General features: G+C 39.6%; 2 protein-coding genes across 14 annotated transcripts; both read left to right on the top strand.

Annotated features, from left to right (window-relative positions):
* Positions 1–434: 434 nt before the first annotated feature.
* SNX31 (sorting nexin 31) lies at positions 435–32,700 on the top strand. Of its 5 annotated transcripts, none has more exons than XM_072999192.2 (14): positions 435–520; positions 6,775–6,849; positions 9,027–9,141; positions 9,414–9,478; positions 14,850–14,960; positions 15,571–15,661; positions 18,463–18,550; positions 19,938–20,007; positions 20,188–20,280; positions 25,310–25,513; positions 27,633–27,731; positions 30,364–30,438; positions 30,956–31,012; positions 31,820–32,700. In XM_072999192.2, exons 3-14 carry the CDS (start codon positions 9,051–9,053, stop codon positions 31,916–31,918), a joined length of 1,143 nt encoding a protein of 380 aa, XP_072855293.2. In that variant the 5' UTR covers positions 435–520; positions 6,775–6,849; positions 9,027–9,050; the 3' UTR covers positions 31,919–32,700. The 5 variants fall into 5 exon arrangements, 3 of the variants coding, with proteins under 3 accessions (XP_072855293.2, XP_020641067.3, XP_020641066.3); XR_012086961.2 differs by lacking the exon at positions 435–520 and adding an exon at positions 860–1,009 and having other exon boundaries at positions 27,646–27,731; XM_020785408.3 differs by lacking the exon at positions 435–520 and adding an exon at positions 860–1,009 and having other exon boundaries at positions 30,959–31,012.
* A 3,184-nt stretch (positions 32,701–35,884) lies between these two features.
* ANKRD46 (ankyrin repeat domain 46) lies at positions 35,885–52,118 on the top strand. Of its 9 annotated transcripts, XM_078393624.1 has the most exons (7): positions 36,194–36,316; positions 38,093–38,170; positions 39,007–39,081; positions 41,887–42,228; positions 43,985–44,143; positions 49,963–50,186; positions 51,030–52,118. In XM_078393624.1, exons 4-6 carry the CDS (start codon positions 41,918–41,920, stop codon positions 50,177–50,179), a joined length of 687 nt encoding a protein of 228 aa, XP_078249750.1. In that variant the 5' UTR covers positions 36,194–36,316; positions 38,093–38,170; positions 39,007–39,081; positions 41,887–41,917; the 3' UTR covers positions 50,180–50,186; positions 51,030–52,118. The 9 variants fall into 9 exon arrangements, with proteins under 9 accessions (XP_072855294.1, XP_078249746.1, XP_020640973.2 ...); XM_072999194.2 differs by lacking the exon at positions 38,093–38,170 and having other exon boundaries at positions 36,177–36,316; XM_078393622.1 differs by having other exon boundaries at positions 49,963–52,118.
* The last annotated feature ends 8,830 nt before the right edge of the window (positions 52,119–60,948 follow it).

The raw sequence follows: 60,948 nt of genomic DNA, 5'->3' as shown, positions 1-60,948 counted from the left end.
CAATCATCAATCCAAATGGAAACTTAGGAGGGCAGCAATGAATGAATTAGAAAAGATCCTCATGTGTAAGGATGCGTCACTGGAGAGACCAAGATCAAAGCCATCTACATTCTCATTTCCAATTACAAAGCAGGTGCATGAAAACTGGCCAGTGAAGAAAGCCAACAGCGGGAAAAATGATTCGTTTGAAAGATGGTGATGGAGGAGACTGTGTAGATACCCTGGTGTGGCAGAAAAAGGAACACGTAGTCCTACAGCAAGCCAAGCCTGAGCTATCTCCACAAGCAAAAATGATAAAACCGAGGGTGTCCTAATTTGGGCACATAATGAGAAGGCAAGATTTTCGGGGGGGGGACGATAATGCTGGGAAAGCCGGAAGCAGCAGGAAAAGAGGAACAGCAAATACGAGATGGACGGACTCTAGAAACCCACAGCCTTGAGTTTACAAAAAGCTGAGCAGGGCTGTTGAGGACGGGACACGTTGGAGATCTCTCATTCACAAAATCGCCAGAGGTTGGAGGTAAGAACACCAGAAGAAGTCCCGCCTGTTGGGAGAAGCCTTTAACTCACCCTGAAGCATGTGGTGGTTGGCGGTGTGTGTGTGTGTGTGTGTGTGTGTTGGCACACTTGCCGAAAGACGTGTGCGCGATGCGAGGGACACCCGAGCCAAGCCCAGCAGCAGTGAGCGACACCCCCTCCGTTTCGCCCCGCACCTGCTGCTGCTGCTGCTGCTGCGAGTGTTCCCCCGTCCCCGCCCAGCACCCCCGGAGGGCGGAGCTTCGCGCCTCCCGCCTCCTCCTCGGTCACGTGGGAAAAACAAACGCTCTCCCGCGCCCGCCCTGCCCCATTTCCACCGCGCGGTCAGACCCGGCGCTTGTGCTGCTGCTGCTGCTGCGAATGAGCCGAGGAGGGAGGCGGCGGCGGCGGCGGCGGCGCGGGCACCATGAAGATGCACTTCAGTATCCCTCTTTCCGAAGAGCTGCTGGAGAAGTTCGGCGGCCGCTACGTGGTGAAGTAGCTTCCTTGCACTATTGTGGGGAGGCGAGGAGGGGGAGGAGACCCCCGTGCCCGTGGTGGTGACTGACCCAGGGGAGAGGGGCTGGAGGAGTGGGGTGGGGTGGGGAGGGCGAGGGCGGCGTGTGGAGAATGGTGGGGGTGTGGGGCTTGTGAAGCAAGCGAGAACCGGGGAGCCGCTGCACCGCCAGAGGCTGCCCGGGCACCGCAGAGGAGAGAACCAAGTTGGCCTCTGGCTCCTTCCCCTCGGACCGCGGCGGAGCATGGCCTCGAACCCGACCTGCATCTCTTTCTCTCTCTCAGGCTGCTCGGGTGCCAGAAGCTACGAGGGAGGGTTGTGGGAAGGGGGTGGATGATGGAGGGAGGAGAGAGCGAGGGCAAAAACGTGGGGACGGAGTGCCCCTGCGGGGAGCTGGCAGCCCGCCCCCCCTCCCCGTGGTTCTCTGTCTGTCTGTCTGTCTTAAATAGGTGAGTGTGTTTGGGAGGGGGAAGACCGTGGGGTGTGTTTGTGGATGGACGGACGGAGGGATGGGGAAGAAGGAGGCATGACGGTGATGCCGTGTGACATGTGGCGTGGGGGCGGGGTGCACACTCGGTACCCGCTTTCTATGGGGCGTGTGATTGCCCGAGGCATGTACTTCATGGTCATATCTCTGGGTAGGGATGGGCTTGGCAGGAGGGAGCCCTTCGAAGAATCTCTGCCTGGCTGACACAGATTTAGGTTTCTGTGTAAGAAAGGCGATGTCGGTGAAAGAAAAAAAAATGTGTGAGCGAGTAAAGGAAGGAGAGAAAGATTTCAAAGAAGTTTGGCTTGTAGCTTGAGAGGGAAAAGGTTTATGTATCCTGCAAGGAGTAGGGGAGAGAAAAATGAGACTATGTAACTGCTAAAAAGAGAGAGGAAAGAGAAGTTTACATTATTTTTAAAAATCTAGCCTGTGAAGAGGCAGACACTTATTTTTGCAAGAAATTGTCATTTTATTTCTACCTGAAGTAATAGGATTAATTCAGTTGTTAACCATGAATGGGACTTCTAGTTAAATCAACATTTATATAAATTCTGTTTATTCAGTGGGTCTATTCTAGTTAGGACCAACAGTGGAAACTGGCCCATTATCTGAGATCGGGCTCATCCCACCAGCACCATACTGGAGTGAGGGACTTCCCTGACTCTGACTGCACTGTTTTCCCCCCCAGAACTGTGATTATTTGTCCTTTGAAACAGGCAGAAGAGACATATTCATGTCTGCAAGACCCTTTCAAGGATGTACTGGTCAGTGAGGTTGATAATGGTGTGTTGGGACCAAAGCATGCCCATCCAAACCATTTATTTCCCCATGCACAATCATGTTCACAATTGTTGTTTCCCCAATTTTTAAAGAGATGATAGAACAGCTACCCATTCCAGACAACACGGTTGATAGTTGCTAGAGAGGCAGCCGGGCAAGTAATGTACATGGAACCCCCAATATGCAGCCTGTGGGTTGTCCACTTCTGATTTACGATGAGGAATATCTGCCATGCCTAGGTTATGCAGGAGATATGTGCGCATCCCAAATTTATGAGAGTTCATATCTGTACAATGCAGATTGATAGCTGGCAGGTAGTCTGTCCATAAAGAGAATAGAAGGGTGCAAATGGTTGTTGTGGGTTTTTCGGGCTCTTTGGCCGTGTTCTGAAGGTGGTTCTTCCTAACGTTTCGGCAGTCTCTGTGGCCGGCATCTTCAGAGGACAGCACTCTGTCCTCTGAAGAGTGCTGTCCTCTGAAGATGCCGGCCACAGAGACTGGAGAAACGTTAGGAAGAACAACCTTCAGAACATAGCCAAAGAGCCTGAAAAACAACAACCATTAGATCCCGGCCGTGAGAGCCTTCGCGAAGGGTGCAAAGTTGCATGTGTACCATTATGAGCATGATGTGATAATACCAGAAAAATACTCTGGTTTTAAGAATCTACATTGCATCAAAAGAGTTGTGAGGCTGTACAAAGAGGAAATGTGATTATAGATCATGGGAGTTGCAAATTCACCTAAATCATGGGAGTGTCTGTAGATTCATTCCTGAGTCTGAGTATCCAGGTCTCAGCAATGGTCAAGTGCATTTACACATTTAAAACTGCTAGTTATTTCCAATGTCAGGTCAGGTAGGCTGGTGCCTGAATCTTTCCCTAAGACTCCTACATAATTTTATAGACCTCTGGGGAAAAATCAGAAGCTTGTGTTCTTCACAGCTGCATTTGTCCTACTTAACAGTTAGTTCCAGAATGAAACCAGATAGTCACTGAGGACATATTTACAGCCATGTAAAAACAGCAGACAGAAATGTTAAAAAACATATATGAAGACTAAACTTAAGTTGAAAGCAAATACTTAAGTCAAAATTGAATCCAAAATACAGGAGCATAAAAAGTAATATAAAAATAATTTTTAAATGCAAACACTTATACTGTAGTCTCTTTAGTCACAATGAAAAAATAGAAAAAATATCTAAAATGCATAATTAAAAATGAAAAAAACACCATTATAACAACTTCAAGCAACTTTAAGCTGAAGCCTTTAAGTATTTACTAGAAACACATGAAAAATAATTCAATAATGTTCTAGTCAAGGCAGTCTTGTTCCAGTTTGCATTTGCAGAAGGAAATCCATGGTGATTGTGTTGCCAGCTTCTGGAAATGAAGCCACCTGCTGCCCTGCTATATTATTATTATTGGTATCAAGTGTGTATTGTGTGGTGTGTTGTCTTCTGTCAATGAGTTTAATGTTGCTAAGTATTTACCTACCTATATTCATATTTATCTCAGATGTCCACACCTCCCCACAAGCCATCAACAAACTCTTTTCCAGGGCCCGCAACTTATAAGAGTCTGATGCATCCACAGAAAAATTTTAAAATAGGAATCTCTATTGTTTTTGTACCTCCTGTAACTCCAAGGACTTGTCACCCAGAACCTCACAAGCTGGCATTATGATGATAAGCATAATAGCTGTGACTAAAATTTGCAAAGTTTGGAGGAATAAAGGCCTGTAAAATAAAGACTCTGGAGCACCAAGGTTCTGTAAAACCAGAGTACTATAGCTACAAAAGGTGCTAATTGTAGACCTACAAATGCCATATCTGGTCATATTAACACATTGCAACACAAATATGTTCAACTTATTTCAATACGCTTTCAGTTCTCTCCCACAGCTCGACAGCCTTTTGGTAGGCAGTACTTATGTACAGTGAATTGGTTCGTTTGGAGAGCTGGCTGATGGCCGTGCAGCTACTTTTAACAAACTGTTGTTCAAACCTCCTTTTTAAAGTACAATCTACATTTTCAGGACTGCTTTTTCTATATTCCATTTAATTATTTTAGCACTATGTACTTATAAAATTTGACACCTAGACACCATTCTTTGAGATCTCTGTGACAGAGGCCTTAGGTACATCCCATTTGGATGACATAATGCACTCAATGGCGAAATACTGTTGTTTAGTACAGTAAGTTGCGCTGGAGTAGGTGCAATGAATCCGTAGGGATTTGGTGAGTTGTCTGTAAGTTCCATTGATTCAAATAGGGCTACTCTAGTTGTGACTAACTACACTAAAGTAAGTCACAAGTAAAGTAAGCCCACTTAAATCAATGGAATTTACAGACAAATCACCAAATCCCCACTTATTCAGTGGGCCTACTCTAGCATGATTTACTATGCTAAATAACAGGATTTCTGCCAACGTGAGGTGCCTTTCCAAAGTATCTGGAAAACCCATTGGGTTCAGGTTACTGCAGCTGCACTCTTAACTGGAACTGGCTGCCAGATGGGCAGTATATTAAATAAATAAATAGATACATAAATAAATTTTCTCTTAGAAGTCTGCTAGGAGGCATTTTTAAGTTGTGAGTATTAAGAAGATGTTTATTAATGCCAGCAGAGAAATCAATGCCGTGATTCTCTGAAAATAAGACAGGTTCTTATATTATTATTATTTTTGCTCTAAAATGCAGCAGGGCTTATTTTTAGGGGATGTTTTATTTTTTTCATGTACAACAATACATTTATTTAGATACAATCATGTCATCATCTTCTGGTTGCTGCACAATGCTGCACAATGGTAGAGGGTGGGGTTTCACTTAACTAGGGCTTATTTTTCGGGTAGAGCTTATTTTTGGGGAAATATGGTACACACACACACAGCAGTGTGCAGTAAAGTAGACCAAAAAAGCAGAATGCATAGGATAGCTTTATAGATGGTTGCACAAGCATCATAAGTAATTACAACTGGCATGTATTCCTTTAAAGCTTGCTTTCCCTCAAAATCTTTCTTTGAAGTTTCCTCCTTACAGGATGTTTTGTAACATCTGGCCTGTCTGAGTGATGGCTTTGAGTTGAAGATGCTTATATTAAGTGCTTTATGATGCCTCCTTTGTTACAAGGATGCGCCCCTTGAAAGAAATGGTGATTTTCCATAATACATTGAGCTTTTATACCACAGGTTATAAGAAAATACATTGGCCATTTATTACATTTTAGAGATGACACAAACCATCAGTTCAGCAGTTCAGACCAATTTATTTACCACCATAACAGGCGTTCAATTTTGCAGCCCACCTCCTCTGGTCAGCACCTACTCAGAACCAGCACCTGAAGGAGGAAGGGCAGGGGAGCTGGGACACTGTTTCTGATTGGGTGCCCACCACAGGAGGCAGGGCACCAAATCCCAAACACATGTTGGGGTGGTAAACGAACTGAGCCAAACTGGCAAACCATAGTTTGTGCCCATCTGTAGTAAGGTTAAAGGTAAAGGTTCCCCTTGACATTTAGTCCAGTCGCGTCTGACTCTAGGGGGCGGTGCTCATCCCGTTTTCAAGCCATAGAGCCAGCGCTTGTCCGAAGACAGTTTCCGTTGTCACGTGGCCAGTGTGACTAGGGAACACTGTTTTACCTTCCCGCTGAGGTGGTACCTATTTATCTACTCGCATTTACATGCTTTCGAACTGCTAGGTTGGCAGGAGCTCGGATAAGCGACGGGATCTCACTCCGTCGCATGGATATGATCTTATGACTGCTGGTCTTCTGACCCCTGCAGCACAGGCTTCTGCGGTTTAGCCCACAGCGCCACCACGTCCCACTAGTACTTTTACATAACTGCTAAATTCTAGCACATATCTCAAAGTTACAATGAGGAGGAATCTCCTCAGTCGCAGGAAGTTAAAAAAAAAGTTCCTTGTTACAACAGTTTTGCTGACTATTGGTCTTTGAAACTGCTGCTTTTGACATAGAAAGCGCTAAACAATTTGGACCCAGGCTGTCTGAAGGATTGTTTCTCACCATATGAGCCTTCCCAGTGTTTGAGATCTGGGGGGGGGGGCTATCTTTCAGTTCTGTTGGTCTCACAGCTTGATGAGGACATGAAAGAGGGCCTTTTTGCTGGCTGTTTCCAGCCTACCTTCCACAGGGGATCAGACAGGCAATTTTTTTTTAGGCAGGCTTTTACTAAGTTACTGGTTGCTAAGTAAAGGATTTTAATGAAGAAGTTGTATTTTTTATTTTTAAAGTGTGCTTTGAAATGTTTTAAATGGGTATTTTTCATTTTAATTTGTACGTAGTTTGTTTTTAATATTGTTTATTTTATTTGTAGCTTTTCAATATTTGTTTTTCTAAATAATTTATAACCTCCTTTGGGTCTTTTTGTTGGGAGAAAGGCAGCATGTAAAATAAATAAATAAATGAAATAATTAAAAGTTTCAAAATAATTTATTTGGAGTTTGTGTATTTTTCAGCTATATTCTGTTTATCTGGAAGGCTTCCTTTTTTGCAAGGTGCGTTACAGTCAATTGCACCGATGGAATGAACAGGTATTGCATTCCAGTTCATTACTGTTTTCTACTGTTATCACTGTTTCTTTTTCATGTTGTGCCAGAAAACGTTTCAGAGGGTATGTTTTATTTGTAAATTAAGCATTCTATGACATTCATTGATTGTGTGTGCCGGGGTTTGTGTGATGTCACTTAAGTGATTCAGCTGTAAATAATGTTCTACCTCTTAGAGCTTGACAAATGGCAATGTAGATATTCTGTCCATTTGAAACATGATATCCTTCTAAATGAGATATAATGTGCAAATACAGTAATCTTGTTTGTACATGAATTGCATTATATGCACTCTTTAAGTTAACTATAATATAAATGTCTGATGGATATATGCTTCAGAAGATGTGAATTACATTTCTGCTCTCCCTTCATGCCCTTGGGGAATGTTCTGTGAGAATATTCTTGGAATCTGAGAAATCTGAGATAATCATTTTCTCCTGATTATAAAAGTGAAGGGCAGTAAGTATTAGAACGTGTACACCTGACTATTTAGAAGCAAATAGTAGCTGCACATGTACAGTGGTGCCTCGCTTAGCGATTGCTTCGTTTAACGATGTATCGCTTTGCAATGGGTTTCTTTGAGGAAATTTCCCCATCGTTTAACGATGTTCTCTATGGGGGAATTTCACTTAATGATGTCCGTTTTTGCTCATTTAAAAGTGTCTTAAAATGTTTGAAACCTGTTTTAAATGCTTGGATTCAGTAGTGCACCTTGTGAAACATGTGCAAACTTAATTTGGTTTTGTTCTGAGTCTTCGTTAATTTTTGGTGATTTTTTGTTTTCCCCATTTAAATCCATTGAACGGACAGTTTCACTTAGTGATGTTTCCTATGGGGATTTTCGCTTAAGGACGGCAATCCGTTCCCATTGGAACGGATTAACCGGTTTTCAATGCATTCCTATGGGAAATGGTGTTTCGCTTAACAATGTTTTCCCATAGCGATGTTTTTTTTTTAACCAATTAACATCGTTAAACGAGGCACCACTGTACATTGCAAATACGTAGTATCAATGAAATTGCAGGACGGGAACATCGTAGTACATAGAAGAGTCAGGAAAGTTGCCTTATCCCAAAGTGGTTAAAAACTGAGCAGTTGTGAGAGGGCAGACAGAAAGAGAAAAATGAAATGAATATTGCCAAGTAAATGCCCATCTCAGTTGCGCAGGTACATTAAAAGTAAATTCTAGACATCAGCAAAGAGTTAAGGCGGAGTAGCAAAAATGTGTTATTATGTGAGGCTCTAGCATGGCAGACCCAATGTTTCAATATCCACTACCTATTTCAGTACTCACTACCTACCTACACTGCAACCTTAGATCATAAATTATAATCTTAATATAACAAGTACTGATTCTCCTTTCCTCTGGAAGCTGTCGTTCTATGGCAGTGAGGGGGAGGGTTTCTTTTTTGTTATTTTGTGGTAATTTGGCCAAACAAGTTCAACTTTAGAAGACTAACAGGTCATGTAGGAGTGTGTGCGAAGCATATATAAGTGAAGGCCTCTTGATTAGTTTATGAGAGGTAGCTACTGTGTATCTCATATTGTTCTATGTGTCTTTGCTTTTAATAACTTGTTTTCAATTATCACTCTAGAGATGTAATAATAACAATACTTGTAATCTTTCATTGTTCATAACTGAAACTACATTAGTCAACTTCCTAGTTTAATTTGCTGCTGCATCCAGAAGTTAATGTGGCTCTGAAAAGAACGTAGAGATGGACAAAGCTCTATATTCCCAGCTTTTAGACTAAAGTTCTGTAATTGATATGGAAACATGGGCAGAACCATGGCAGATCTCTTGGGCTCGTTGCCAGGGTGACTTGCAATGGGATATGCCATTCTTTGATTTATTGCAAACCTATCCTATTAATTGCCATTTTGTGGCAGACAGGCATGGCTATAAATTTAATGGTAGGTTTATAGATGGCGGGACTTCAAAACTAAACCTAGTTTTAAACTAGGTTTAGTTTTGAAACTAAACCGGGTCAGCAATTTAGACTTGTGTTAATCCTTAGAAGCTGTTTTTCTCACGGATTTTTGGATGGCCTTGATTCTAGCAAAATGTGATTTCATTTTATATTTGGAAATTTGTTTGAATATAAAATGTCATGAACAGATTGAAACCATTCTAGTTTCACCTGTTTTTTTTTTTTTAATAGCTAAGACAAGTTTTTGGAAAGGGCATGCCTGCATTTCCTCCAAAATTCTACCTTGCAATGACAAAGTCAATGGCTGATGAAAGGAGAGCTCAGCTAGAACAGTACCTACAAAATGGTATAGTGAATCTTTGTTATTATTTAAACAAACAACTTTTAATGATGTAAACATTAATTTCTTGATCAGCAATGAAGTGGGGCATGGGATGTTAAGATAAAACTTTTATAAATTTATTTTATTCAGCTGGCCTACTCCAGTTGGGACTAGCAGTTGGAGTTAGCCCTTAATCTATACATGGTTAGCCATAAAATGGACAGTGATCATATCTGTCTGTTTTCTCCTTTTGCCTTCAAACAGTTGGTTCTAATTTTTGTTCCTTTGCCTTTCAGTGTCAGCTGATCCAAATATTACAAATAGCGATGTCTTTGTTAGTTTCTTCAGGAAACTACAGCAGGTATGTTTGAGTCTTACATGGATGTTTTTTTTTCTGATAGTTGCTGTTTTTTCTTTGTATCTTGCTAGTAATGCTTCAATTTTGCTTGCTTCTCTAGCAAGGGCAGGAAACTATTATCACAGCAGACTAAAAATAAGTTATTAGAAAAGAACTTAGTAGAAAGCAACTTGCAAATCTTGCACCATAATATTTTAATGTGGAGTGTTAAATATTCACACTGCCAGCCAATTTAATTTTAATTGTGAGGAACAGGAGCAAAAAAGGTGTTTTTTAAATTAAAAAGTGGTAAAATGTAATCTTGAAACTTGTAATTCCAAAATGTGACAGAAGCTCTCTCTCTGACACGATCTACATTTTTCTCAGTAAACATGTTTTTAAGCATTTGATACCAGGAGCACTCCCAAGCTGCAAATCCAGTCTTTTAGGAGAGGTGTAACTCCATCTAGACTAGGCACAAAAACCTATCTAGCTGATCAGTTCAGCCACCCAACAAAAGAACCTACCTTGGATTCAGCAGTATGTGGACCTATTTTGCTCCATTGCCAATTTCATTATGTTAGCAACTAAAATCTGATAATTATATTGATGATATTTATAAGTTGATACTCTTTTGCCACATGATGATGAAACTGTTAAATAAATAGCCTCAGATAATCTAGGCAAGATGTTTATAATTTGATGTTTTTGCCTGTGTTACCTTTTCAACTGATAATTCCTTCAGTCTCTTCCATTTTTATATCCTTTGTTAAAAAGTAACACAAATGTTCATTACAATTATTTTTTCTCCTTTTATCTTCATAAACCAATGTTACTAGCTAGTTCCCCACCTTTGATGTTGCTGTTACTTCCTAGAAGCGTTCATGTAGCCTAGTTCTTATTTTTAGTAGAAGTTCTTTGATCAGTTCATTTTATTTGTATTTCCCCTTTCAACTAGCAGGTTCCTAACAAGCTTGCAGTTAAAATTAAGTGAAACTGTAATAAAATACAATCAAATTAATTTAATTGATCTTGGAAATTTATTGCTGTTGTTTAGTCATTAAATCATGTCCGACTTATCATGACCCTATGGACCAGAGCATGCCAGGCCCTCCTGTCTTCCACTGCCTCCCGGAGTTGGGTCAAATTCATGTTGGTCACTTCAGTGACACTGTCCATCCATCTCGTCCTCTGTTGTCCCTTCTCCTCTTGCCTTCACACTTTCCCAATATCAGGGTCTTTTCCAGGGAGTCTTCTCATGAGTTGGCCAAAGTATCGGAGCCTCAGCTTCATGATCTGTCCTTCCAGTGAGCTTCAAGAGGCTTGATTTCCTTTAGAATGGATAGGTTTGTTCTCCTTGCAGTCTAGGGGACTCTCAAGAGACTCCTCCAGCACCACAGTTCAAAAACATCAATTCTTCCATGTGGGAAGTTTTAGTCTAACGTTCCATCTTGTGGCTATTAAGGGATACATCACTGGTGTTTAGCATAATCAAGTTATTGTAGTATAAAGATGCATTGTTCTATGATTCTCTCTCTGCGCATGTGTGGAATGTGTAGAAAAGATAAGTTTCTCGACCCTCTTTGGCTAAATCTTCTCTTTATGTAAATAATGGTACCTAATAAAAAAAGACATGCCTCCGGAGAAGAAGGTAGACATTTTGGTAGACATTTTAGAGACATTTTGGAGACATTTTACAGGCAGACATCTTCTTCACTGGTGACATGCATCATAACTAAAGACTGTAGTCTGTCTTCATTTATCAGAGATCTCTCCCTGGTTTTCATGCAACTGCTGCTTGGCTGGCTTCCAAGCAGGGTTCCCTGGGGATTTCCCCACACTTCCAGCTCTCACTTCTATGGAAATTTATAGTATGCCTGATTTCAGGACAAAACTGAAGCTAAACATTCAGTGATACATAATGCCTCAAATATTTAGGTGATATACAAAAATAAAAAGATAATACTGGCTCCCAACTGTGGCCGAAAAGTGCATTCTCCAGAAAAAACAGAATTTGCAGCAACTCCTGTTGGACCCCATGATGCCAGACCATCCTGCAGTTCAAAATGGTACCCAGCGCAGTTCTTTTCTGCTTTGGTTTTTATGGGCAGTACAGGAGCACCATTTCCCCCCAGTAGTTGTTTGCCTATTCCTTCCCCACCCCACTCCCCCTTACGCCTTGCTTGACTGCCATCTGAACTTCATTTGTTTTTCTTTTGTGGTTCTGGGTGCACATCCAAAGGACTGATTCCCTTTTGTAACCTTTACTTAAAACTGCAAATCTTAAGATGTGCATGAACATCCTTTATTTAAAAAAGAAAGGAGGCAGGAGTAGAGTATGGTTTTCCCATCATATGATCTCATGACCAATCCCTGGTATGCCACAGCACACCCACACCCACCGCAATATGCCAGATTAAAATAATTTTTAAAGTACTGCAACTTGGGTGTGTTTTACAGATGGGGTTGCACCTCTTTGCAGCTAATCTGCAGCAAATACATTTTCCATGGTTTATTGCAATTGTGTCATTCTAGCTGTAATAATCCTTAGCAACTGCAGGATGCTACCTTCCTGCCCCCATTGTTCTTTTGTCTCACAATTTAGGCAAGAGGAGGGGTTGCCTGTTTTTATTTAGATGGTGATGAAAGATCTGTTATCTTCCAGTGTCCTCCTAATTCCCATCTGACTCTCAGTAAACACTGTAATACCTTATTTAAAAGAGAGCATGGTCCTTGCGCTTTGGCATTAAGCTGTTGTGTTTGAACAACAAGTGGTAAATATGATGATGTTGAGAATGTTAGCATCTCTTTATCTTCTAAGGTGACAGCTACATTCTGGCACATACTTTAGAGACTAGAAGTTCAAGTTGCAACATTCTGTTTCTGTATTTTCAATGGCTGAGAGCTTATGAGAGGCTTGTGGTTAAGAAGGTGTGGTGTAATAAGGCAGGAGAGAAAGAGCACTGCAAAGTATAGTAGTAAGAGTTTTTTCTATACTTGCGTGCATTCAGCTAAAGCCACCCCATTTCAATACCTGGACACTGAGATAATTTAAATGGCATAACAAAGACTCTTGTGGGATGTTAAAAAGTAACAAATTATGTGAAAGGCTTCTGTGAACTGGAGTCTACCAGAGTACAGTACTGTATATGCTTCAGGCCTCAACCTTGTTGGCAGGGATTCACACACGAGTGAATGGGAATATGTAAATAATGGTGTCAACAATGAAATGCAAAAAGCCCAGATTATTAAGGTTTGTTTAGAGTGTGATGCTTTTATGTGAGGCCAAAATGAAGCATAAATCTCTGCCTGTCTTTTTCAATGAAAAAGCTGATTTATTAGAAGAATCATAAAGGTTGTATAAATAGAAAGAGTGTATTGTATTTGAAATGAGTAGTTGAATAAATGTTAAGACCCTTTAAGATAGCTTGTCAGATTGCTTTCAGTAGAGATGTTCTGATAGCCATAGGTATTGTCTTGTAAAATATTTTATGGAAGATCCCAGCTATTTCTGTAAAAGCTTTATATGAATTCTGAAAATGGTAAACAAATGTATTGTGATGTTTTTCCTCCCTCTTTATAAAATAACCAATCTTTATTAGTACAGCATAACTTCAGACTATTCCCTGATTTGTTGAAAGAGGTTGTTGTGTAGGTGTGATTTCCAGATTTACTACAAGATTGAAAATATTTCTCAAGAGAAATATTTACTGTTCCTATAAAATCTTGTGATTTTCTTTCTAACATCTTGTACATACAGTATTGTTCTAGTTCAAAAGTTGAACAAGAGAGTGATTATATCTCTATCTTCTTCACATACACAAAAGATACCCAAGCTTCATTTTACAGTGGGTTTAAAAAAGCTCATCATGCCCTTGTACGAACATGGTCATTGGCTTGCTGGCTGGAGGATTTCATAGAATTGTAGTCCAAAAGAGCAACTTTTCCAAATTGATCTTATTGAATAATAGGCTGTATCCATTGCATGGTAAAGACCCTGATGTTGGGAAAGTATGAAGGCGAGAGGAGAAGGGGACGACAGAGGACAAGATGGTTGGACAGTGTCATTGAAACTATCGACATGAATTTGACCTTGCCGACAAAGGTCTGCATAGTCAAAGCTATGTTTTTTCCAGTAGCGATGTATGGAAGTCAGAGCTGGACCATAAAGAAGGCTGACCGCCGAATAATTTATGCTTTTGAATTGTGGTATTTGAGGAGACCCTTGAGAGTCCCCTGGACTGCAAAGAGAACAAACCTATCCATTTTGAAGGAAATCAACCCTGAGTGCTCACTGGAAGGACAGATCCTGAAGCTGAGGCTCCAATACTTTGGCTATCTCATGAGAAGAGAAGACTGCCTGGAAAAGACACTGATGTTAGGAAAGTGTGAAGGCAGGAGGAGTAGGGGACGTCAGAGGACGAGATGGTTGGACAGTGTCTTCGAAGCTACCAACATGAATTAAACTCAACTCCAGGAGGCACTGGAATACAGGAGGGCCTGGTGTGCTCTGGTCCATCGGGTCATGAAGAGTTGGACATGACTAAACAACAACAGCAATCAGTATTCAATATGAATATACAGTCTTAAGCTTTGTAATCTTATCAGACTTGGCAAACTAGTGTCAATATCAAATCAGTGTAAAGTCACAGAATTATCTGGTAAGTTATCTTCTCATTTGCCTCTTCTGCTGATGCCTTGTCTTTCTCTGGCTTACCAGTAAAATACCTTTCTTGGTGTAATGTTTTAGTCAGATACATATTGCAGCTCAGAAATAGTTGGTGTGTCTATAGGTAATGTCATTGGCTTGAACAGAACTGAGAGGCTGAAAGACTGTAAAGGGAGTTGATTTGTGTGATTGTGTACTAGGTGCATTATAAAGGCAAATCCATCTCTTTAATGGGGTCCCTATTCAAATGATAGCATGGTTTTGCCTAAGATATACTGCTCTCTAAGGCAAAGGACAAGACGGCACTCCACCAATTCAAAGTATAGAAGTACCATGGACGACTCATCTAAGAAACTTCTATGCAGCCACTCATGCATGTATTTTTAAGAATTTATGTTTAACAATAAGTAATATTTTGTTCAAGCCATGTGCAGATCAAAACACTTTAAATTGATTTTATGGGGTCAATCAATTAACTAAATGCTACAGCCTTATGATATTATCATCTGCTTCCTGAATATTATCATACAGTATGTTGTCCATTTCCATTGTTCAGATATACAGTGAATAAGTAACTTTTTCTGTCCTGTTTTCCACATCATCTGATACATTTTTCTGCAGTAAAGAGGAGAAGGTTCTTGGCTTCAGCAACGAGGGCTCCAAATATATGTTAATGTCTTTAGCCTATCTTTTAAACCCAAGCCAAAATATTTTTATGTCTTTCAGGACACATTTAAAATCCAAACCCAACGAGCCTTTCTGGATGTTTACCTGGCTGATGGGAGGTATCTCAGAATTGATATTCAGACATCAGATACTGCTGAAAGAGTGCTAGAGGTAATAAATTGTACTAATGAATTTGGCACTATTGCACATAAACTATTTCTAAGCACATTTTATGTCATTTTATTTGTTTTAAGGTGTTTTCTTAAACCACTGTGCATCATTAAGTAGCAATTCATCATTTATCATATTTCCATTCAAATATTTTAAATAATTTTGGAAATAAATTATCTAAAAATCTGTAAGAGGATTACGAAGTTGAGGGTGCCTCTGGTGGAGAGCTTTCCACTAATAACTGACTACTTTAAAAGGAGAAGGGTGATTTTTGTTCTTGTTTCTGATTAGCACAGTCTGTGGTTTTAGTTGTTGACTATCTTGATTGTACCAGTGGCTTCAAGAAAAAAAAATAGTTCCTGCAAACACACCAATAGAATCAAATGACATGTAAGGATCCTTTCATACTTACTTTTCTTGATAATCTAGTAAAAAGTTATCACCTCAGTGACCTCATGTCTCTAAATCTCTAAAAGGAAAAGCAAAGATTTATTTGTTGAAGGTCTATATTCCATTTTGTCATTGCAAAAACTGTTATAAATATGTGTCATTTGGACTGTGTGTTTGTTCACAGTAATAGAAGCAAAGTGCCTCTCTCCTCTTCTTCCAGGTTGTATCATATAAGATTGAGCTTTCAAGAGAACTAATAGGATATTTCAGCTTGTTTCTTATTCAGGATCACAATAATGGAGAGCTGTCTGGTAAGGTGTATTATGTAGTCCTAGCATAATAGACTGTGTTCATATTCCCATTTGTAGAATGTGAGAGATGTTATGGGAGACAGTTGTGTGGAAGTAACTTTGTGTTTTCCCTTCATATTTGGGTCGCTATAGCACTAAAAACTAACCTTATTGCATTTCTCTTATGTAAATCTGTGATTATATGCAAAATGCAGACTTTTTAAATTTGTTTTCACTCCCATTTACTTCCCTTGCTCTTTCTTTTATTAAGTTTTAAAAAGTGGCTGCTATTTGTTTCCCAAGTTGTGTGTGTGGTTTTTTTTTAATTGCATAAGAAAATTATACTGTGTAAGGAAGACAAATGTGTGTTTTGGAAGATGCATGTATGTATGTCAGTAAAATGTATAGGTTTGAGTGTACAACTGCATGTGGTATTGACTTCCATAATCTAGCATTTAGAGAAGATCATTGTGAGTCCTGGTCTTTTGTGGCAAGATTTCTGAGGAACTGAGGTTGGAAGTTTGATTCCCCACTGTGCCTCCTGCAAGTAGAACCAACCTGTATAGCCTGGGGCAAGCTGTACAGTCCCAGAACGCTTCGAGAAGAAGGGAATGGCCAAATACTTCTCAGTACTTTCTACATGGAAAACCCTGAAAAGGGTCGCCATAAATCAGAATTGACTTGATGGCATATAATTACTGTTAATTTGGTGCTCAAAAGAACAAGCAGATTTATAAATATTACCTTTGTTATCTAGGGTGTTAGCTATGCACATCTTTAAAGATTACCACCTGGGCTTAAAATTGGACTTGAAGGTGATCAAATACTTAATGAAACTCCAATTACTGGTGTGATATAATCAGAATTAGAAACACTAATCAAAATTATGTCTGCTTTATTCTATACTAACTGAAGTGTCTGAACCATCTTCAAAGGCAGCACTATGTACAATGCATTATAGTCACTTAGAACGTTGAGACAAAGTTAGAACCATAGCTAAACAAACTCTCTCCAGATTCAAACTTGATCTGTTCTGAAAGATCATGTTATAATGACTGTGCAGTCAAATTGCTTCCAACTTAGGGTGATTATTGTTGGGATTTCCTAGGCATAAAATGCTCAGAAAGTTTACTACTCAATTCTACTGGTGGCACTTTAGGACTATGCACTTTGCCCAAGGCTACACAGACTAGCTCTTCCTGAATATATGGCGGGGAACCAAATTCCTACCCCCATCTCCACAGCCATGTCCTCCAACTCACTGAACTGCTCCGCCAGCTGAAAGATCATATAGGTGTTAATTAATCATGCTTCTTTATCCAGCTATGCTATTTCAGATGTACAGCAATATCTCTAAGTAGCATAGATCACTGTTTTTTTTTGTTTTTTGTTTTGCAAATGTTACTTGATCTGGACACACCAGCTAATAAGGGGAAACAGTTTAAACTGGTTCATAATCCTTTACAAATCAATCTAATGTGTCTTCAGGTAAACAGATTTAAGATTAGACTGCAAATTCTCCAGAGGCAGTAGGATTGCTTCTTGGTGCAAATACTCAGGATTGCAGCATTATCACATAAACCTGGCTTTTTTGCATCCTGCAGTTCTGTGAACATGCACAATATTCTTACTTAGATTTGCACATTCCTTTCTCTTTTTGTGTGTAGTGATTTCCCCTTCTCCTTAGTATGAAGGAAACTATAGTGTGGTTAAAACGCTGTACTGCAGCTAAAACTGTGTTCACGACCTGGGGTTCAAATCTCAGGTAGCTGGCTCAAGGTTGACTCAGCCTTCCATCCTTCCGAGGTTGGTAAAATGAGTACCCAGCTTGCTGGGGGGGGCAATGTGTAGCCTGTATAATTAAAATTGTAAACCTCCCAGAGAGTGCTTGTAGCGCTATGGGGCGGTATATAAGTCCAATAAATAAATAAATAAATAAATAAATTGTTGTGGGTTTTTCGGGCTCTTTGGCCATGTTCTGAAGGTTGTTCTTCCTAACGTTTCGGCAGTCTCTGTGGCCGGCATCTTCAGAGGACAGCACTCTGTCCTCTGAAGAGTGCTGTCCTCTGAAGATGCCGGCCACAGAGACTGGCGAAACGTTAGGAAGAACAACCTTCAGAACATGGCCATAAAAAAAGGTAAAGGTAAAGGTTCCCCTTGACAATTTTTTTTGTCCAGTCGTGTTTGACTCTAGGGGGCGGTGCTCATCCCCGTTTCCAAGCCATAGAGCCAGCGTTTTGTCTGAAAACAATCTTCCGTGGTCACATGGCCAGTGCGACTTAGACAGGGAACACTGAACATGGCCACAGAGCCCAAAAAACACACAACAGCCATTAGATCCCAGCTGTGAAAGCCTTCGCAAATACATTGTAACTTAACACTTTCCATGAAAACCAAATTTGCCACATTAATCTTCCTGAGAATGTCAGCTTTCATTTTTAAAAAGTAACTTTGTGGCCCTTATCGTTTTAAAGGTGTTTGCAAGCATGTGGCCAATGCCTGATACCATTGGAAGCTAAACATGGCAGATACTCATACACTTGCAGTAAAGAAGTGGTAGTTTGCATTGCTCCTTGCCCTTGCCTGTTACTGGCAAAGCAAAAATAAAATATGCAGAATAGCATCATATGCATTACTTATGCAGATCATAGAATTCAGCTTCACCTAGAACACAACTTGGCTCTATGAAGAATACTTGACCGAACACACTCTGTAACATTTTATAACAAGTACATTTTACGTTAAGTAAAATTTTAAATAGAAAAGGCTTGTTTTTTAGTTCTGTTTCAAAACTTACCCTGTTTGCTTTCCCATCCTTCTAGTGGTGAAAAAACTTGCAGAATTTGAACTTCCCTATGTAAGCCTTCGGAGCATGAAAGAATTACCTTGTAAGCTTGGGATCAGAAAATGGTGAGCAGGACGTGAAATTAGCAAGATACCTTCCATATTAATTATTAAAAGAGATTAATATACTGGGAGTGAGGGAAATAGTCACTTCAGTACATAAAAACAGATATTTCACTTTCTTTAGTTTATGAATTATAGTCATATCTAGTGTGCATTTTCTTGGAGTTAATCTCCAACGTTTATGCCAGGTATAGGCAACTTGTGAGCCTGCCAATATGGTTGGAGTAGATCTCCCAACAACAAGCCTAGCCTGTGTTGAGGGAAGAGTGGGAATTAAACTCCAACAACATCTGAAAGGCCACACGTTGTCCAGTCTGGATTTATAGTATTGTTTATTGTGCTCATGCCATCTTAGTGATGCTACTCAGTTGTTTTCTTTAGAACAGGACATAATGCAGTTCTAGCTGAGTTCTTTTAATAGGGTGGAAAAAAGTATTAAGGATATTCACATGTGACACTTCTCCCTTAGTACTTAAACAGTATGTAATGCATCTGTCTTATGGTTTCTTCAGATGACACAGTGTGCTTGCAGCAGGTGTGGCTACACAAACCACAGAGTTTATTAAGTTATCCAGACATAAACATCTCCTCTTCATTGGATTCTTCCTCCGGTTTGTTGGGAGAGAAACAAAAGCAGGAAAAAGAAAGCACCTTTGTTCATACAGTGGGATAAACCAACTGAGGAATGAAGCTCTATGTTTTATGTAACTGTTCCTGTTGCAAGTGGATGTGAAGGAGTGGAAGGTGTGCTAACATATCAGGCAAAAATAAAAAAAAGAAAATAAATAAAAGAAAAACATGGCACCTTAAAGACTAACTACTATATTTTAATGTGTGTCATAATTTAGTCATGAATCATTGTTACGGTTTCCACAACAATGTTTCCTGAGAGGGGAACTGAATGTCAACAGGAGTTTTAAAGGTCATTGCCGGGTGTGAAATGCTGCACTATCAACACCTTGTGCCCAGGAAATGAACAGTCTCTTTATTTTGGGGTCATGTACACAATATAAATATTTGTCATATAGTCCCACTTTTGTGTCTGAGGAAGTGGTTCATGAAAGCTCAAATTAAAATATAGCAGTTAGTCTTTAAGGTACCTTGTCTTCTTTATTTTTTATTTTTCTTAACTTAATGCATTATCCATATTGGTCTACTACTATGTACATAGGTCAATCAGCTACTTCAGCAAACCTGTCTTTCCTCTTCCCTTAATTATTAGGCATCTATGTGGCTGTGCGTGCTATGTGTTCTTTAAATTCAGTTATAAGCATATATTTTAAAGTCGTCTTCTATAACAACATGTCCGTTACATTCCTCTCTGCATATATGTCACTTTCATAGATGCCTTTGCTTTGTGTAAATTTGCATTCTCTTTCCCCAACTCCAGGTACATGGATCCTTCTTTTGATAAGATGCTTATGGACTGTAGAACATCAGTAAATCTGCTTTATATACAGGTAAGTTCTACAATGATGCCACGTGGTTTTGCAGGACAGGCAGTTAAATGGGCCCCAAAAGATCCTGGAACTCAGCTGAGAGGATCAGTCTTAGTTGTGGCATACATGGAATGAGGGACCTCCATAAAAACAGTGTTGGTGTAGCTTTTACTTCCTGTGTGTTTTGTTTTTAATGAAAAGGTTGTACAGGAAATAGAAAAGAAATGGCTCAAGCCTACTGACGGACAGATGCAGAAACTTCAGATGCTACAAAACGCTCCAAACAAAATGAAGGTAACTCTGTTTTTTAATAGGTTGACCTCCTCTTCAGCATGTATGCTGCTGTGTCAAGGTGCCGGCACTTACATGTGCTTATTAAATGCTGATCGTAGTCTTTATTTTTGTCTGGGAAAAAAAATCCAGATGTAGCTCTTTATTAAGCAACATGGACCCTTAGCTTTTAACTTAAGAGAAATATGTGGAAGCCGTTTCCCATGCATCTCCTTCCCTCTTTTAGGCTGCATCAGTGTGACTGGAAATGCTAAGTCTTTCATTAACATACTGGTTTTGACTCTCTTTTCATGCAAACTGCAAGGAATCTAGGCAACCCTATTAGTTTTGTGTGTAAGTTTCTATGTGTCTCTTTCTGACTATTATACTTATCACTAGGGGAAAGATTTCTGTGATATGTCATATTTTTTTCTGCAACCTATGTTTGAGCTTATAAGTGGGTTTGAACATGGTTTTGAGTAATCTGGTGAGAAAGGCCAGATTACTCATAAACACGTTTGAACTTGCTTATGGGTTCAGATGTAAGTTGTACAGAAAATGTGAGATATCATAGAAATCCTCCCCCTGCTTATCACAAACACCCAATATTATTTTTGAAATATTTTCATTAGCTTTTAGTTGGGCATAGAAATGTACAGTAAATCAGCTTCAGCTGGATGATGTCCATGTAATGTTGGCTGTCAATATATCAGCTGGACTCCCAGTGCACAACACCTTTCCAACCACAAGGTATTAAACTTCCAGGAAACACTGAGTTCTCTTTTTTTCACACAAAATCTAGGCAAAGTCACAATTACAAGGTAGCATCAATAACACAGGATGCCTAATAGAGTTGAATAAAGTTGTAATGCTCAGAAAGATAAAACTCAGACAGGTCCAAAACCAGGGAATAACACAAGTTCTTGATGATATGTCACTATGTTGTCGTCATATCATTTTTCCTAAATTAGATCAGAGAGTTAAGCAAAGTGCATTTTTAAAGTCCAGAGAAAGGTAATTGAAATGATAGCAAAGCAGGCAGCACATCAGTTTATGTAGTGGTTTGTATCCACCCGAAAAGCTGAGCACTTTTTTTTTTTTTTTACAATAAATGGGGGAAAACACCAAAAGCACAATTGTTGCTAAAATAGTAAAAATATGCATTAAAACATGGTAGCCTATTTTCTGCTTTTAAAAATATGAGAAAAGAAGAAGCAAGATATAATACTGATGCAAATGGGAGAAGAATACCAGATGAGAGTGGAGCATTGTTTGGTTTAACACATGTGAGTGTGCATAGTCTGGCCAATATTTATTTATTTATTTATTTATTTATTTATTTATTTATTTATTTATTTATTTATTTATTTATTTATTTATTTATTTATTTATTTATTTATTTATTTATTTATTTATTTATTTATTTATTTATTTGATTTATATCCTGCCTATCTGGTCCGAGAGGACCACTCTATGTACAGTACTACCTACTCAATAGGTTGGAGAACATTCCGGAAAGGGCAGTAAAAAGAGGAGGGACAGGAACAGTAAGTATAGTGACATGTGGCCAAGGATACTGAAATGTATCAGAAAGAAATGCCAAAAGAAATAATGTTATCTTGCCAACATCTGGAACTCTGCCCACAACCACATTGGAATCAGCAAATGATAAGAACCAGAAAAAGTGCTCAAGCTTGCTACCTCTGACAAAACACAAAGTCCTTTTTAATAGTTATGTCAGTGTTTCTTTATGTCAAAACTGTTGTAAAAATGTGCAGTTCATTACCTCTGGCAGGGAAAATCCTGGTCTGAACAAATTGTCAATGAATGTAGAATGTACTGAATCCCTCTTCTGGACTTTTAGTTTTTATAAAACACTACGAGAGCTGGTTGTTGTGGGTTTTTCGGGCTTCTTGGCCGTGTTCTGAAAGTGGTTCTTCCTAACGTTTCGCCTCTGTGGCCGGCATCTTCAGAGGACAGCAAACTGTGCTCTGGGTAGGCTTGAGAGTGGGTGGAGTATTTATGGATGTGAGAAGGCTACATTCAATATGCCAGCAAGTTTGGAAAACTCAACAGTGGCCAGAGGATTGGAAAAGATCAGTCTACATCCCAATCCCAAAGAAAGGCAGTGCCAAAGAATGCTCCAACTACCGTACAATTGCACTCATTTCACAAGCTAGCAAGGTTATGCTCAAAATCCTGCAAGGTAGGCTTCAGCAGTATGTGGACCGAGAACTCCCAGAAGTACAAGCTGGATTCCGAAGAGGCAGAGGAACTCGAGACCAAATTGCTAACTTGCGCTGGATTATGGAGAAAGCCAGAGAGTTCCAGAAAAATATCTACTTCTGCTTCATTGACTATGCGAAAGCCTTTGACTGTGTGGACAACAGCAAACTATGGCAAGTTCTTAAAGAAATGGGAGTGCCTGACCACTTTATCTGTCTCCTGAGAAACCTATATGCGGGACAGGAAGCAACAGTTAGAACTGGTCATGGAACAACTGAGTGGTTCAAAATTGGGAAAGGAGTACGGCAAGGCTGTATATTGTCCCCCAGCTTATTTAACTTATATGCAGAATACATCATGCGGAAGGCTGGACTGGAAGAAACCCAAGCCGGAATTAAGATTGCCGGAAGAAATATCAACAACCTCCGATATGCAGATGATACCACTCTGATGGCAGAAAGTGAGGAGGAATTAAAGAACCTTGTAATGAGAGTGAAAGAGGAGAGTGCAAAAAACGGTCTGAAACTCAACATCAAAAAAACTAAGATCATGGCCACTGGTCCCATCACCTCCTGGGAAATAGAAGGGGAAGATATGGAGGCAGTGTCAAATTTTATCTTCCTGGGCTCCATGATCACTGCAGATGGAGACAGCAGCCCTGAAATTAAAAGACGCCTTCTTCTTGGGAGGAAAGCGATGACAAATCTTGACAGCATCTTGAAAAACAGAGACATCACCTTGCCAACAAAAGTCCGAATAGTCAAAGCTATGGTTTCCTGTCGTGATGTATGGAAGTGAGAGCTGGACCATAAAGAAAGCTGACCGCCGAAGAATTGATGCCTTTGAATTGTGGTGCTGGAGGAGGCTCTTGAGAATCCCCTGGACTGCAAGGAGAACAAACCTATCAGTTCTAAAGGAAATCAACCCTGAGTGCTCACTGGAAGGACAGATCCTGAAGCTGGGGCTCCAGTACTTTGGCCATCTCATGAGAAGAAAAGAGTCCTTGGAAAAAACCTTGATGTTACGAAGGTGTGATGGCAAGAGGAGAAGGGGACGACCGAGGATGAGATGGCTGGACAGTGTCTGCGAAGCAACCAACATGAACCTGACACAACTCCGGGAGGCAGTAGAAGACAGGAGGGCCTGGCGTGCTCTGGTCCATGGGGTCACGAAGAGTCGGACACGACTAAACGACTAAACACACGAAGGCTAGTTTGTGAGATAGGCTATTGTCCTGATCAGGAGATGGTTGATTAGTGTGTTTTGTTGTGGCTGTATTGTTTTGATAAGGCGGGGAGATTATCTGTCCCTGTGGTTGATGGGTGTCATTAGCTGGTTTTTTGTGTGCAGTAATCCCTTGACCTTGTGGCTGGGTGGAGTTCCTTGACCTTTTGCACTCTGTGTTTTTGAGAGCTGGGAGCCAGGTTTTGTTGAGTTTCAGACATTCCTCCTTCCGGTTGAAGTTTTGTTGATGCTTGTGGATTTCAATGGCTTCCCTGTGCAGTCTGACGTAATGATTGCTGGTGTTGTCCAGTATTTCAGTATTTTGAAATAGAATTTCATGTCCAGTTTGTTTTATGGCATGTTCAGCTACTGCAGATTTTTCTGGTTGTTTTAGTCTGCAGTGTCTCTCATGTTCTTTGACTCTGGTGTGGATGCTTCCTTATCAAAACAATACAGCCACAACAAAACACGCTAATCAACCATCTCCTAATCAGGACAATAGCCTATCTCACAAACTAGCCTTCTCACGGCCATAAATACTCCACCCACTCTCAAGCCTACCCAGAGCACAGTTTGCTGTCCTCTGAAGATGCCGGCCACAGAGACTGCCGAAACGTTAGGAAGAACCACTTTCAGAACACGGCCAAGAAGCCTGAAAAACCCACAACAACCATTTGATCCCGGCCGTGAAAGCCTTCGCAAATACATACTACGAGAGGTGCTTGGCTAAAATGCTGTTTGAAATAGTCATTGAACAGATAAACACTGGAATCAGACTTCACTCCATTGGAACTGTTGCTGTTATACTGACATATTTGTATGTGTGTGTGTTCTTTGTGTATGTCCACACTGGAACAATAGCATCCTTCAAACAGTACTCATGTTGTGGTATACAGTAATATATATTTGATTCACACTGGAAATGTATGAAGATGGGAGAGGAGCAACACAGATTGCTTCATTTTTACAGCATTTCCTGTGGTACTAGGAAGGACAATGTGGGATATTCCAGATGTTTTTTGTACTGCAACTGTCTTCATTGTTGGCTACATTGTGCAGAGCTTATGTCAGCTGCACTCCAGCAATATCTAGAGGGCTTTATATTCCTATTATCTATGTTATAATACCTTTACACTGTACGGAACCTAGATATGCAAACTGAGAGTACAGTCCTCAAGTAACTCTTTACAGTAGGAGAGCAATTAGTACCGTGTCCACCTAAATTTTCCAGAATAAATCAATGAGTCCTGAAGACCTGAAACTACTTCCCATGTTACAGTTTGAGAATGCAGGACATTGGAAAGGGATTATTGATTTAAGTTATAAATGTAGAAAACTAAATATGCACTGCTGAGATGTTCCTAGAATCCTGCAAAGCACATTTTTCTCAACCTATGAATCATTCTCATCTAATGTTTGACATTGCTGTTTGCTAAGTGATGACAGAGAATTTCTGCAATTTCTGACTGCGTAACCTGGCTGTCAATAACAATGAAGTCTGTGGCTTTAGCTAAATGGGTGAATTTGCTAGTCCTTGCCACCTTCCTGCAGCATGTCATATATAACCCACTGTTTTCCTCCAGTTTCTGTTTCTTTTGCACAGTTCTTAGAGCTGGCTCAGGAGGTACAGCATTATGGATATATACAGCTTGATCCTTGCTCCTGTGACTACCCCGAAGTGGGCTGTACTGCTGCTGTTCATGTGGGAAATAATGAGATTAGCTGCTACATAAAGTTGCCTAGTAACCAGATCAAAGAGGTCAGCTTTAAGATCAACCGGGTGAGGTGTTGGCAGGTCACATTTCTAGTAAGTATCTTAGAAGCAACTTCATGTCTTTGAAATGTTTAAGTGAGCTATCTTGCTAAAACTGAAATAGTGATTTCTTCCACCTTCTTTTGTAAAAGAAGTTAATGTGACATGCATTTGAAATTCCCTAAATGAAAGTGCTTTCCAAGTAGAAAATGATGCACAACATATGTCTGAGTTCCGAGTGATAAAATATTTTAAACAAAATAAAATAAATACCTCCAAAGATAAAAGAGTTTCTTTTCTTCAGAGAGGAGAGTATGCTCCCTTTCTCACATGCTGAGTAATTTACTCATGGAGTAAATTAATGGGATGTAAATCCTGCTCAGACCAAGGCAACTATATCACGAAAGAAACTACATTTTGCATATGTTCCTCATTGAAAAAGAACATTTAGTTTTCTATATGGATATTGACATTTTAGTTTTAGTTTTTACAGGCAACCCATCCTTGTCCCATGCTGATGTTTGAGCTATGTGAATCAGCCAGAACTCAGATTGGTTGAGTTGCCAGTTTCTGATCCCAAATAGTGAACAATTGGCAGAGGCTTCTTTAGTGTGATCTAACTGTTAGAGAAGTACAACAGAGGAACCAGTTACCTCAGGAGTTGGTGAGTGCTCCAGCACTGGAGGCATTCAAGAAAAACTTAGATAATCACCTGGCAGATATGTTTTGATTGTATTCCTGCATTGAGCACGGGGTTGGATTTGATGGCCTTCTAGGCCCCTTCCAACTTCACTTTGCTATGACTTCTGTTATCCCTCTAGCTGTAACTCAAAATGGAAGAAGCAAGCTGATATCCTTCCTTTTCTTAGGGTTGTTGTGCAACTAAAAAAAAAAAATCTTAATCATGAGTTTTAAACTGACTTAAATATATGTACCGTGTTTTTCGCTCCATAAGACACACTTTTCCCCCCCAAAAAAGAGGGGTGAAAAGTGTGTGCATCTTATGGAGTGAATACACTTCTGCAAGGGCTCCTTCCAATGTCAGGAGAAAGCCCTTGGAGACCTCCTTGGATTCAGATCGCGGCGGCAGGGGACCCCCAGGAGATCTCCGATGACTTCCTCTAAGCCATCGGAGACCTCCTAGGGGTCCCCCGCTGCCACAATCTGACCCCCAGGAGGTCTCCAAGGGCTTCCCCCTGACATCAGAGGGAGCCTTTTGAGACCTCCGAAGGCAAAAAGGCAGGGGGAAAGGGCTGGAAATTTGAATTTCCAGCCCTTTCCCCCTGCCTTTTTGGCTCCGGAGATCTCAAAGGGGCCCTCCCCCCGATATCGGAGGAAGCCCTTGGAGACCTCCTGGAGGTCCTCCGCCACCGCAAAGGCAAAAAGGCAGGGGGAAAGGACGGGAAATTCGAATCTCCCCTCCTTTCCCCTTGCCTTTTTGCCTTCAATATACCATATTTTTCACTCCATAATTAGCCGTGACTTATGGTCAGGTGCGTCTTATGGAGCAAAAAATACAGTAAATATGGACATGAAAAAGACTATTTGCTCAGTACTATACTTTTGGTTAGGTCATTACATCTGGGATCTTCAACAAAATCTTAAGAGTGTATTTTCATGCCCTAAGAATAATGGTCCTATTTAGGCCTTCAGCCATGCTTAAACAGCAGCCATAGTGTTCAGCTCTCTCAAGATTGGGGTGTAACAGAAAATAAGGGAAGGAGGAAGAACAGAGCAGGGGCAAGTTATAAATATAGTGGGTAATGGAAAAGATGTTCCTCCATTTTCTTTCTCCTAAAGTAGCTAAGTTTAATTAAAGTAGCTTAGTTTAATTCCATGTTTTCAAGTTTTCATATTCCTCCTGACATACAGTATACCACCATTGCCACCCAGATATTTTTTTCCAAGCAGTTTAGGGCTTTAAGCAGATCATATTCCACAAGTATTATTATATCTTCCATTTTTCAGCACATTCCTCAGCATTGTGTACTTAATTACACATACAACTTACAGGTTCACACCATCTTTAGCCACTTTCACTCTCCCAGCGAGGAAGTGAGAGCTATCTGTAGAAATATCCAGGGTTGTAGTGCAGCTGTGATTGAGCAGCAAGGCATTCTCTGAATTAATCTTACTGTATCCTGCTATTTTTTCTTTCCTCTTAACTGTTCAGGGATCTATTACAGGCCAAGGACTTGACCAATTCTTGGAGCTTAGATTTGAATACAATGACTCCGACACATGGAGGTGGATTGTGTTCAACACAAAGCAGGTTTGTTCTGGTGCATTTTTAAAAGGAAAAATCTGAGGTTTGAAATAAAGTCTTCACACGTGCTATACGCATTCTTGGATTAGAGCCCTAGTGCTGATCGGCTTCAATGGGTATGGAGAAAGGGACTTCAAAAAGAAAGAAAAAACAGCAAGTTGTGGGTGAGGGGTCTGCAGATCTTTCCACCTACAGTTTTCTTGTTCCGCATTATTTTCTCAAGCTGCTTTTCCCTACTGCAAAATCCAAAATATTAAGTTTGACCATGCTCAAGGGAGGGGTGGTTGTGGGAGACAACACAGCAGATTGTACATGGTCAAGCATCCCCTGATTTTTCTCTGATCCAGATTCCCCACTCATGAAATTTAGGTATGTAAGGAAGATGAATGTAATTTCCTCTTAACCCTTCAATGGGAATAGCAACTACTAGCTATCATCTTCTTTAACTGTCTATGTTAAACAAGCGTATGTTCCCTATTAATAAGTTTCAGCTTTTCCCAATATGGTGCCTCCAAATGTCTTGACCAGTAAGTAAATAAATAAATCCCTGCTGTGTTCAACCTAGAAGTGATAAAACTTATAGTTCAACACAACTGGATGGCACCAGCTTGAAGAGAGATGACTTACTGGCCCTAGTATAAAGCCCTACATGGTTTGGGCCCAAATTACTTGTTGGAGCATCTTGCCCTAATGTCAACTGCCCGACCTACCAGGTCATCACAGACAAGGCTCCTCTTCATAGCCACCTGGGGGGGGGGGAGGCCCATAAATCTTCTAAGACAGTGGTCCCCAACCTTGGGCCTCCAGAGGTTCTTGGACTTCAACTCCCAGAAATCCTGGCCAGCAGAGGTGGTGGTGAACGCTTCTGGGAGTTGTAGTCCAGGAACATCTGGAGGCCCAAGGTTGGAGACCACTGTTCTAAGAGACGCATGACCTTCTTTGCAGTGGCTGTATCTTTGTGGAATCAGCTCCCGGAGAGCTTCACCTGGCCTCCTCCCTGGTGGCATTTAAGAGGCAACTAAAGACAGGGCTCTTTAGGGAAGCCTTCCATTCTCACTCTAGTGGAGCCAAAGTACTTTTACATCTCCATTCAGTTATTTGCTGTTTGTATCTTGTTATTCTTGGCTTTTCCGCAGTTTTTATTACTGCTCTGGTGCCCTCTGTTTTTATATGGTTAGACATTATGGTTTTTTCATACCATTTGTCTAATTTATGTGAACTGTCCAGAGCAGTGCTGTGGCACTAGCAGGTGTAGTATATCAAACTGAAACAATAAATAAATAATAAATAGTGCATAGATATTAATGTGTCTGTTAGTTGTACAAGTTCATTCACCCATTTGTAGGGAAACAAAAGCTGTACAGAGATACATATGTCATGGAGTGTCAGGTCTCCTTTTGGTAGCGTCATCTCTGTTTGCATGCCTTTCATGCAATGAACCTATACATTTCCTTATTGGAAGGCGGACTGCCCCGCCTTCCCATGTCTCAGACGATCTGATTTGATTCTGAGGAATTTATCCCCACCATTCCCAAGCACCTGCATGGTTATCACCTTAAGTGATCCTTCAGTGCCCCTTCCTCCTTTAAATTGTCCTTCTCTTTTACTTGGCTGCTTTAATACTTAGGAAACTGCTCTGGGGAGGTGGCTTTGTGACTCATAGAAGGAACACGGGATGAGCTAACATCCATAATCCTGTGTGGTCAATGAACTGGTGCCCAGAAAGAACATAACTTATATATTAAATTATTCAAATAAGGATAAGAACATAAGAGTTTTCTTTGAACAAAAGCAGCTGACTTAAAATAAGTCAAAGCGTAAGTTCATCTTACTAGCAGTCATGTTACTAGCAGTCTCTCAACAAGGCCATAGGATATTTCCTATTTAAACTAAAAATACTCTGGAGTGGAATGTGAGATTTTCTGCGAGTGATCAGGGTTGGAAAATGTTATATTTTGTGTACTACGTCTCCCAAACTTTCCTGGTAGTGGATTCTAGAGTTGCAACCCAACATTTTGAAGCTTTGCTACTGAATCACAGAATAATTGAGTTGGAAGGGGCCTATAAGTATGGACTCCTGCTCATATCTTTTACCTTATAATTCACCAAAGCGTCTATCCAGTTGCTTTGGATATTCACTACAGGCAGTTTTCACCAAATTATTATTATTGATTTCTGTTCACATCAGAAGAGATTTAATGGCCAAAATCCTATTACTTCTGACCATCCTTGTAACATGGTGTAAATCTTAGCAGTGAATTGCTGCAAGTTAAAATAGCAGGGGCATTTACTGTTGCATGCTGAATCATGAGACTAAGCACACAAAAATAAATACTTACACTAACAACTGTGGTGTCGATTCACCACAGAGATTCATATCAGTTGTGTTACACCAGTGTAAGAACTCAGGATTGTGGCCAATGTATTTTTCTTGCACATGTAGCACTAGTTAATTGAATGATCTGTAAGCAGTGTCACAATGGATACTCAGTGGCATCTAGGAAAGTTAAAGATTTACGAAGAAGAAGAACATTAATAATTACAGAGCCCAGTTAGTATAATCTTGAATACTGCGATTTTTTTTTTGGAAAAAAATGAGAATCTCAAATTAAAATGTAATATTTTTCCCCATTTGTAGGCATTTCTCCTAAGCAGTTGCTTAAAAAAGATAATATCTGAGCAGTTGATGACAACTAAAAGTGATCAAGAAATGGTAAGCAGTATTTGTTAGTCTAATTTATCTAACCTTTGCCACCAAATTACAATTGAAAGATGATTCTTCTTGCATTTGAAGGAGGATTCTGTTCTCTTTTGCTTCTGTCATCTAATACATTTCTAAGAGGCAGCACAGATAGTCAGGTTTCTCAGCCATACATTCTCACATGAGTATTCTAAAGCTGTACACTAAAGAATTTAATGGGATTTACTCCTAAGGAAATATCCTTGGGATGTATGCTTCCATTTTCATAAATGATGGCTAAGGAACTAGGATGGACAGGATTACCTAGCAAGTTCTTTTCAGACTGAAATTAAATACTCTCTTCTGTGTTGTCATAAATCTGCAGTGGCATGATAGAATGCCACTCTGCTTAGGCAAAATTCATAACTTTAATTCAGGATAATTTTAACAATTACTATTTTTCTTCTTTGTGGTCCTCCAGGTTAGCTGCCTGTGTCTGTTTTTATCTTTTGCTACAACAGCTATTTTACACCTCACAATTTTGTTTTAGCAGATAGAGCTTCCTGAACCAGATAAAGCTAAGAAACCAAGCATCCATCCAAGTCAGGTTTGTGAATTTAATTACACGAGCTGGATAGTGATGAGAGAGATTAGAATAGGAAAGATATGGAAATTACTGGTATAAAAAGCTCAGGGATAATAAATGTATAGTACAGTATTCCTAAATGCTGTCATAGAAATGTTATGGGGTTTAAGAGTCTATGTCCGTTTGTGTTTGTATAAGGTTTGTGTAACTTGCTGTGACAAGGTATGGTGCTGTATCTCAATGGACCAGGCACGTGGCTGAGACACATCTCAACACCTCATCAATTAGCCATGGCTCATGATCCACAGTCTGCCTTACCGACTGGTTGTAAGAGCTGATAATATATCTGAAGCATTCATGACATACTACAGTGCTTTATAAACCATAGTTGATGGTAGTGTCTCATGCAAGATGCTAGTCCTTGTCTTTATTCAGTCCACTTTCTGCACTCTTACAACTGACTGTTGAGTCAGGTACCTATAGGTTGTTAATCTTCAGAAACCTTTCTCTCCTTTTGCCATATAGCTTTGACATAATTGTTGATACACCTCAACACACAATTAGTTCTCTAGTAATCCTTCTGATTGAGTTGTTGGCTTCATTAATTTATTTCAGGTCTTTTTTTTCCCTTCCGCTATCAGTGTAAGCCAGTAGTTCCCAAACTCGGGTAATCCAGGCGTTCTTGAATTGCAACTCCAAGAAACTCTAGCTAGCATGACTAGTGGTGAAGGCTTCTGGGTCACCCAAGTTTGGAAACTGTTGTCACATATTGTTGATCAGGATGTTTTGTTTGCTTAGTTAATGTATTACATGTTTTATTCTGTGCAGATATTTCATTCTGGTTTTAAATCAAGAAAAAGGATGCCAGCTAGCAAATCAAATGAAGATGATTATGTGTTTGACAAGATAAGTGAAGAGGACTTGTGACTGGTACTTCAGCTACTACTTTAGGGAGTACTGAAATAAGGAATAGCAAACAAATACAATTGTCTTCTGTTAATAACAGTCTACAAATTCTAACCGCTTAACATATAAAACATCTGCATTTTTTTATGTTTTAAAATATCAGTGAGCTACTCCTGGGAGCCATAATTTGCTACAGCTGGATGGGTATCTGTACATATTTTGCACATATATTTTGTTTAATTTAATTTTTTAAAAGATATCCAGGACCTTAAAAATAGAGAACAAACATATTACTCATCTTGGATAAAAATAATACCTTTCGTCTGCTGCTGGTATTGGAGGAAACGTAACATTAAGCGGTTAGTTTTTATCCAAGGAAATGTTTTCCATTGCTGTGTTTTAGAGCCATAGAAATCCCTTTGAATCTTCAACCAGATTATAAATTAGTTAGTGAATCCTGTTAAAGTCTTCTTATGTACAAAGCATGAAGTCTTGTCATGACCCTGTATTTCAATGAAAAGATTTATTTCTAGGATTTTTTCACAGTTTTTTAGCTCCCTCTTAGGACTTGTGGACTAAAAATCTGCACTGAACATAGGTTTTGATCCTCCTCCATTGTTCTGTCTTTTCAGTGGTTACTGGAATAAATTACCCTCAGGACTGTTGGGAATGATTTTTCCAATACACTATAATCTTGGTCTGTTCTTTAACCTATCCTATTTTGTACATTTTTTTTTCTAAAAAGTGATTATTCTTGTGCTAAATGCCCTATAAATATATTAAATATAAATAGTATGAAAGAACTTCAGTAGTAGTCACATTTCTTTTAAAATGCACTACTTTAATGCTGAATACCTTTAGAATAACCTAATTTTCTGTGCTTGTAATTTAAGGAAAAATATTTTTCCCCAAGTACTGAACCTTAGCAGTTGGCCCAAATAAATATCTGCAAATATGTACGATATTAATATGTAGCCATACAATTACTGTACATAAAAATTGTAGTCTGGGGTCATAAAATCTCCACATTTTTTTTCAAAACACACAAAAAAACATTGAAATAGTCATCATGGAACTGCAGAACTGGAAAGGACCCTACGGATCATCCAACCTATTCCCTGTCAAGGAGGCAGTGTGGGATTGAACTCCCAACTTCTGGCTCCACAGCCAGATAGCATTGAGCCATCTAGCATATTTCAAAAAGAGTAACTTGTTCTTCTTAAGCAGCACACTTTCTACTTAGAAGGATGAATACAGCAATAGCAGTCTGTATTACATAATGCTTTATACATAACTGGGAACAAAGGCAACAACTTTAATGAAACAAATATGAAAGTAAATGTATTGGAACCTAAAGAAGGGCTTACAAATTTGGTAACTGTTTACCTTACCTCTGTATACTTTCAGTAATGCTTCTGTATATTTGTACAAATACAGCGCATCTCAAAGCAGTATCACAGTGCTGAAATTAGTTTCCACATACTGAGAGATAGGTGTGGTTAGGAGTGAGTATACTGATTATAATCTGTCTGTTTGAAGAGATCTCTTGATCTTTTTAATGTATTATCTTTACCTAATCATTTCTCGTTATCTCAGGGATGTCATAAGGATCGATATGTAAGCTTTCTAAAAAGAATTTTGTGTTTTTCATGTTTTAATATATAGTACTTTAATGGATCAAGAAAGGAACTTGAATTCAGTTGAACATTTTCATAAACCACTGAGAAGGGGAAAAGCAGGGCAGTCTCTCAAGATCCCAGCAACTTCAGAACCTGTTGCAGATTTTAGTATTCTTAACAAACAAAAGCTTGTGAAAATAATGCTTTTGGATTTACGGTGGTTTAGCCTTTTCTATTTATATCAGATTTTTGCAGTATGGTTGATCTTCAACTAGCATGCAAATCCTATCAATGGTATAACCAGTATAAAACTGATTTCAATACCTATATAAGCTTTTCAGTGTTTGAATTTAGAAATTTGGATCTGAGAACCGTTACAGGGGATATAAAAAGTTTACACACCCCTGTTAAAATGTCAAGTGTATGTGATGTAAAAAAATGAGACAAAGATAAATAATTGAGTGCTGTCCTCTGAAGATGCCGGCCACAGAGACTGGCGAAACGTTAGGAAGAACAACCTTCAGAACACGTCCAAAGAGCCCGAAAAACCCACAACAACCAATAAATCATTTGTTTTTTATTTTTACTTCCCTCCACCTAAAATATTTCAGTTTGTTGTTCAACTGAATTGTACAGTTCATAGGTCTCATTAAAGGTGGAAAATGTTCTGAAATGATTTATCTTTGTCTCATTTTTACATCACAGACACTTGACATTTTAACGGGTGTGTAAACTTTTTATATCCACTTACATGGAGCCAAGGAAGTGTTGAATTTGCCAATATTGTGAAGTGGCTCTCTTCTTAAGCCACTGGCAAATTGATACTAGGCTGTTTTAGAACAAACAGGGGTTGGTCAAAGTGTGTATGACATTTGAATGGGAGAATCGCACCCAATTCTATTATTGGATTTCCTAGCAACTCTATTCAGCCTGCTCCAGTTGCCACATGTAGACAAACCCTTAGCATTGCACTGGAGGCCAAGCTCACAGGATCAAAGCATCAATACTTTTTTGTTTAGGCACAAGGATACCATTTGCCACTGCCTACCACATGCAGCCATACCCAGGGATGTAAATCTTGATCTGGTTTATTCTCGGGCAGTAAAATCTATTAAATTGTTTCCTTGCTCTCAGAGAGATCTTTCAAATTTATCACTCATTTTTGCTTATTTTGGAACATGTATTATCAGAAATGCAGCAAGTGCTGCGTGTTCCATAAAGTAGCAAATCTAGCATCCCTGGATAGGGCTTGGTATTTTTGACCAATCAGCCAGTCGTTTTGTGAAGCATCTGGTCCAAAACCAACTTTCTTTCCCAGAGAATTAAGCCTGCTGTAAATGAGTAAACCCCCATAGGAGGCAGAGTGAGCTGACCACTGAGAAAAGAGCAGGAAGTGGTTTGGGTTAAAGCAACTTTTAGGACAAGAGACTTCTGTTCAGGACCTTTTGGGGCTCACTCATAGGGTCAACTGTAACTAGGAAGCAACCTGATGGGACATTTACAGTAACAACAAAATGTACGGAATTTATTTCATAGACTTTTATATTGCTCCATTAGTGAATGGCACTATTCTGGGCAGCCAACAATCGATAAAACCAAACAGAAATAATAGATCAAACAATAGCAATGATAACTGGGGGGTGGGGGGATCAAATCGGCTCCAGAATTAGAAAGCTGTGTGGTTCAGGATTACACAAACACAAAAGCAGGGTGATACCTTTATTGAACCACTTTTTTAAAAAATCAAATAGCAAGTTTTCGTGGATAAAATCCTACATTATCAAGGCTGGGCACCACCCCTTCATGGATAGTGCATTAACATTGTAGGTAAAGAGTCCCAGAAATTCAGGGCAGATTGCTGTATTTTTACTAGCCAGGGTGAGAAAGGTGTGCCTTTGGCATTTTATGTCTGATGTGCCATATAATTGGATTGAGTGAGAAAAAGCCTTAACCTCAAAAATTGCAAGGAGGCACCCAGGGGGTTTTGCCCTGCCCTGCTCACGTGTTCCTTGCGCCGGAGAGAACAAAGGGCGCCATTTGCTGCTCCACCTCAGAGAGCAAATCCCACTGAAGTCTCCTCGCCCTTAAAGCTGCTTTTTACTAAATGCAACAAGCGCTCTGCGGCCAAAAAGAGGCGCCTCTCGGGCATCAGGAAGCATTCTTCCCTGCTTTCACATCACATGGCCCGCAAGGGGCGCTGCCTATAGACGACGCTGCGGCCCTCGCCGCTCTTCCTCCTCTTCGTTGCCCGAGAAAGGCGGTGCGACGCGCCAAAGAGTTCCAGTCTCGACGACGAGCTCGGTTCCCAAGCGAAGCTCAAAATGGACCCCCCCACCATCATTAGTGGAGCAAGAGTCGTTGCAATAATATCATATGCATGAAAGCTGGAACAAAGCAGGTTGGATGACTTCTTAGGGGATCATCTACTTTTCGCTGCCGTCCTTTGACATAATTTCTATAACAGCAAAAAAAAAGATACAAAACTAAGCGGACAGGGTTTGCCTGTCCTTCCCCCTTTCTTCTGTCCGAGTTAGCGTTTTTTGTTTTTCTCCAGCGAGGCTCCCTTCTTAAGCAAACCTCGCGCCTGTTTTGATTGCCTCGTGACCCTTCTTGCGCGCCCGCGCCGCTAGTCCCTCACATGGCGGATGAGAGGAGCTGCGATCAGGAAGCGGAAGTGCTGGGTTGAACCGTGACGTATGGGGAACCTCTGCCTCTTGGGTACCAGCCGGGCCTTGTTTCGAGAGAATCTGGACGGGGTTTTTGTGGCCGAGCGAGTTCGAGGGACGAAGGGAAGAAAGGGGTGAGGATGAGCTCTTAGGACGGCGTTTGGGGGGGACCGGAAGCCGGTGCTCTGCCCGGTACTTGGAGAGAGGCGGCCGTGAGAGGGAATAGCTCCCCTTTCCCTGATGATTAAGTGCCTGTTTGTTTAAAAGATGCTGGTTTGGGGAAGGGAATATTCTCCCATTTCGGGGCGGGTTGTATGTGTGTTATCTGTGCATTAAACCGGGGCTCCCTATTTGGAGAAGTCTTCCTACCCCCAGTTTTTGAACAAGGTTTCTATATGACAGGCAGAAATTCGACAGGCAGAGCGTGACTGCTCCTCACCCCAAACAAACTGTTTTTCTGAAATTGTGTTGTCACAAAGGTATTTCTTTGCATACGTATTTAAAATATTCCTGTCCTGCCTTTCTGATTTACAAATATTCCAGGTACCTTTTCTTTTCTGAGGCAGCCGCCATGTGTATCCCTAAATTATCTTTGAAATTGTTTAGGTCCGAGTGTTTGCACCTACCCTGTTTCCCCGAAAATAAGACCTAACCTGAAAATAAGCCCTAGTACGATTTTTCAGGATGTTCGTAATATAAGCCCTTCCCCAAAAATAAGCCCTAGTTAAGTGAAACCCCATCCTCTACCATTGTACAGCAACCAGAAGATGACATGACTGTAAAATAAAACATCTGAAATATGCCGTAATGCATTTTTGTAGCAAAAATTAATATAAGACCCTGTCTTATTTTCGGGGAAACACAATTTTAATGCATCACTAAAGCCTAAGCAGAAGTATTGTGGCAACTTGGAGATGTAACAAATTTCTTACAATACAAGTCTTCCTAGGTTACAATTCAGTTTTCTCAGACACTTTCAGTTCTTCCATTTCCCAATATAGCATCATCCATGGATTGTATAAATATGAGTGACTCTTAATTAAAATGTAACCATTTCTCTCATTTCTTGACATTTCTCTATGAATCTTAGATTGTATTTAGGGTTTGGGAAATATAAACGTTTCCATTGGTACGCAGTTTGATTCCAGCAGTGAGTGAACATCGGCCTTACAGAGATTTGTGGACTGCAGCTTCCATTAACTCTAACTAGCATAGCTAACAGTGAGGGGTAAGGGGAGCTGCTTGAGAGCTTTGAATAAGAGTGGAATTTTTAAATTGATTGAACTACACATCCCATAATTCTCAATTATGGTAGTTCTACCAGACATATGCAGAAAACTTTGTTGTTGTTTAGTCGTTAAATCGTGTCCAACTCTTCGTGACCCCATGGATCAGAGTACGCCAGGCCCTCCTGTCTTTCACTGCCTCCCAGAGCTGGGTCAAATTCATGTTGGAACCTTCAATGACACTGTCCAGCCATCTCATCCTCTGTCGTCCCCTTCTCCTCTTGCCTTCACACTTCGCAGAAAACTTTCAGACCCCCAAATGTGGCTTACCTGGAGGACAGGCCTAAACTGGAAGACTCAAGCCTAGTTGTGTCTGGTTTTCTGTTCAGAAAGAAAACTCCCAGCTGGTATCATGGCAGAAACAGGAGGCTTGGGCAGAGCTAGGTCTCACAGCCTTCCAATTTAGAAAGAGGATGATCTGTTCCTGATTCCCACACACATACTACCTCCTACATTGTTTTTCTCCTGGGTCGCTCAATCCTTTATCATGGATTGCGAGAGGTAGAAGAGATTGTTGCAGGGGGTGGCGAGATAGGCAGTAATCTCAGCCTCTCAATTCTACATGTGAGCTTGTTCCTTTGGGTGAGGTGGCTTATGGAGATGTAACCTTTCTGTTTCTGGCAGCAATTGTGGATGCTTCAGCCCTTCACCTGTTGCTTCAACACTCATTGTCCCTCACCATTGTGCACTGAAATCTCACAGGCAAGCATTAGTTCTCAAGTCCTGCAGAAGTTTTCAGGCTGAACATTATAGGGGTATGTGTGTATGCACACACAACATATACGTACAATGGGGTGGGTGGGTGGGTGGATGGAGAAGCCATGGAAAAGTCCCTAAGATAATGGCCTGATGAAAAGTGCCAAGCTCTTTTGTTCCAAGCAAATTCCAAAGTGAAGTGTGAAACCTTGCATCGTCAACTCAAAGTACAGTCGCAGGTTTCAGGTTTCACCCTAACCCGGAAATGTAGATTTGACTGTCCTTCCCAATTTTGGTGGAGAAAAGAGCTGCTAGTCACTCAGTATCCCTCCCAATTGCCTTACATGGAAGTACATGGTTTCTTTTTGGCTGGGAACAAAGGCACACAGAAATGTGGCAAACTCAGAATCACATATGTTGGAATAAAATTTAGTTTATACACTAGGTAACACACAGTCAGATGCAGCTGAACCAAAAATATTACCCAGTGGTGGGAGGAAAATGAAAAACTTCATATAGAAACCATTTCTATCTGTTGAAAGGGAAGCAATACAAATAAATCTTATTTTATCTGCCATCTCTGAGTGGCTGTTTTCAAATTAATTCAAATATCTAGTCAATCCCATATTAGAAATTGGATATTTCAGCTACTCAACATTACTCGTACACTTTCAAATATGATGCATGAAACATAAGTAGCATGCATATGCTATGTTCTACTAGTAATTGGTTGAAGAAATGTAAGTTAACTGATTAGATTTCTATATGTTAAGTTGGAGAATGCCGTTTCTGAAGGGAATATTAAACAGTTCTTTTAATAAGACTTTTCTATTCTATTACAGATTTGTACTAGATTGAAAACAATTTGATTAGAACAAATTTAACAGGCCTATCTGTGAGTTGTGTAGCTACTCAAGGTAAGGCTTGATATTTCCTTGTGTTTTATGTGCCATCAAGTAGATTTTGACTTATGGCAAGCTCAGGAGGGTTTGAAATATTTAAGGAGTGGTTTTACTCTTCCAGTGAGTTGCCCTGGCAAAGCAGGGATTTGAACCCAGATTTACAGACTTGTAGCTCACGCTGAATCTGCTATGCTGCACTGGCTGTCAGTAAGACTTTTAAAATGGATTATTGAGTAATTTATCTTTACTATATTTGAAGAGGGGGTTAAAATAATTGATAATTCTAGTTTGCACTGAACCTTTGGAGGGGAAAACTTTCGTTTTCTGCAGACTGACCTATAAGCATCTCCGGAACAGTTAGTTTGCAAGGATCTGATGAAGCCATTTATGCTCTTTCACTTTTTTCTGAGATACAGTATGGGCCGGAAAGTTGTATTGCTCTTTATGGGAGAACATAGCAGCCCCTGCAGTTTACCAGAGTTAACAGAATGTCATGGTGGAAGTGTAAGCAAGTTTATTTGTTTCTTTTCTTGTTCTCCAAAATGTGAATTGGATGGAACTAATACCCTGTTTCCCCGAAAATAAGACCTAACTTGAAAATAAGCCCTACAGTAGTATGATTTTTCAGGATGCTCGTAATATAAGCCCTACCCCAAAAATAAGCCCTAGTTAAATGAACCCCGCCCTCCACTATGGTGCAGCAACCAGAAGAAGATGACATGACTGTAAAATAAAACATCCCCTGAAAATAAGCCCTAATGTGTTTTTTTGGAGCAAAAATTAATATAAGACCCTGTCTTATTTTTCGGGGAAACACAGTACTCCAGAGGGCGCTGGTGATTTGTGAATATCTTTTCGAGTTGCTTTAGTCAAGGCTACCTTTTGTGCCATCAAATATGAATAAAAAACGTAGATCACATGTAGAATAAAAGCATTCCTTAAATGCTGCATTTAATTTTGTTTAGTATTTATTTGCAATCTATAGTGCCATGATTTATCTTGATAAGTTGTGAGTTGTTCCTTTGATCATGAAACTTTGCAGACAGGAAATGCAGAATGATGTGAAATTTTTTAAATGCAATTAATCGGAATAATTTCAGAAGTCTTCGCCTGGTATTAAGACCAAGTAACTGCTGATATTGCCTTAGAGCAGAGGGTAAGCAACATACAGTCTCCAAATATTCTAGAGTCCGGATCTCATAAACCCTGTTGTACCAATGTCCTGCTTGTAGACTTCCAGCAGAAATTTGATTGATCACTGTGCATACAGAAAGGGGGGCTATATAGGCCTCTGATCTGATCCAGCACAGTTGCTCTTATATCTTTAAAATTACTGGGGTTTGTTTGTTTGTTTGTTTGAAAATTAATGAGTTCTCAGTTTTGGTATCTTACTTCTGATACTATCTGTAATATAGGTGCAGCTTCAGCTGACATTTTTCCCTTTTATCTCTGAAGCTTGCTTCACCAGTGAAAACATTCACCGCCACTTCTTTTTCTTTAATGTAACTCAGTTACTCAGGGACGTGGTGGCGCTCTGGGCTAAACCGCAGAAGCCTGTGCTGCAGGGCCAGAAGACCAAGCATTCGTAAGATTGAATCCACGCGACGGAGTGAGCGCCCGTCGCTTGTCCCAGCTCCCGCCAACCTAGCGGTTTGAAAGCATGCAAAATGCGAGTAGATTAATAGGGACCACCTTGGTGGGAAGGTAACAGCATCCTGTGTCTAAGTCGCACTGGCCATGTGACCATGGAAGATTGTCTTCGGACAAAAACGCTGGCTCTATGGCTTGGAAACGGAGATGAGCACCGCCCCCTAGAGTCGAACACAACTGGACAAAAATTGTCAAGGGGAACCTTTACCTTAACCTTTACCTTTACTTTTAACTCAGTTCAGGGTACAAGGACACCTTGGATGAAAGGGCAACCCACCCAACATTCCTGTTATACCCCTTTCCATTAATTTTAATGGATTCCCACATCAGTTTAAAAAAATGGAGGCAGATGGCTTGTGTTTGCTTTCCTGTTTCTGCATTGGCTCTTTGAGGCACTTGACTCTGATGAAATATTTTATATAAGAAAGAATGTACAGTAAAGAAGATGATAACAATTTTTAATAGTAAACCTGATGGGGGACTAGTGCATGCAGAAAGGATTATCTTTTCAGCAACAACTGGCCACCATTGCCTCCGTGCTGCAGTTCAAATGTAAATAAGGAACAGATAAATGAGAGATGAAATCCCATTAAGAATAGTTTTATTTATAGCAAGTAAAAGAATGTCTGATCCGCATTACTGTATCCGTTACCCTGAAATAGCCTTGTGTATATGTTTGTTCCTTTTTTCAATTAGAGAAAAGTATCTTTCCTTTCTGCCTATATCCTCTCTCTCCCCCCCCCCCCCCGGGAATCTGTGCACCCCTTACATTCTGAAATTAAACACCAGAGATCAGGGTGGTCTGTTCTTAGGAAGGATTTACCAGCTGTCTTTCATTCATTGTAGTGACCTGATTCAACCCTCTAAAGTAAGGGAGATAGAAATCCTTGAAGCAACAATACAAGAAGTGTTCTCTATTCAGAGAGCAATGTGAAACATTGTAGGTATGCAATACAATGATTTAAAGTGCATTTGTACGCAATAGTTTTTCTAGACCTTGGAGAATTACCTTTTTTGGACCATAACGCTCATAATATCCCAACGATCAAGGCCATGCTGACTGGGGGTTTCTGGGTGTTGTTGTAAAAAAAGAAACTTTCCTAATTAGTGGTTCCTCTAGGCCAGGGGGGCCTAAGCTCACTGTTCGTTTCATGTCTTTTCGAACTGCAGATTTGCTGCATTTCCTGGATACATATTGGTCATGTCCTACATATTTGTCAATGACTCCTCCCAGACAAATGTACCTCTGCTGCAGGCTTGCATTGATGGAGACTTTAACTACTGCAAAAGGCTCTTAGAAAGTGGCTTTGATCCTAACATTCGTGACAGTCGAGGGCGAACAGGTCTGCACTTAGCAGCAGCCAGAGGAAACGTTGACATCAGCCAACTGTTGCACAAATTTGGTGCTGATCTTCTGGCAACAGATTATCAAGGTAACACAGCCCTTCACCTGTGTGGGCACGTGGATACTATCCAGTTCCTTGTCTCCAATGGACTCAAAATTGATATTTGGTAAGTTTGTTTTATCGTATGTGTTGAAGCTTCAATCTTGAATGTAAACCTTGAGTCATCACTTGTTACCCTACAGTCTCTGGTGATACACAAACAAGACCACATAAGGGAACACGTGACTTGAACAGGAGACCATTAGAAAATAGGAGGGATCTTCAGGCAGGGTAGGAAAGCATCCCTGGCAGTCACAGCTGGTAGATAATACTGGGCTAGAGAGTCATCGGCCAGAATTGTGTCACGCAGCTTTATTTTCACATAAGTAGAAATCCAGTATCACTCTGGGCTTGGACTTACTCAGCTGTTGAGTTTCACAAAACACAGAAGCAGTTTTTTCCTGGCTTGTGTGCATGTTTGAAGCTGGAACAGTCTTCACATGATAACTTGTTCTTCCTGCTTATTCACACCAGCTATTATGTTATCACGGAGATAACAACTGGCCTTGGTAGAATTCCAGAGGAGAGTGCAGTGCTGATCTTCAAACCATAGTCTAAAGATTACTTTATATTTTACTTAACTCAGTAGTGTATTGCACTCAGAATAGAAAAACATTATGAAAAGTGATGCGGTAGACATCTCCAAATGTTTGAAGAGCTGTCCCATGGGGAATAGAATGTGCTGGACTTTTTTACTGCTCCAGAGCCAGAGGTTGGGAGTTCCAATTCCCCACTGTGCATCTTTGACAGGGGCTGGACTTGATGATCCATAGGGTCCCTTTCAGCTCTGCTGTTCTCAAATCATCATTTATTCTGTACTGGGTTTGTGGCAGAAGCTACTCTTAGGTTCATTGGTGTGATCTGTAAACCTGAAGCCTGGCAGAACCATGGTTTTTGTGGTCATAGATGGCATCACTGTTCTGAAAGTCATTCCAATCCTTAAACTGTAGTTGAATGAGAGTCCCAAATAATTGCTTCCTTTTATCAACTTAATATTACTTGTTTATTACAATACAAAGAAAATTTGTTTATCATTTCTTCTTTTGTGGGGGTAATATTGGTTTTTTCCCCCAGTTCGCACCTTACCTCCTCCCAGACCTTGTGACTCAGTTTTTCTCTGAAATACTGTATATTCACTCTTATCAAGCTCCCACCATCTGTCATGTGCCAGTTTCCTAAGAGAAACACTGAGTGTACTAAATAAATGACAAACACAATTAAAAATTCTCATAGACAGGTTTCTTGTTTAAATAGACTCTCATATGCTAGTGGTTAAAATGTACTATCTGCCTTAAATGATTGATTCCCAGTTTCTTTGTTTTTACTCTTGACTTGTAGTATTTGATTTGTAGTTGGTGATTAAGAAGTTTAGAGGGCGGTAAGTCTTTTGAGGATAATCTGTACTCCATATGAATTCTGAAGTTATCATAATTAACTCTAGAATAGATTTCCTAATCATCCAATAAGAATTTGCAGAGGAGAATCAGTGCTGCTACTGTTCAAGTGATATTAGAAGAATGGTTAGTTCTTAAATAAACCAAAACTTTGATGAGAATCTGATCATGCTGTTAATGCTAGTTGCATGTTGGCACTAACAGGCTATTAATGTAACAGGCCAGTATTTCATTAATAGGTAGGTTCTGTCTATGATTACAGTCTTATTAACAAAAGCACATTAGGATGTATGAGTGAAATAAAGTGTGGTGGTGTTTTTCTGAGAGCTGGTCTATATGTTAAATTTTCCATACCTGCTGATATCCATCCTTGGTTAAACAGTTCTATGAGCATTCTCCTCTCTCCCATTTCTCTTTTGTTTAATGTAGCAATCACCAAGGTGCAACACCCCTGGTCCTGGCAAAACGAAGAGGTGTAAATAAGGATGTGATCCGATTACTAGAATCTTTGGAGGAGCAGGAAGTAAAGGGGTTCAATAGAGGAACCCACTCGAAACTGGAGACCATGCAGACTGCTGAAAGTGAAAGGTATTACCAAAAAATAATAATAGGGTTGATTTTATTTTTCTGGTCTAGCATAGCTGGCATATTTGGAGCTTGTGGTACAGAATAGAAAAGATCAAGGCTTCTTACTATATATGTTTTCATAATAGTTTATACTCACTGGATATATTTGGCTTTAGCATTCAAGCACATTTTTCAGAGAGATGAGTTCTAAAAAAGCCAACCTTATGTGGCCAGTGAATTTCAGCAGTCAGCCAAAATTGCACATGCCTGTTTAACACGGAGGCAATAATTCTGCCTGGCTTGAACCATATTGGACCATAAACAGAGGTTCACGTGTTCCTCGCAATCAATCTATTAATCAAGGCCCTGCCCACAGAAAGCTGAATATTAGGGAGAAAGGTTTTAGTTTACATTTCTCTTTGATGTGTTGATTTTTAATGTGGAACTAATTATTGTGGCCTGGATCCAACTGGTAATCCCACCTGGAGTAGACCCATTAAATTTGTGGGATTTACATCAATGTTGGCACACCAGTAATAGATTTAGCAGGTCTACTAAAATCAAGACTAGCAATTGGGTTCAAGCCAGTATTTTTGTGTTGGGGAATGTTCAACTGTTGAACTCTGCCTTATAGCCTAAAATGATGCAAGCCCAAACCTCACCGAGAACCAAGGTGTAGGGATCACTTTAGGGATTCAAAGTCTGCACAGGTCACTGCATTTGATAGTCCTTGCTTTCTGTGTGTCTGTTACAAGTCTCACAGTGAACACACTGATACTTCAAAAGGAGAAAGGTTGTACAAAATGCAGGAGGAGATTGTGCCACTCAGCTTCCCCTTACAGTAGAGGCAGTTACTGCACTCATAAGCTTTTCTCAGGTGCTGTGGGATATGCCTGTTCAAACAAGTTTGTATTTTTAACAGTCAGTAGGAAGATTTAAATGTTTACCTTTTCATTTTAAAAATTATTTTGAGGGGAACAAAGGAGAGACCTTCTCTGCTGTTATTGTTTCCTCTTACCAGCATGGAGACAAACTGGAGCAAGTTTTTCTTGGCTGGCTTGAAGATCATCACTTCTCTAGTAGAATAAAACAGACCGCAGTTGTGATTTCTTTTGCCCATCCTGTGCAGGATACAAATTACTGCTTTCTTCTAACGAGTGTCTTCAGTCCTAATTACATTGTTATTTATAATTGAAAAATGTACATCAAATGTATACATTTTTTTAATTACCAAAGAAACCCTCTTGTAATTTAGTTTAGGATTATTGTGTGACTTGCCACGGTAAAATGCTATATTTGGCAGCAAATATTTAACATTATCAAGTTCAGTGTTCCTTTGCATTGCTTTAACATTCTTTTATATCAAGCTTTGCATGATAGCAAGAGCTGGAGTCTGTGATTCTGTTGGTAGAAGTTGAGGATTGCATTCCCTTTATCCTTCAAACCTGTATGGTATAAGATTGAAGGCATTTTAACCCTGAGGATGTCCTCTTCTTGTGTACGTAGCCTCAAAAATACCTGTAACTAACAGCCAACCACTGTGTTGGCAACAGCATGTTACAGAAATGCAGCCTGTTTTTCTTACCCGTAGATGTCTGGAGTTTATGTCGTTTTCCAAGCTTTCCCAAATAGTGGGTATTCTGGCAGTTATTACCATATTTGTGCTGGGAGCTTAATTTGGTTGGAATGGAAAATAACACAGGTGATTTCTTGATGACCCGTGCTATGTTTTAGGAGAAACTGGTCTAGTTTGTTTTCAGTAACCATGTCACCTTTCCACTTAGATTACATTATACCTTTATTTAACCTCTGCAGCAGTTACAGATTAACTGGGTGAATGTTAATTAGTAAACATTTTTGTTGTACACCAGTCGATACCCCTGTTGTCAAAAGCTTCTTTCCTGGTTGTATCTGAGTTAATAAAGAAGGTGAGACAACTGATCCTGCAATAATACTCCACATAATATCCCAGGGAATTATTGGGGCATTTTGGTTTGTTTTTTTGGCTGGCAGGATATGAGATAGAAAAATAGCAACAGAGAAATGTGGAAAAATCAGCTTAGTCTCAGCACTACCATGCCCAGTTTCTTTTGCATACAAACTAGCACATTAGATGATAAAATCACTCTAGAAACATTTAAAGTAGGAAAAAAGGCATCTTTACTTAACAATTATCATTTGTTGTTATAGTCAGAAGGATAAAAAGGAAAAATGGAGTCTCCAGCATATGGAAACCCTCCATACTTGTTGCTTGGAGGAAGGTCAGAGAAAGAAAGGGGGACGCTACCAACAAAACAATGGAAGCAAGAAAACAAACCAACAGGAAGAGGAGGTGTGGGCTTGCCTTACATGTCAGAACTTTACCAATAAATTTAGTAGCAAAGGACAATCACATTAGGTGGTAAAGCCTCCTCCCACTGATACCCAATGTTAATGCATGTAAGATTGCTGTCATCTCAACACCTGTTTTCAAGCTTACATGCAAGAACCTCATGTTCCACCTTGCTTTATAGGTTCTCAAAGCAGTATCTTGGTAGAGGCTTTGTCAGGATTTCTTCTGTCATCTCCGTAGTAGGACAGTAGGTCATCTGGACGGTCCTTTTCTCAGGTCATCCACCAGGTGGTACCTCACACCAATATGTTTGGTGTGTGCCTTCATCTTCTCACTTTGTAACAATTTGATGCAGTTCTGGTTGTCTTTCATCAGCTGGATTGGCGTCTCTTCATCTAATCCAAAGTTTTTTTAGCCTTTCTGACCATAGCATTTCTCTGCATGTTTCTGCAGCAGCAATGACCTCTGGTTCTGTGGAAGTCAAAGCTATTACAGTACATCTTGTTCATGACTAACCTATAGGATAGGCACATAACCATACACAAATAGGAACCCACTGGTGGACTTACAGTCTGTGCCATCCTCTACCCTACAATTTCTGGATATCTGCTGGCTGGCAGTCTTCGCTGAAAGTCCATAGTTCCTTTCAAGTATCCAGCTACTCTTTTAACAGCCGCCCAGTCACCCTGTGTTGGTGAACTAACTTTTCTGCTCAGTATCCCTACAACTGTACCTAACAACCCAGTAGCAGTTGTTAGGTACAAAAGCTTTCCTACAACTGTTCTGTGCTTGCTGTTGTTTGGCAGAGGTTCACTCTCCTCTCTGCCTTTCAGAAACACTGTTCTCATGGGTGGTGGAACACTGTGGGCATGTTGGAGGCCTATTGTCTCCTCAAGTTCAATAATAATCATTTGTTTCTGGTTCAGCAGATAGGAGCCATCTGCCTCCCTTTGAATTTGAATGCCCAAATAGTATGTTGTGTCTCCTAACTCCTTTATTTCTACCTCTTTGTTAAGATTTATTTATTTAAATTTTGCCCCACCCATCTAGTGGCCAGGCGACTACTCTGGGTGGCTTACAATATCACAACATAAAATTCCATAATAATCACACTTAAAACAACAAACAAAAAATAAATCCCAAAATTATAAATCTGTCAAAAATGTGATCACATCAACATAAACAAAACTGTTAGTCAATACATATGTGGATCACTTGGATTAAGAAATACTTCAACATTAAAAATTTATAAATTGCCAAAAAATTTCTAAAGGAACCAGTATTACTAAAGAAAGGACTGAAATTAAGGGAGGAGGCTTGCCTTCCCTCCCCCAACTTGCCCCTTCTTCCTGTTCTTGTTTCCTACTTGCAAGCAGAATGTGATGCAGGAAAAGTGTTCAATATTATCCCCTCTTTGTTCTCTGAAGCAGAGCCTGGGAGTTACATTTTAAGGCTGCAATCCCCAGAATGCCCCACCCAGCATGGCGAAAAGTCAGTATTTGAAGTCGTGTTCTGAAGTGGTACAGTTCGTGCTAGCCTCTGTCAGGGACTGTACCACATAGCAAAATGTTCTCCCTTATGTCCCTCAGATTCCGAGTCCTGTAAGCAGGTCAAAAGAGAGCCAGAGGGGAATAAAGGGCTGTGGTATGCAATCAGGAGAGTCTCTACCACATTATACATGTGTGGAAGAAGAAGTTATGCAGCCCTTGATTTAGTTTTTACACCCAGTGGCTGGGTTGGTTCTCTGAGACAGGTGCTTAGTTTGTGAGTTATCAGTTGTCATCAAAGATGGTGTACAATCTTCTTGTACTCCTGTTCCCTTTGAGTAGCCACAGTTAGGTAATCAAAATAGGCAAGAATAAAAGTTAAATATCTCCATTTTTGCTTCTGGTATACAGTATTCTATCCAAGATTGTAACCAGTTGCTCGGTTATTGATGCTCTCACTTGTTAGCATTCTAGCCAGTAGATGCTCTATGAGGCCAGGCCAAATATTTTCATCCAGACTTTCTGGAGCATAAAGAGGCTTTTCAGGAAGCATGAACACAGTATTTCCTTGTTCTGTTCTTGGCTGTTTGCAACTATTGTTCCTTCTCTCCTCCATTACCATTTTGAGTAGCTCCTCACCATATGATCCTACTTGGTTGAACATCCTGTAATGATCATGATACATTGTCTTGTAAAGATTTGGTGCTTCCATTTCAGTGTACTGCTAAGACCCTTTTAAAAGTTGAGCTTGAAGCTTGAAGTTCTATCTCCTTGTTCCTATTCTAGAATTGGTTAATCATGCTCTTGATTGTAATACATAAAACTGATTGAACTAATCTGGAGTTGTTATTTTGTGTTCCTTATTTAAGGAGTTTTAAAAAATAAATCACCATGAATTTTTTAAAGAAAGTCAAGCAGTGCATATTTTAAAAAAACAATAAATGCTACATGTATTCTGTAACGTGCAATGTTACAAGAAGCAGTGTGTGTTTTCATACTGATATGCAATATAATACGTTTTGTAAAGAACTTAATTATTCTAATTTTTAATAATCCATTTTTTGCAACCCTTTTTTTGTTAATGGAGATATGGCCAATAAATAAACCTGGGAGAACTTTGCGTACCCTATTTTTCCGATTACAAGATGACCCATAGTATAAGACGACCCCCCCCTTTTCTAACCCCCAAATTAGAAAAATTGCACGCTCGCGCCCCTTTGATCCTCCCGCCCTTTCCCGGCTGCGTTTCCCGCTTCCTGAGCCCTGCAGAGCTTAGGAAATGGGCAATGGAGCCATGAAAGGGCAGCGCTCTCGTGCCCCTTTGATCCTGACGCCCTTTCATGGCTGCTTTACTCTGTGGCTTTGCAAAAGTCAGAAAGCGGCTGCCTGCCGTGTATAAAACGACCCTTAATTTTTGGTCTAATTTAAGTTTAAAAGTCTCATTTTATACACGGAAAAATACGATATTTGAACTGAGGCTTTTTTGTCCAAATCCAAACCTGGTGTCTTCTTTTCGTCTTCTTTGCATAACTATTGTCCTGTTTAGGCAGCAGAAAATAAACACATGAGGAGGAGTACACTAGATCCACCCCTCCTTGCACATCTTTGTTTGCTTTCCTCATGTGGAGAGTGAGTTTGTGAAGACATTCATAAAATCCAGAACACTGTTTTTCTAACTTTGTGGATTGCATGGAGAGCTTCCATGAACAGAGGTGGTTGTTCTCTTCAAAACGTCACATTTCATGTCAGGAGAGTGACAGAAAACACAGTAGCAACCCCCCTCCCCCTTGTGTGTGTGTGTGTGTGTGTGTGTGTGTGTGTGTGTGTGTGTGTGTGTGTGTGTGTGTGTGTGTGTGTGTGTGTGTGTGTGTGTGTGTGTGTGTGTGTGTGTGTGTGTGTGTGTGTGTGTGTGTGTGTGTGTGTGTGTGTTTACTGCCTGATTACGATTTATGTCAGGTTTAATGGTCTTCTCTGCTTGGATTTTCTGCTTAATGTAATTCATACCTGCATTCCTTTTATAGTGCAATGGAAAGCCATTCGCTTCTTAATCCCAACCTTCAACAGGGTGAAGGTGTTCTTTCCAGCTTCCGAACAACATGGCAAGAGTTTGTGGAGGATCTTGGCTTCTGGAGAGTGTTGCTCTTGATCTTTGTCATCGCCTTGCTCTCTCTTGGGATTGCCTACTATGTTAGCGGAGTGCTTCCTTTTGTGGAGAACCAGCCTGAACTGCTCCATTAAAGGCAATGTAAATAAATAATGTCCTTCTTATTATTTTTAGCTTCTCAGATTGCTTTCCTCAGTGCAAGAGGCAGCAGACATATGTATTGTTGCTGTTCATATACACATTCCTGTGTGGAGAAGCACTTATAACTAAGGATGTGCTAATTTCAGCTAAACAACACTATAACTGAAGAGATTTCTAAGCTACCTCTTAACATGTCTTGAGTGAAATGTTGATTTTAGTGGTTTCTGCTGATAGAGTACAATGATATAGAAGACCCTGGATAGTATGTTTCTGAGAAGGAATATATATTTTCAGAGAAGGAATATATATTAGTATAGGACCAAGTATTCAACATTTATTTACAAACAGATTATTATATTAATGGGCCCTGTCTATCCCTATGGGTGTTCAGCAAAAGTAATATTCTACCAGAAATCCATATAACAATACTGCAGGGACACTGATCTGTGTTATAAAACATACATCCTTCAAAGTAGCTTGTCATACCTATATAATTTCTTTAGTATTGAAGTATTATCAGTCTTTTGTTTATTGATCAAAGGTAGCAGCATAATGTAAGTAGACTGACTTGTCAATATTTACAAATCATATAAAATGAATTTATTGTAATGCCTGTGAGAAAAAAACACCCACATACTTTAAAAATGTAATGTTTATTGTGACCTTCAGGAAGAAAATATCTTTCTCTTAAAAGTTAGCAAAATTCTCTGTTGGCAAACAAAGAAAATAATTTCTGGTATTCTGCAAAAATTGGCTCTGTGAAATTACTGTATCTTATTGAAATTCCATTAGATGTTATAACTGTGAAAGCATTTTCATTGCTCTGATTTTCATCTCTTTCAGGCATCACATAAAAGTTGTAGGATGCACTATATTGCCGAACATTTTAATATGTGGGATAACTAATACAGTATCTGATTAATACACTTGTATAAATATGGTATAACTGGCAGGCAGATGGTGCAGGCAGCAATGGTTTCCTTCTGAACAGAAATGAAAGAGCATGAGCCTATGGCGCAGAATTGCCATGAGTCCTATCAAGAGAGCATTGTGGCTGATTAACCTTCCCCAACTAAGCAAAATGGAAAGTAATCATTTTTCATCTTGGAAATCAAAGCAAGTAATTGATTAGTTTTTCTAGCATTAAGCATATTTTTCATTGGATTTTCTTCTGGCAGTTGTCTGAAGAGAGGTTTTTTTGTGTGTGTGCACCATCATGTAGATCTGAATTTGGAATTGTGTAAAGTAATGATTCTGTTCTTTGCTTCAGAGAGAAGGAACTAGTACGTAATGTTCCTTTGCACACCAATTTTGGAGACTCCTTAATATACCATATGTCACGTGAACATGATTGAGTCATAGTTGATTGCTTTTTAAGCCCCATTGATTTCAACAGAAATGTTAACAGATGCTCATTTTCCCATGAAACAGTCATGTTTAGATAATTTACAAAAAAACTCTAAAATTGGGCTACAAATTATATTCTCAACTTTAATTTAGTATATACAGTATATCTCGTTATAATTGGTGAATGATGAGTGAATTATATTGGCTGATGCTTGCATTGCTTTTTAAAAGCAGGTTTCTGCATTACTGTTTCATTTCATATTTTTCTTGCATTTTTTGAATTCTATAAATGTTAGTTGCTTTTTAAGCATGGCTGGATGTTTAGAATACATATGTATAAACCTATGTGTATATGTATATTATCTGTCTTTGTGTATACAATTTTAGCCTGAGACCAATATGCACTTAGTGAAATTGTAGTTTGTCTAGCTTTCTTGCACTGGCTATTCTAAAACTACCATATTTAAAAGTATGTCTTTCTTCCTACTGAAACATTTGGAGTACACAGTTTGAACACAGTTATTTTATGTATTTCATTAAATGTTCTTTAAACATTTTTACATTAAAGTGTAAATTAGTATAGCAGTTTCATTGTGGATGAATCTGTAATATTTCCTGATTGTGAAGTGAATGCATTAAAATGAAATGGCTTGGTTTACACTATACACACAAACACACACACAAAACCAAGGCAAATCCTGGAGATGCTTTTGAAATTCCTGGTTGCATATTTGAGACCCAACTGGTTGAACTTTTAGAAGAAGATGGTACTGTATTATTGTTTACACAATCTTATCTTCAAGGATAAGGTACATGGCAAACCTAAAAGATGCAGCTTATGTAGGTGGCTTACAGTTAGCAGTCAATCTGCTGAGAAACATCTCTGCTAATACAGTTACTGAGGAAGTGACCGTGCACCTTATGAGGTTGTCAATTATGTCTGTTGATGTTCATGATCACTGCTTTTATATCAAATGGTGGAATCGGAAAGGAGAGCAAAGTCAACCTGTGATTTAGTGATTACTCTGTTTGAGATGGGAGAGACCCAGGCTGTAACTTTTGATTGGCTAGACCAGTGGTTCTTAACCTTGGTTTACTCAGGTGTTTTTGGACTGCAACTCCCAAAAGCCTTCACCACCAGCTGTGCTGGCTGGGCTTTCTAGGAGTTGCAGTTCAAAAACGCCTGAGTAACCAAGGTTAAGAACCACTGGGTTAGACTGTGGCTGGACAAACTGCAACCTCCCCAGAGACCATCTCCACCCTTCATCAAATATATATAGTTGTGACCTGTTTCTCTTGCTTACAGGGATGAATTCTATAAATGTTAGTTGCTTTTTAAGCATGGCTGGACACACCCACGCACGCGCACACATGCACATACACATACATTTCAGGAGCTTGGGACAGGTTCCTTAGCAGAGCTAATGGGTCACAGTTGATCCCATAACCTTTCTATCAAGGAAACTGACAAGAACTGGTGATGCTAGCCATGTGGCTACCAGTTGTGGCCTGTTTCTCTTGGTTACAGTGATGGTTGGAAGATTTGAGGAATTGATGGCACAGTAAATTCTCCACAATTGCCCCAGCTATTGTGCTGTACTGCTTTAAAATCCCCCCCCACAAAAAAACAGTTTAGGAACCAGCTGTTGCAAACTATTATGTTAAGCCATTGTTCTGATCTTTTCATATGCAGAGGCAAATTATTCCCCTACAGTAGCCCTTCCTGTATCTGTCTAATTAAGGTTTTAGAAGAACATTTGTTACTATGGTAACTAAGAATTAAGCTACTCGGAAATATGTATCTCAGGCATGACCCATATTGAACTTAAATTATTCTGTACAAGCAGCAGGAACCAGAATTGTTGGATTCAGCTTCTGGGATGTTAATGTATTGTGAGTTGTCACAACACTGTTTCTGTGGAAAATATGCTTGGCCTTGTAATATAATTTTCATTAGTAATGCTCTCTAAGAGGTCATCTTGTATCTTTCAGATGCCTGACAAACAGCTACCACAGTTACATCTCTCTTGTGTTTCTTGCACAGAGATTTCCAAGGAAATTGCAGCTTGTGGTATTTTGATCAGAAAAGCACATTTGCACTGTTCACGCTTTCTTGTGGACTTGAACAAGACAAAAACGGGCAACAGTTTATTCCAGGAAAGCTCACTGTTTACATTAGTAGTTCAAAAATAACAAACATCTCTGAAGTAAGGCATACTCACCAAGGGAGCTGTGAACTTCTGCATGCTTCACTTGCTTTCTGCTTTGCTTTTTTTGCATTTCTGATGGGTCTTGCATTCCTTGCTTGCTTTTCTTTCCCCCCTCCCCTTCGTCCAGAATGGACTAATTACGTTTCCGATGGGTCTTATAGTGATTTTTTTGGGGTGTGTGTGATTTTTTTCCCTTTGGCTGGAATGGATTAATTGCATTTAAATGCATTTCAATGGGAAATGGTGCTTTGACTTACGACCATTTCAAGTTACGGGATCAATTAAATTCGTAAGTCAAGGCACCATTGTAGTTTCTGCTGCATCACATACTACTTGAAAATGCAGAGATAATATTCTGTGCTGTTGTGTACAGTATAATGGCCATTCCTTCAGTTATATGTTGATAAGTTTTCTGTGTTTATATCTGGTCTTCCTTCCCTAAAACTCACTGACCAGATGCAAATCTGCTTTGTCTGTCTGTGTATGTATCATTTGTAAGCTGCCTTTCTCCTGGTGAGAGGACCCAAGGCGGCTTACAGTGTTAAAACAATACAAAAAAACACAATAAATTACAGATTAAAGCAATTAAACTACCACAATAATTTAAATCCATTACCGGTAATTATTTTAAAACATTTTAAAACTTTAAAAGCAACTTTAAAAAGCAAAGGCCAGCACCAGGGACTTAGTCATAATTATTAAAAGTCTGCTTGAAGAAGTGTATCTTCAGCTTTCGATGGAAATATGAAAGGGAGGAGGCTAACCTAACCTCCCAAGGGAGAATATTCCATAACCGGAGAGTATTCCATAACCACTGAAATTAAGCATTCCTTTTGGTTTCAAAAAGAGAGCATTAAAAGTAGCTTTAACTTTCCTCACTGCAATCAATGGGATGTAAATATACATAACTTTGGCTAAATGGTGCCCTGTATGTTGCTACTGTAATTAAGCAACTGTTGTCAGAACAAAAAAAGTTGTCTCATACAGTCCTACAGATATGATTTAGAGTAAGTCCTACAGTATCAAATTGAGATTCTTCTCTAGTAAGCATTAATCTATTAATTTCTATGTCATCTTTTTTTCCTTAAAGAGATCCAGGATGGCTCTAAATGAAATAAATGATATACCAAACACAATTAAAACATATGAAATAAAGTATTAAATAAAAATGAAACATAAAAATTGCCACTTAAAAACATACATCTGTCGGTTCAGTGGGAAAGAAAAGGATTTAAAGCATCCTATAATGACACTTGTCCAAGTCAAAACTGCCTAAAAGGGAAGATCTTTGCCTGTCAACAGAAAGACAAGAGGAGTAGCCACCAAGAAATCCTTCTCTTGCACTCCCATCAAACCTGCCTGTGACAATAATAAAACTGAAAAAAGAAGATAATACAAGTTAGGGAAGTTTATATGGTTGAGATGATCCATCACAAAGCCTAAAAATAAGCCATATAGGTCTTTATAGGTTAAAACCAGCACTTCATGATAGGCGCAGGAATGGGTCATCAGCCAGGGAAGCTGGTGTAATAGGGAGCTTATATGCTGCTTGTCCTAAAGTAGATTTAAAATTATAACTTTAATGTATGCCTATTGGCCTGGGCTCCAATGAGGAGCTGAATGTTAGGAAAATAAACAGGAAGACCTCCTTGTCCTATTATCTCTCTCTATATCATTTCATTTGATTGAAACCCTAAAATTTCTCACTTTCAGGAGAGAGGACATTCTCCTTTTAAATGGGGGGTCATGCCTCATGATGAAGTGATTGAAAAATGGTGCCGTTTGCCATCTGGAACTATTTATCTTAAATTAACTGTTAAATATTTTATATTGTTTTTAGTATATGTTGTGAGCCACCCAGAGTAGACTATGTGATCTACAACTTGTGATCTACAATAATTCCAAGATCTTTCTTACATGCAGTATTACAGTATTGAGACAAGTATCCCCCATTTGTTTTTTCCCCCAGGTGGAAAACATTGTACTTATTTCTGTTGTTTTTAGACAAGTGCTCAAGACTATCAAGATTTTTTAGCTCTTCCATCCAATGTTGTGTATGCAGATTTGATAAGCATTCCCTGCACCCCCTTATCCAAGTTATTAATAAAAATGTTGAGAGCACTAGGCCCAGGACTAAGCCTTGTGGTACCCCAGTTGTTACTTTCTCCCAATTTGAAAAGGAGCTATTAATAAGCACTCTCTGAGGATGATTCTATAACCAAACAAGTATCCACTTGACACTTGAATCAGTGATCTCCAAAATGTCCTGCTCTCAACAGCTATGCTCAGCTCTTGTAAGCCTGTGGGTTCTTTTAGGGCATCAATCCATCTCATATTTGGTCTTCCTCTTTTACTGCTGCATTTAACTTTTCCTCTGTGTAGCTATTTTTCCCTCTGCAAATAGTTCAAGATTTATACGCTCTAGGACCCACTTGTTGGTATTCTGGCAATCCAGAGTATCTGCAAAGCTCTCATATTCCAAATGAAGCCTTCTTACCTATGATGAGACAGTCCAAATTGCTTAATGTAGTGACCCACAAAAACTTTTCATAATGAAGTAGACTTATAATGAAGTTTACTTCATAATGGAAAGTTTACTTCATAATGAAGTAAACTTTCCAAAATGTGAAAATGGGCATCAGCCCTGCAGAATTCTTGCACCACCGCCAGGTATAAAGGAAGATACTGCAAAACATTGTATTAAGAAGAATAAATACCTTCTGCACACTCTCCTCCCGGCACTGCCCTCCATAACATGATTGTTGTGTTATGGAACTGCTGACCTGGTCAGTTACAATTGTGAAATGTTTACATTCACACACAGAGAGAGAAAGAAAGACACATCTATAAATTTGAGACTAGGCATTCTTCAGGGAGAAAAATGCTGTTGAAAGCAGGCTAAAGAAGGGGGAAGCTTACAAATGAACGGAAGATGGGGACAAGTGAAAAGAGCATGCTGACCAGATGCTTTATATGGGCCATTCTATCTTGCCAATCTCATGCTTTCTGGAATTCCAGACCTTTTCCCCATATATGGTGCTTGGTATGAATCGCTGGAACACCACGTGGATTGCAGTTTTTAAAACAAGTCCTGTTTTTTCCTACTAAGAAGACATTATAGTCAGAACCCAAGCCATCTAAGTTTTTAAAAAGTTCTGTCCTCAAATACAGGAGTAGATAAAGCCCAATCCTCCAGGTATTGTTGGACTGCGAGTCTCATTAAATTTAGCACATGTAGCTTTATGGTGTGTATTCATGGGATCTTCCATCCACTAACATCTAGATGGCAACATGATTTATATCTCTGCTCAAAAACCTTTTAATGGTGGCTAGCTTGTGCTCCTCTAGATGTTTATGGAGAATAGCTCACATGCCCCTAATAATCAGTAATGCAGATGATGGGAGTTGTAGTCCTGTAACATCTGCAAAGCTGTAAGACACCTACCTATCATTTAAGAACTGCAAATACTTGCACATTTAATCTGAATATTATTAGTAATTGTCCATATGGTAGAACTATGGTACAGCTATATCCTGTTGGCTTTACCACATGTCAAAAGACAATTACAGAAACATTTTTCTGGGATATTTGTTGCATGCCTTATCCTGCAGTTGGTTCTGAAAGGAACATGTCACAAAACAGAGAAAAACACTTGAGTGGTTGTTGTTGCATATGTGATAAATCCAACAGGTTACTAGCTCATGTCTTGTATAATCTTACAGGAACAGGTAACTTGTCTACAGAAGTCTCACTTTCAAAAGGTGTGTGATTTTGTCCCATATAAATCCACATAACTTCAGGGAACAGTGAAGCATGAATGACCTTCCAGATGTTCCTACCACTTCTATCTTGCCTTACCAGGCTGGTAGGCGTCTATGGAGATTACAGATAAACAGCATCTAAAAGGCCACTTATCTTTCATCTTTGCTCTATAGACTATGAAATACCTTACATATGTTGTTGTTGTTTAGTCGTTAAGTTGTGTCCGACTCTTCATGACCCCATGGACCACAGCACACCAGGCCCTCCTGTTTTCCACTGCCTCCTGGAGTTGAGTCAAATTCATGTTGGTTGCTTCGATGGCACTGTCCAACTATCTTGTCCTCTGTCATCCCCTTCTCCTCTTGCCCTCACACTTTCCCAACATCAGGGTCTTTCCCAGGGAGTCTTCTCTTCTCTTACAAGCCTCCATTCATAGTTCTTCAGGCACTCTGTCCACCAAATCTAGTTCCTTAAATCTGTTCTTCGCTTCCACTGTGTATTCATAAGAGATTTGGTTTAGATTATACCTGACTAGCCCAGTGGATTTTCCTACTTTCTTCAGTTTAAGCTTGAGTTTGCTATAAGAAGCTGATGATCAGAGCCACAATCAGCTCCAGGTCTTGTTTTTGCTGACTGTATAGAGTTTCTCCATCTTTGGCTGCAGAGAACATATAGCAAAGCTCAAACCACACTGCTTGTCTAAAGTAATCGCAATGCTGTTCACAATAGGTCTTTAAAAGGCAGTGGTTGAGTTGATTCATTGCAGCTGGTAGTAATACATCCAGCACTGCTGTATGAATGGCAATTTTCACTGTACAGGGTATAATCTAGTTCCATTAAAAAAAAAACAGTCACCTTGCTGATTTTTGCCTTCAGGCATCTGCTTATTTGATATTAGACTGTTGTACTTCTGTCTACTGATCTCTCCCTACTCAGGAACCTACACATTTCACCTAAGACATGAGAGCAAGAGCCAAGTTACAGGTGGCCTTTATTCATAAAAAGAATCCAGCTGTTCCTTCTTGATCTCAGAATGCCAAGTGTTGTATGTTCAGCACTTACTAATAATTCATTTAGTCTACAATTTCATCCTTGAAACTTAAGTTTAAGCTACTTTAACTGCATGCTGTGCAACTTAAAGGAACTTTATTTTTCCTCCTAAAACAAGGAAGCATGAGCCCCAGTCCAAGTCAAGCTTGCCACGAACAACCAGGCAGATTTAAGCAGTGAGGAACTTTTCTTCCCTCCCCTCACAATGTTTTGGCTCACGACTCCCATCAGCCTCACTCAACATGGTACATAATAAGTTGTAGTTCAAGCTCTCTAGATCAGTGGTTCTTAACGTGGACGATAATGCCCCCCAGGGGGCGATTTCATTTTTCAGGGGGGCGGTAGAACGAAAAGGGGCGGTGTGGGGGCGCTGGAGCAGAAGGGGGCGGTAGGGGGGCGCTGGAGCAAGCCAAACCTGTGAAGATGGCTGCAGCCTTTTTACAGTGTGCATGAATATATATTTTCCTCCAATTTTAATTTAGTTTCAGACTTTTTGTCTTGAAATTTTTAGTTCCTGCATTTGTTTTTATGCCCTTTTTATATTTCTTTTTGCGTCTTAAAATTCACTTGCAACTAAATCATTAGATGTTACTTTTTTGGGGGCATTTCATTTTCTTGGAATTTAATTTTGTTTTCAGGGGTCATTGGATTTAAGTGTCTTAAATAAATAAATAAATAAATAAATAAATAAATAAATAAATAAATAAATAAATAAATAAATAAATAAATAAATAAATAAATAAATAAATAAATAAATAAGATATCATCACCGCGGGGAGGGGGGCAATGATAACTTCCTCAATGGCTCAAGGGGGCGTTTCTTTCAAAAAGGTTAAGAACCTCTGCTCTAGATAGTCAAAATACTCCTTTTATTTAAAACTTCTCTCCTAGTTGTGGGTCCCCAAGTTTGCTTCCATAGTGGACGTTTTTAAACTCCTTTCTACACGTATGTATGTGTGTAGATTGAGCAGGCTATTCTTGGGAGAAACATTTAAAATCTTGATCTGATCCAGAGTATAGGCCTGTGTACTTACTTGCAAATACAGAAGAAAATAACTTCCATTTCCATATTATACATTTTGCATAGTATTTATTTAAAACTAATTCTAAACTGCAGACTTGTGACCAGAACATCTGGCCTGGGATTTTTTGTTTGTTTGGTTTGTTGTTTTTACTTTCTGTTTCTTACCCCATATCCAGCATCATGCATGTGTGCTCTCAAGGGACAAAGGGAAGCATTGTGCTGAGACACATTTGTGTCTTGATACAACCATCCTGTGAGTCTGCACTGAGAGAGGGGCATCCAGTGAAGGCTTGTATGCTGTAAGCCTAAACCACCAAGAGCTCTTTAGGATAGCAATGAGATCCACATTCCTTCTTTGCTAATGGGAGTCTCATCCCTATTAGCAAGAAGGAATATTCGTTGTGACCTAGAGGCAGTGTTTACTCATCCCAGTAAGTGGATAACAACTTTTTATTTTTAAGAAGTATGTATGTATACTGTAGTTGGTTAATAGGTAGCTAGCTAGATAGCTTAGTGAGTTGGGTACCTGGCTATGGAGCCAGAGGTTGGGAGTTTGATTCCCCACTATATCTCTGAGGAAGAGACCTAACCTGTGTGACCTTGGGCAAGCTGCATAGTCCCTGAGCACCAATAGAAGAAGGGGACGATAAACCACTTCTGAGTGTATATAGAAAATCCCGGATTTGGTCACCATCAGAATCAATGTAACAACACATCATAATGATTAACAACATTAGTACAAATACTTTCCATTCTTTATTTCTACTGTTCTGAATTATTGTCTTTATTTATTGTTTTAATTGTTATACATGTTTTATATATAGTTAGCTGCCTTGGATGCAATTGTCCAGAAAAGTGGGAAATAAATCAATGGTAATGATAGTGATGTTGCAGTAGTACTGTATAAACAATTGTTCAAATGCAGAAATACATCAGTCATGCTCTGTTTATGATACAGACTGTCTGGCAATATGATATGAATATTCAATGGCAGCCAGCTCTACATGTATAGGAAAATTCCTACATGGAAATGGGACTGCGGGGGGGCTTGCTTTCTGTAGCTTATTATACACTTATTTGTACAAGGTTAAGTAAGAATGGATTGGTGTATATGTTGAGTCTTGTTTGGTTTATAGCCCTGGTAATTAGTGGGCTTAAATTATTGTGAAATAAATACATAAATAAATGCACTGCTCATTTATGCATATTATACACTAGGAATTGTTTGATATACTCATTTTAGAAGTGGTTTTATCTTGTCTGCAAACTGTGGTCATGACTTACTGTAGCAACATTCAGGAGACCACATTCCCCCTTACAAGCAGAACAATACTGGAAGTATAAAAGTAAGACTTATAAGCATTTGGC

This window comes from Pogona vitticeps, chromosome 4 (assembly GCF_051106095.1).
Source record: "Pogona vitticeps strain Pit_001003342236 chromosome 4, PviZW2.1, whole genome shotgun sequence".
NCBI lineage: Eukaryota > Metazoa > Chordata > Lepidosauria > Squamata > Agamidae > Pogona > Pogona vitticeps.
The sequence above is the reverse complement of the archived record's forward strand: the minus strand, read 5'-3'. Positions and strand labels throughout refer to the sequence as shown.

Coding starts and splice junctions, on each gene's coding strand:
- SNX31 (XM_020785407.3), top strand. CDS start 944: ATGAAGATGCACTTCAGTATCCCTCTTTCCGAAGAGCTGCTGGAGAAG. Junction 15,662..18,462: donor CAATAATGGAGAGCTGTCTG/GTAAGGTGTATT, acceptor CCATCCTTCTAG/TGGTGAAAAAACTTGCAGAA. Junction 20,281..25,309: donor ACGCTCCAAACAAAATGAAG/GTAACTCTGTTT, acceptor TCTTTTGCACAG/TTCTTAGAGCTGGCTCAGGA.
- ANKRD46 (XM_078393620.1), top strand. CDS start 36,213: ATGGGGAACCTCTGCCTCTTGGGTACCAGCCGGGCCTTGTTTCGAGAG. Junction 36,317..41,886: donor GGGACGAAGGGAAGAAAGGG/GTGAGGATGAGC, acceptor TTCGAACTGCAG/ATTTGCTGCATTTCCTGGAT. Junction 44,144..49,962: donor CAGACTGCTGAAAGTGAAAG/GTATTACCAAAA, acceptor TTCCTTTTATAG/TGCAATGGAAAGCCATTCGC.